General features: G+C 38.0%; 1 long non-coding RNA gene across 2 annotated transcripts; it reads left to right on the plus strand.

Moving 5' to 3' along the window:
* The first annotated feature begins 5,861 nt into the window (after positions 1 to 5,861).
* On the plus strand, positions 5,862 to 20,370 carry LOC147999902 (uncharacterized). 2 transcript variants are annotated; one of them, XR_015642728.1, is made up of 3 exons: positions 5,862 to 5,966; positions 16,801 to 16,858; positions 17,243 to 20,370. It is a non-coding gene; the product is annotated as an uncharacterized LOC147999902 (long non-coding RNA). The 2 variants fall into 2 exon arrangements; XR_015642727.1 differs by lacking the exon at positions 16,801 to 16,858 and having other exon boundaries at positions 5,872 to 5,966.
* The last annotated feature ends 51,719 nt before the right edge of the window (positions 20,371 to 72,089 follow it).

Raw genomic sequence — 72,089 nt, forward strand, 5'->3', positions numbered from 1 at the left:
CTGCAATATTTTGGTACAGTTTCTCATTTGGTCACATGAACAGTGAAATTATTTTTGCTGCTAATTCATAACTGTAATTTTTCTCCTATTAAGAATCATAATACTAATATCTGTGTTTTTAATGGTCCTAGGTAGCCCTTGTGAGAAGGTCATTTGACCCCCACAAAGGGATCATGACTTGCAGGTCAATAAACACTGGACAAAATTTTTTTCTCCTCAGCTAATGGTAGCCATCCTGATATCTAATGTTTATATGACTTTCACTATTTATATTCCATTTAATGCAGAATATCCAATGAAGAGAGAGAATGAGGGATGAATAAAGTCCAAAACACCTGGAAACGTAACAAAGTAACAATGTGTGAAGCTAACAATTTACTTGTCAGTCATTACCTAAGGTGAAAGCTGATTGACTTCTTCTATGAAACTGAAATTATAAACAAATGAACACACAAGCAACATCGAACTACATACTACTACATTCAAGAGACTCAAACTACATACTACTACCCTCAAGAGACTCGAACTATACACTACTACCCTCAAGGGACTCAAACTACATACTACTACCATCAAGAGACTCGAACTACACACTACTACCCTCAAGGGACTCAAACTACATACTACTACCATCAAGAGACTCGAACTACATACTACTACCCTCAAGAGACTCGAACTACTTACTACTACCCTCAAGAGACTCGAACTACATACTACTACCTTCAAGAGACTCTTTTTTTTTTTAACTTGAGTATTTCTTATTTACATTTCGAGTGTTATTCCCTTTCCCGGTTTCAGGGCAAACATCCCCCTAATCCCTCCCCCTCCCCTTCCTTATGGGTGTTCCCCTCCCCATCCTCCCCCCATTGCCGCCCTCCCCCCAACAATCTAGTCCACTTGGGGTTCAGTCTTAGCAGGACCCAGGGCTTCCCCTTCCACTGGTGCTCTTACTAGGCTATTCATTGCTACCTATGAGGTAAGAGTCCAGGGTCAGTCCATGTATAGTCTTTAGGTAGTGGCTTAGTCCCTGGAAGCTCTGGTTGCTTGGCATTGTTGTACATATGGGGTCTCGAGCCCCTTCAAGCTCTTCTAGTTCTTTCTCTGATTCCTTCAACGGGGGTCCTATTCTCAGTTCAGTAGTTTGCTGCTGGCATTCGCCTCTGTGTTTGCTGTATTCTGGCTGTGTCTCTCAGGAGCGATCTACATCCGGCTCCTGTCGGCCTGCACTTCTTTGCTTCATCCATCTTGTCTAATTGGGTGGCTGTATATGTATGGGCCACATGTGGGGCAGGCTCTGAACGGGTGTTGCTTCTGTGTCTGTTTTAATCTTTGCCTCTCTATTCCCTGCCAAAGGTATTCTTATTCCCCTTTTAAAGAAGGAGTGAAGCATTCACATTTTGATTATCTGTCTTGAGTTTCATTTGTTCTAGGCATCTAGGGTAATTCAAGCATTTGGGTTAATAGCCACTTATCAATGAATGCATACCATGTGTGTTTTTCTGTGATTGGGTTACCTCACTCAGGATGATATTTTCCAGTTCCAACCATTTGCCTACGAATTTCATAAAGTCTTTGTTTTTGATAGCTGAGTAATATTCCATTGTGTAGATGTACCACATTTTCTGTATCCATTCCTCTGTTGAAGGGCATCTGGGTTCTTTCCAGCTTCTGGCTATTATAAATAAGGCTGCGATGAACATAGTGGAGCACGTGTCTTTTTTATATGTTAGGGCATCTTTTGGGTATATGCCCAAGAGAGGTATAGCTGGATCCTTAGGCAATTCAATGTCCAAATTTCTGAGGAACCTCCAGACTGATTTCCAGAATGGTTGTACCAGTCTGCAATCCCACCAACAATGGAGGAGTGTTCCTCTTTCTCCGCATCCTCGCCAGCATCTGTTGTCCCCTGAGTTTTTGATCTTAGCCATTCTCACCGGTGTGAGGTGAAATCTCAGGGTTGTTTTGATTTGCATTTCCCTTATGACTAAAGATGTTGAACATTTCTTTAGGTGTTTCTCAGCCATTCGGCATTCCTCAGCTGTGAATTCTTTGTTTAGCTCTGAACCCCATTTTTTAATGGGTTATTTGTCTCCCTGCGGTCTAACTTCTTGAGTTCTTTGTATATTTTGGATATAAGGCCTCTATCTGTTGTAGGATTGGTAAAGATCTTTTCCCAATCTGTTGGTTGCTGTTTTGTCCTAACCACAGTGTCCTTTGCCTTACAGAAGCTTTGCAGTTTTATGAGATCACATTTGTTGATTCTTAATCTTAGAGCATAAGCCATTGGTGTTTTGTTCAGGAAATTTTTTCTAGTGCACATGTGTTCCAGATGCTTCCCTAGTTTTTCTTCTATTAGTTTGAGTGTGTCTGGTTTGATGTGGAGGTCCTTGATCCACTTGGACTTAAGCTTTGTACAGGGTGATAAGCATGGATCGATCTGCATTCTTCTACATGTTGACCTCCAGTTGAACCAGCACCATTTGCTGAAAATGCTGTCTTTTTTCCATTGGATGGTTTTGGCTCCTTTGTCAAAAATCAAGTGCCCATAGGTGTGTGGATTTATTTCTGGGTCTTCAATTCTGTTCCATTGGTCTATCTGTCTGTCTCTGTACCAATACTCTGCAGTTTTTATCACTATTGCTCTGTAATACTGCTTGAAGTCAGGGATAGTGATTCCCCCTGAAGTCCTTTTATTGTTGAAGATAGTTTTGCTCTTGTGCAATGAAGATCAATAAGATTTGTTTAGCCAAAGAGAAAAATTTATTGAGAACTGAGAAATCCTTTCAGTGCTACAATTTGTTGATAAGGAATATGAGAAAGCAACTCATATTTAGAATAATTATTTGGAAAATTGTAGATTTTGTTATTTTTACATATGTATTGATTAAAGAACAATTTTAAGCACTGTTCGAGGAATGATGCATATAAAACATAAGATATGTTAATCCATTACACATATGGGGAGAAAGGATCATGACAAGCTAATGTTTATAAATCACTAATAGTGGTGTTCTTACAGTTACCACTGTAACTTTTCCTACAATCAGACTACAAAAAGGGAAATGAATCACAATCCTTGCTACACCGGTGTGTAAACTTTGTTCCAGTGTTTAAAGAAGACAGGGGAAAAGATAAAATATTTAAGTAGATACCTCATAGCACTATATGGCATTCAGTTAATGTATACTGAATCTTTATAGCACCCATGTGAAATGAATTAGCAGGTATTGATGAGGCTACTTGTGACAACAGGCTTTCCCCAATGACAGCCATGTACTATGAAAAGCAAGCTGCAGTCTCTACTCCCATCAGTACCATATACCCAGTCCTGCCACTAGGCTTCCCTACTTCATATACTTCCTGACAGTCAGAAATAACCAGAGACCGAGGCAGACTTACTCCCAAATGGCTTACTTCCCATCTTATTACTATGAGGAGACAACATAACCGAATCAACTATCAATTTATTTTACTAAATAAATTAGCTATTTATTTTATTAAATAAAGCAATTAATCGGGACTCTGGTTCCAGTGTCAGAGGGTTAGTTCGTTATCATCATGATGAGAAGCAAACAGGCTTACCCGTGGAGCAATAGCTGAGAGCTTTACATCCTGGACCATGTGTGTGAGACAGAGAGAGAGAGAGAGAGAGAGAGAGAGAGAGAGAGAGAGAGAGAGAGAGAGAGAGAGACACTAGGTCCAGTTTAAACCTCAAAGCCCACACCTAGGAACACACCTCCACCAAGGCCACATCTACTCCACTAAGTCCAACCTCCTAATCCTTCCAATTAGTTAATCAGTTAGGAAATAGTCATGGAAACATGTGAGCCTATGGGGACCATTCTCACCCAAACCACCACAAGATACAGCACAGCACATTTTGTTCCTAGTTATCTGAATTCCTGCTTCCTCGTATCTCCAGTCAGAGAGCAGCAGTAGCCTCATCTGCCTCCTACGCTTAGTAGTTTCTCTACTTCCTGCACACTTTTACCCTCTGCCATTAATAGCAATGTTTGCTTGCTGGCCATAGTCACCTTTAAATATTCTCTGCTTGCTCTCATTTGAAAGGTATTCACTTTAATACCTACAGTCAATAATTAAATTTAATAGTTTGGCTTTATAGATGAATGCCAACTTTGGGGCACAGAAGGTATTCAAGCCTGTTTACTGAATGGAATGGCATCTGGGGTTCAGTGCTTCCATAAAAACTTTAATACGATACAATCACTACCACGTTTGTATGTATAATGTTTTGTTAGAATCATAATGTTGTAAATATACCTAAATTTAAATTTTTTCACAGCCTAGTTGGGAAATATGTTTTAAAATATTTTTCTTTCTCTTATTTTAGTGTTTTTTGATCAATCTAGACTATCCATACATTTGTACCAAATATGGTATATAATATACAATGGGTAAAATGGAACAGGGTACATAAAATAGGTAAGAGGTGATGATTGATATGATTGGGTTATATGATATATGATGTTACATGATGATATATGCATGATATATGTGACGTGTGATATGTGATATATGATATATAATTATGATATATGACATGTGGTTATATATGATGATATAAAGATATATTATATATGATACATGACACAGCATATAAATATAGAATGCATAATAAATAATAAATAAAATAGTAAATAATGCTACTATAATAAATAATGTAATAATTATTGCTATTTAAAATATTTAGAAATTAAGTCATTACACACTAAAAGATTTTAAAATATTATACACTACTTTTCTTGCATAACATAGTCTTTCATAGTCTCTGGTTAGAATCTGGTGTAATTCTTATAGGTTTGCCTCACACATTATTTAAAGGGTATAACTCACACATTATTTAAAGGGTATTTAAGATTTGGCATTCTTTCGGGATTTATAAGTAAAATATTTCAACTACAATTTTAAGTAACTATATAATATTATAAAATATACAGGAAACACTTAAGTGCATGTTTTGACCATCATCATGGAAGCTTCTATTTTCAATGGATTACAATTAAGAGAGACCTACAACCTGTCAGGCAGCAGAGGAGGCAGACGGAAGAAGGGATTTGGATGGGAGAAGGGACGGGGAGGGGATAAGGGGAACAGGATCAGCTATGAAGGAAAGGTGGTCCAATGACTGGTCCAACTTGGGATCCATCTGGGGTTGAGGGGCACCAAAGCCTAATACTAGTACTGATCCTATGATATGTTTACAGAGAGGAGCCTAGCATGGCTGTCTTCTGAGAAGTGCTAACAGCCCCTGACTGAGACAGAGGCAGATACTTATACCCAATTATTGGACTGAAGTAGGGTACCTCTATGGTTGAATCTGGGGAAGGATTGAAGAAGCTGAAGGGGAGGGTGACCCAATAGGAAAACCAGCAGTTTCACTAACTGGACCCCAGGGAGCTCCCAGAGACTGAGTCACCAACCGGGAACTTACACAGGCTGGTCTGAAGTCCCCAGCACAAATATCCCAGAGTACTGCTTGGTCTGACCTCAGTGGGAGAAGATTCATCTGCCTAATCCTTGAGGACCCAGGGAAGGTGGAATCCCAATATGAGGGAGCACCTTCTCACAGGCAAGGGGGAAGAGAAATGAGGTGAGGAACAGTGGGAGGGGGACTTGGAGGGGACAATGACTGGGATGTAAATAATAATAATAATAATAATAATAATAATAATAATAATAATAAAAAATAGGAGGGGGAACTAAGCAGTCATCACCCTTAATTAACAGGTCATCTATCACACACACTTCTCCCAATGCTCAGGAACCACTGAGGGTGATTGGGAGGAAAGACTGTACAAGTTAGAGGAGGAGATAGATGACTAAATGAAAATAGTGTGACCCACACTCATTAGGGCTTTGGAAATATAAACTGTCAGCAGTTGACACAGCATCCATGAGGCTTGCACAAGCTCCAACCAAACAAAATTCCAACATGGAGATATGAGGTAAGCATGAAGTTCTAGTTCATAGCTACTAACAATTGATAGCTTCTAGAAGAGAGAAAGTCAGATATTTTAAGGGCACATGATATGATGGATTAATCACACTACATGGAAAGGCAACATATCTGAGAATATATGGGCAGCAACTATGGTACATGATGGATTAAAAAAGAAAGAAAGAATGGGAGAAGACAAAAAGGAAGAATAAGAGGGAGGGAGAGTCAAGGGTGGGGTGAGGTGGTAGAGAACAGAAAGTTGAGTAAATAGGGGAGGGTTTTTCCAGATTCATTTGGGTAAATATGATAGAAGTACATCAAACTGCATTATCAAAAAATAATAAATGAAGAAAAAAGGGGTAAAAATGACATTATAGTATGAATGTCTTGGCAGTCATGCCTCAGCATCCTAGGGAGAAGTGTTAACTATGTTAACACTAGTCTAGGAAGCACAATGGATGGCTGCTTTGAATAGTAAATATCCCAGAAAGGACACACTAAAGAATCGCCCTGTGGGGGTTGGGGATTTAGCTCAGTGGTAGAGGCTTGCCTAGGAAGTGCAAGGCCCTGGGTTCGGTCCCCAGCTCCAAAAAAAGAACCAAAAAAAAAAAAAAGAATCATCCTGTGAGTGTCTCAGTATGGGGATTAATATCAAGGAAAGTATATTGATAACACCAACACTTAGACTATAGTGTTATCCACCTCAATCCTCCATCCTTACTATGAGACTCATAGACCTTTTCAGTACTTAAAGAAAACCAAGCTGTTACAGGTAGAACAGTGTGTGTGTGTGTGTGTGTGTGTGTGTGTGTGTGTGTGTGTGTGTGTGTAATACAGTAAAATATACCGAGACATATATGTAATAAAAAGAAAATCTGAATTATTTTAACCAGCTCTATTTGGTTCCAATTTTTATTGAGCCTTCAAAATAAAATAGAAAGCTAGGGAATCCTTGCATTTATACAATGTCAAGAATGACTACAGAAAAGCAGAGTCCAAGCTTTCTCATCCATGTACCATACAGTTATCAGAGCCTTCCTTCTAGTCAGTGAGTTAATGCTGGCTTCTGTACCTTAAAGCTAATTATCTTTCCATGTCAGGAAATAAAACCCAAAGCAGAAAACCCTCATGCTGAATCCCAGCTAACTTTAACAGGGAATTACATTCAGAGACATTCATTTTGTAGTGTATTGTTTTAAACATTCCTTGTAACTTCAGCCTTCAATTAAAATACACACATATGGTGTCATCCGCGTTAAAATGTCACAGTCTAAATAAACCAAAGGATGAGAAATGACATTCTTGGGTATTTGATAATGAGGAAAGAGGAAGCCGAGAACATGTGCGAAATGAAGGCGATAGGGTGTGTGGTCTAACAGAGTAGATAAAATGACTCTGCATGCAACTGTGCTGACAGAAATGGTAAGGGCTTATTGTAGGATAAAGATAGCTTGGTGAATGGAGGCTGCAAAGAAAGGAAGTTAAAGTTGTCCATTCTTCACGACCTGTGAGCATTGAGCAATATGTTACACAGAGCTTCTTAAATGCAGGACAGGCACACAATGGGAGCTATCTGTTTGCAGTTAATTTCTCTTTATCTATGAACATGACAAATGAATACATTTTAGGTTCTTCAAGGTCTGTCCAAATGGATATGGGACTATGCAGGACAAAACCCTTGCAGGTTGAGTCACTAAAGCTCTCCTTGGCTTGGTCCTTTTGCCCAGATGACCCGGGGAAAATTTGTGTGTGGGTGACATCCTTTCAGAGTATGTAAGTGGCAGAGGTCCCAGCTGTCCAGAGGAACACATATGGCTGTTCTTTTTCGCTGGAGAAATGAGGAACTATTGTTACAGCCACAACTCATCTCAAAACCAGGTCACTGAAAGTTTTGCTTTGCATCCTTGTAACTTTTCCAACTAGTGAGTACTTCACAAGATTATGTTAATTTTAACATATAAAATTTATTCACACTGTTAGAAATAGGTAAATCTCAAAGTAGGAAATATGACATGTATATGTCAAAATATACATCTGTGCCCAAAAAGAGTGCTGTGTTAGTGAAGTTATATTCTTTTTACTAAAATTTCTTATAGAACAACTAAAGACAAAATAAAACAAAACTTCAAGAAATCATCCAAAATATGACAGAAATAATAATAAAAATATTTAAATTGATCTTCATTTCTAGGGTTTTGACAAAATATGAGGGAATTAGCACAAAATAATTGAAATTTTCATATTGACTCATAATGCCTTGTTTAGTAATTAAGGTGAGAATATTTATAATGAAATAAAAACATTTTGAGGATACCTTACAGAATTTTCAAAGTCGAAGAGAGATAACAAAATGAGAAATGATTCAGGACTTTATAAAATGAGAAATATATGAATAGCTTAGGAGATAAATGTATAAAATGCTGTTAAGTTAGGACAAAAACAAAATTCAGTCTTTAATTATATTTGTTTTTGAGACTGGAATGAACTACAACCTTCTCCCCCTCTCCTCTCTCCCTCTCCCTCTGTCTCTCTCTGTATCTCTGCTTTTGACAGCAAACCTTCTTATACTGAGAGCTATATTTCATTATTTTTATTTTAATCTATGCTAAGATCTATATTTTAATTTATACTTTCAATCAACTCTTAAGCCATCAAAAGAACCCAGCATAATAATATTGGATACCTTTAATATCAGCACTTGGAAGGTAGAAACAGGCAGATCTCTGAAAAGGCAGTTCAAGGGCAGCTTTTTCTACAGGGTGAATTCCAGGACTGTCTGTCCTACATGGTGAGATTCTGTCAAAATTCATGAGAAGATTTACATAAGATTACCAAAATTATAAGACCACAATAAGAAACAAACATTGATTATTTAAAATGTATATGATTTAATGCTTTCTATAAATAAAAGTAAAAAAAAAGTTTCAAAAAAAGTTCTTTTTGCTCCCAAAGAATACACTATTAAGGAAGAAACAGTTACATTGACTAAAATGAATGCTTTTAAATGACATATTTATATAAATAGCAAAGTTGATATTCATAATGAATTAGGACATTTTGGTTGCATTTTAAACTAAACTGATATCATTGTACTCATGACTTCTTTTTTATTTTTTATTAACTTGAGTATTTCTTATATACATTTCGAGTGTTATTCCCTTTCCCGGTTTCAGGGCAAACATCCCCCTCCCCCCTCCCATTCCTTATGGGTGTTCCCCTCCCAACCATCCCCCCATTGCCGCCCTCCCCCCAACAATCTAGTCCACTTGGGGTTCAGTCTTAGCAGGACCCAGGGCTTCCCCTTCCACTGGTGCTCTTACTAGGATATTCATTGCTACCTATGAGGTCAGAGTCCAGGGTCAGTCCATGTATAGTCTTTAGGTAGTGGCTTAGTCCCTGGAAGCTCTGGTTGCTTGGCATTGTTGTACATATGGGGTCTCAAGCCCCTTCAAGCTCTTCCAGTTCTTTCTCTGATTCCTTAAACGGGGGTCCTATTCTCAGTTCAGTGGTTTGCTGCTGGCATTCGCCTCTGTATTTGCTGTATTCTGGCTGTGTCTCTCAGGAGCGATCTACATCCGGCTCCTGTCGGTCTGCACTTCTTTGCTTCATCCATCTTGTCTAATTGGGTGGCTGTATAAGTATGGGCCACATGTGGGACAGGCTCTGAATGGGTGTTCCTTCAGTCGCTGTTTTAATCTTTGCCTCTCTCTTCCCTGCCAAGGGTATTCTTCTTCCCCTATTAAAGAAGGAGTGGGGGGGCTGGGGATTTAGCTCAGTAGTAGAGCGCTTACCTAGGAAGCCCAAGGCCCTGGGTTCTGTCCTCAGCTCCGAAAAAAAGAACCAAAAAAAAAAAAAAAGGAGTGAAGCATTCACATTTTGATCATCCGTCTTGAGTTTCATTTGTTCTAGGCATCTAGGGTAATTCAAGCATTTGGGCAAATAGCCACTTATCAATGAGTGCATACCATATATGTCTTTCTGTGATTGGGTTAGCTCACTCAGGATGATATTTTCCAGTTCCAACCATTTGCCTACGAATTTCATAAAGTCGTTGTTTTTGATAGCTGAGTAATATTCCATTGTGTACCACATTTTCTGTATCCATTCATCTGTTGAAGGGCATCTGGGTTCTTTCCAGCTTCTGGCTATTATAAATAAGGCTGCAATGAACATAGTGGAGCACGTGTCTTTTTTATATGTTGGGGCATCTTTTGGGTATATGCCCAAGAGAGGTATAGCTGGATCCTCAGGCAGTTCAATATCCAATTTTCTGAGAAACCTCCAGACTGATTTCCAGAATGGTTGTACCAGTCTGCAATCCCACCAACAATGGAGGAGTGTTCCTCTTTCTCCACATCCTCGCCAGCATCTGTTGTCCCCTGAGTTTTTGATCTTAGCCATTCTCACTGGTGTGAGGTGAAATCTCAGGGTTGTTTTGATTTGCATTTCCCTTATGACTAAAGATGTTGAACATTTCTTTAGGTGTTTCTCAGCCATTCGGCATTCCTCAGCTGTGAATTCTTTGTTTAGCTCTGAACCCCATTTTTTAATAGGGTTATTTGTTTCCCTGCGGTCTAACTTCTTGAGTTCTTTGTATATTTTGGATATAAGGCCTCTATCTGTTGTAGGATTGGTAAAGATCTTTTCCCAATCTGTTGGTTGCCGTTTTGTCCTAACCACAGTGTCCTTTGCCTTACAGAAGCTTTGCAGTTTTATGAGATCCCATTTGTCGATTCTTGATCTTAGAGCATAAGCCTTTGGTGTTTTGTTCAGGAAATTTTTTCTAGTGCCCATGTGTTCCAGATGCTTCCCTAGTTTTTCTTCTATTAGTTTGAGTGTGTCTGGTTTGATGTGGAGGTCCTTGATCCACTTGGACTTAAGCTTTGTACAGGGTGATAAGCATGAATCGATCTGCATTCTTCTACATGTTGCCCTCCAGTTGAACCAGCACCATTTGCTGAAAATGCTATCTTTTTTCCATTGGATGGTTTTGGCTCCTTTGTCAAAAATCAAGTGACCATAGGTGTGTGGGTTCATTTCTGGGTCTTCAAATCTATTCCATTGGTCTATCTGTCTGTCTCTGTACCAATACCATGCAGCTTTTATCACTATTGCTCTGTAATACTGCTTGACTTCAGGGATAGTGATTCCCCCTGAAGTCCTTTTATTGTTGAGGATAGTTTTAGCTATCTTGGGTTTTTTGTTATTCCAGATGAATTTCCAAATTGTTCTGTCTAACTCTTTGAAGAATTGGATAGGTATTTTGATGGGGATTGCATTGAATCTGTAGATCGCTTTTGGTAAAATGGCCATTTTTACTATATTGATCCTGCCAATCCATGAGCATGGGAGATCTTTCCATCTTCTGAGGTCTTCTTCAATTTCTTTCCTCAGTGTCTTGAAGTTCTTATTGTACAGATCTTTAACTTGCTTGGTTAAAGTCACACCGAGGTACTTTATATTATTTGGGTCTATTATGAAGGGTGTCGTTTCCCTAATTTCTTTCTCGGCTTGTTTCTCTTTTGTGTAGAGAAAGGCTACTGATTTATTTGAGTTAATTTTATACCCAGCCACTTTGCTGAAGTTGTTTATCAGCTTTAGTAGTTCTCTGGTGGACCTTTTGGGATCACTTAAATATACTATCATATCATCTGCAAATAGTGATATTTTGACTTCTTTTCCGATCTGTATCCCCTTGACCTCCTTTTGTTGTCTGATTGCTCTGGCTAGAACTTCAAGAACTATATTGAATAAGTAGGGAGAGAGTGGGCAGCCTTGTCTAGTCCCTGATTTTAGTGGGATTGCTTCAAGTTTCTCTCCATTTAGTTTAATGTTAGCAACTGGTTTGCTGTATATGGCTTTTACTATGGTCAGGTATGGGCCTTGAATTCCTATTCTTTCCAGGACTTTTATCATGAAGGGGTGTTGAGTTTTGTCAAATGCTTTCTCAGCATCTAATGAAATAATCATGTGGTTTTGTTCTTTCAGTTTGTTTATATAATGGATCATGTTGATGGTTTTCTGTATATTAAACCATCAAGTAGGGATGAAGCCTACTTGATCATGGTGGATGATTGTTTTGATGTGCTCTTGGATTCGGTTTGCCAGAATTTTATTGAGTATTTTTGCGTCGATATTCATAAGGGAAATTGGTCTGAAGTTCTCTTTCTTTGTTGGGTCTTTGTGTGGTTTAGGTATAAGAGTAATTGTGGCTTCATAGAAGGAATTTGGTAGTGATCCATCTGTTTCAATTTTGTGGAATAGTTTGGATAATATTGGTATGAGGTCTTCTATGAAGGTTTGATAGAATTCTGCACTAAACCCGTCTGGACCTGGGCTCTTTTTGGTTGGGAGACCTTTAATGACTGCTTCTATTTCCTTAGGAGTTATGGGGTTGTTTAACTGGTTTATCTGTTCCTGATTTAATTTCTGTATCTGGTATCTGTCTAGGAAATTTTCCCTTTCCTGTAGATTTTCAAATTTTGTTGAATATTGGCTTTTATAGTAAGATCTGATGATTTTTTGAATTTCCTCTGAATCTGTAGTTATGTCTCCCTTTTCATTTCTCATTTTGTTAATTTGGACACACTCTCTGTGTCCTCTTGTTAGTCTGGCTAAGGGTTTATCTATCTTGTTGATTTTCTCAAAGAACCAACTTTTGGTTCTGTTGATTCTTTCTATGGTCCTTTTTGTTTCTACTTGGTTGATTTCAGCTCTGAGTTTGATTATTTCCTGCCTTCTACTCCTCCTGGGTGTATTTGCTTCTTTTTGTTCTAGAGCTTTTAGGTGTGCTGTCAAGCTGCTGACATATGCTCTTTCCTGTTTCTTTCTGCAGGCACTCAGCGCTATGAGTTTTCCTCTTAGCACAGCTTTCATTGTGTCCCATAAGTTTGGGTATGTTGTGCCTTCATTTTCATTAAATTCTAAAAAGTTTTTAATTTCTTTCTTTATTTCTTCCTTGACCAGTTTATCATTGAGTAGAGCATTGTTCAATTTCCACGTGTATGTGCGCATTCTTCCCTTATTGTTATTGAAGACCAGTTTTAGGCCGTGGTGGTCTGATAGCACGCATGGGATTATTTCTATCTTTTTGTACCTGTTGAGGCCCGTTTTTTGACCATTTTTATGGTCAATTTTGGAGAAAGTACCATGAGGAGCTGAGAAGAAGTTATATCCTTTTGCTTTAGGATAGAATGTTCTATAAATATCCATTAAGTCCATTTGGCTCATGACTCCTCTTAGTCTGTCTACATCTCTGTTTAATTTCTGTTTCCATGATCTGTCCATTGATGACAGTGGTGTGTTGAAATCTCCTACTATTATTGGGTGAGGTGCAATGTGTGTTTTGAGCTTTAGTAAGGTTTCTTTTACGTATGTAGGTGCCCTTGTATTTGGGGCATAGATATTTAGGATTGAGAGTTCATCTTGGTGGAATTTTCCTTTGATGAATATGAAGTGTCCTTCCTTATCTTTTTTGATGACTTTTAGTTGAAAATTGATTTTATTTGATATTAAAATGGCTACTCCATCTTGCTTCTTCCGACCATTTGCTTGGAATGTTGTTTTCCAGCCTTTCACTCTGAGGTAGTGTCTGTCTTTGTCTCTGAGGTGTGTTTCCTGTAGGCAGCAGAATGCAGGGTCGTCGTTGCGTATCCAGTTTGTTAATCTATGTTTTTTTATTGGGGAGTTGAGGCCATTGATGTTGAGAGATATTAAGGAATAGTGATTATTGCTTTCTGTTATATTCATATTTGGATGTGAGGTTATGTTTGTGTGCTTTTCTTCTCTTTGTTTTGCTGCCAAGACGATTAGGTTCTTGCTTCTTCTAGGGTATATCTTGCCTCCTTATGTTGGGCTTCACCATTTATTATCCTTTGTAATGCTGGATTTGTAGAAAGATATTGTGTAAATTTGGTTTTGTCATGGAATATCTTGGTTTCTCCATCTATGTTAATTGAGAGTTTTGCAGGATACAGTAACCTGGGCTGGCATTTGTGTTCTCTTAGGGTCTTATGACATCAGTCCAGGATCTTCTGGCTTCATAGTTTCTGGCGAAAAGTCTAGTGTGATTCTGATAGGTCTGCCTTTATATGTTACTGGACCTTTTTCCCTTACTGCTTTTAATATTCTTTCTTTATTTTGTGTGTTTGGTGTTTGACTATTATGTGACGGGAGGTGTTTCTTTTCTGGTCCAATCTATTTGGAGTTCTGTAGGCTTCTTGTATGCCTATGGGTATCTCTTTTTTTAGGTTAGGGAAGTTTTCTTCTATGATTTTTTGAAGATATTTACTGGTCCTTTGAGCTGGGAGTCTTCACTCTCTTCTATACCTATTATCCTTAGGTTTGATCTTCTCATTGAGTCCTGGATTTCCTGTAAGTTTTGGACCAGTAGCTTTTTCCGCTTTACATTATTTTTGACAGTTGAGTCAATGATTTCTATGGAATCTTCTGCTCCTGAGATTCTCTCTTCCATCTCTTGTATTCTGTTGGTGAAGCTTGTATCTACAGCTCCTTGTCTCTTCTTTTGGTTTTCTATATCCAGGGTTGTTTCAATGTGTTCTTTCTTGATTGCTTCTATTTCCATTTTTAATTCCTTCAACTGTTTGATTGTGTTTTCCTGGAATTCTTTCAGGGATTTTTGTGTCTCCTCTCTATGGGCTTCTACTTGTTTATTTATGTTTTCCTGGAATTCTTTCAGGCATTTTTGCGATTGCTCTCTGTAGGCTTCTACTTGTTCTCTAAGGGAGTTCTTCACGTCTTTCTTGAAGTCCTCCAGCATCATGATCAAATATGATTTTGAAACTAGATCTTGCTTTTCTGGTGTGTTTGGATATTCCATGTTTGTTTTGATGGGAGAATTGGGCTCCAATGGTGCCATGTAGTCTTGGTTTCTGTTGCTTGGGCCCTGCGCTTGCCTCTCACCATCACATTATCTCTAGTGTTACTTTGTTCTGCTATTTCTGACAGTGGCTATACTGCCCTATAAGCCTGTGTGTCAGGAGTGCTGTAGACCTGTTTTCCTGTTTTCTTTCAGCCTGTTATGGGGACAGAGTGTTCTGCTTTCAGGCGTGTAGTTTTTCCTCTCTACAGGTCTTCAGCTGTTCCTGTGGGCCTGTGTCTTGAGTTCACCAGGCAGGTCACTTGCAGCAGAAAAGTTGGTCTTACCTGTGGTCCCGAGGCTCAAGTTCGCTCTTGGGGTGCTGCCCACGAGCTCTCTGCGCTGGCAGCAACCAGGAAGATCTGCGCCGCAGTTTCCGGGAGCTTCAGTGCACCAGGGTTCCAGATGGCATTTGGTGTTTTCCTCTGGTGTCTGAGATGTGTGTGCAGAGTGCAGTCTCTTCTGATTCCCCAGGCGTGTCTGCCTCTCTGAAGGTTTAGCTCTCCCTCCCCCGGGATTTGGGTGCAGAGAACTGTTTATCTGGTCTGTTTCCTTCAGGTTCTGGCGGTGTCTCACGTGCAGGGGTCCTGCCGCTCCTGGGCCCTCCCCCAAGGGAACCCAGAGGCCTTATACTGTTTCCTCTTGGGCCAGGGATGTGGGCAGGGGTGGGCAGTGTTGGTGGTCTCTTCCGCTCTGCAGCCTCAGGAGTTCCCACCTGACCAGGCGGTGAGGTCTCTCTCCCACTGGGTCTGGGAGCAGAGAGCTGCTGCGGGCCGGGATCCGCGGGTGTGGGACTCCCGGTAAACACAGGAGGTGCCCGGTCCTAGAGGAATTCTGCCTCTGTGTGTCCTGAGTTCACCAGGCAGGTCTCTTGCAGCAGAAAAGTTGGTCTTACCTGTGGTCCCGAGGCTCAAGTTTGCTCCTACTCATGACTTCTAAGGATGAACCTTTGGGGTTTTCAGTCAACTGTATCCACTGAAGATTCTCAAGTGAGCAGAAAAATAAATGAATGTATGTTTAACTGTTAACTCTTCAAAACTTATTAAATAGTATCAAGTTAACAATAGAAAAACAGAATGAACATTATTATTAGGCCACATTTAGTATTTGAAAACGGAGCCATTGAGAAGCAATTGAGCATTTTTATAATGCCATGAGCATAGGCTTCATGAGGATTTAGTGCCCTTGTGCAAACTGGTAGAGACAAGGTCTGTCTCTCTTGAATGCAAGAACATAGCAAGTATGAGCCTACATGTGATCTCAACAGAGTTTCTATAAGGTGTGATGTGTACAGGAACCTTAATCTTAGAACTCCAACTTTAGAACCATCTCTGTTACTCTCCAGCCTTATAGTTGATTCTCTAAGTACCTTGCTTTAGGAAAATGTCAGGTTCTCTACTGAGAGTTTGACTGCCAGCTCATAAGCCTATCTTTAAAAGGCTAGGCTACTGGAAATACTAAGAAGTCAGGGGCTACATGTGGCACATTCTGTATTGTAATTCACAGCTTAAGTAGAGGATTTAACCCCTTCTCAGAGCCACCACCAGGCTGTCTATCTAAAATGTTGATAATCTGCTCAGTAAGTCTCTTACACAAAGGCCAGTTTGCATTAATGTTTCCCTTAAAATACCAATATGAGACATTATAGACAACACATACAGACACAGATACACAGATACATACATTCAGGCTCTCTCTCTCTCTCTCTCTCTCTCTCTCTCACACACACACAGTATTGTTTGTTAGCAATTTTTCCTCATAAAATGATCTCTGTGACAGACACACACACATACACACACACACACACACACACACACACGAGGGGGTTATGGGGAAGGGAGGGTGGGAAGGAGGGAGAAAAAGAGACAGAGAGACAGAGAGATAGACAGAGACAGGGAGATGGAGATGGAGAGAAGAGTGAGGAAGAGGGAGAGAGAGAGAAATCCCTTTCTTGATTTTCTAGGTACTTTTAAGCACAACTGTCCTTCAATGCCTCAACCAATGCAGAGAGCCTCACAAAGGTCAGTCTCAGTTGGACTCAGCCACTTCTTAGTGCGTTAACATTTTGCTATTCAATTTCTAGTAATCTGTCCAACTCTTCCTCTGCTGTACTAAAGAGACAGAAGGAATCAAAAGAGAAACTCTGAGCTCCTCCTTGGCCATCCTCCATTCATCCTGAGTTTTCAATGATGCCATCTGTCTCACCTTTCTTACACAGGAGTCTTGCTTCTACCTATAGCCACCTCTTTTGTAAACTAGTTTTCCTGAGTACCTGATGAGTCAGAACTATGCTTCCTCAATCTGTTTCTTCCTCTTTTGAAGCCTTTTGGTATTATTCATAAGAACATAACACAGAACTTCCCTTTGTTAAAATAAAATATCCTCTACTCTTCATTTCTTTACAGTTTCCATCCCATTTGTTCTTATGCAGAAAAATCTACAGAAGAGTTAATTCTATTAGCTGTTTCAAAGAAGGGAATATATTGCGATTCTAAGCTCTGGGGTCTGTCAAGCCCCTTGAGCATCTGACTTACAAATTGTCTGAAAATAAAGTGGGTGATGCTTTCTGCTCCTAAATGTGGTGATTTGTTCTGCACTAGTGGAAAGCAGAAGCAGCCGAGTAGGTACTGAAGTTTATAAAGATGGGTTCAGGGTAAGTTCATGGAGAATGTGAAATGAGAACAAAAATTTACAAGAGTAAAGCAATTATTCAGGAAGATGCATGGCCTGAGAGAGATGTGGGCAACAAGACAGCTTGGCATGTGGAGAGCATCGGAGAAACAATGTCCTGGAACATGAATGAATTAAGAGACAGAAGCAGACCCTGACTCCAATACAATCAAGAGGACTGAGAAGGGCGGCATGAGGACACTGGTATTCGTCCTGTGAGATGGGAAGCCAATATCAGATTTTTGAGCAAAGAAATTTATCTTGGTGTCTTTACAATACTGAGAATATACTACTCGAAAGCAATAAGACTCAACAGGGAAGCAATATCAGGAACTCAGGAAAATTGGATCATGGTGGGTCAGAGCACAAGGATTGAATGTGTTCAGTTGTGGAAAATCGAGTCATCATTTGAAAGTGAATCACTGAAGGAAAATTGGTGGCTGAATAGGAGGACCATCATCTGGATTTCATTGCAGGATCATGATGGTCAATACCATGTGGGGATATGGCTGAGTCATCATGACTAGATGTTTGCATGAATAATTAAATATTTTAGAAACAGTTGAGATTAAATATACCAATTATCCTCCATGATGTGTTGGGCATTCTATAAGTAGCTGGAAACCTCAATTAAAAAAAAAAAAAGAAGGGGTCATTTTGTAAACTAGTGGCTTTTTTTTTTCAGCTTAATATCAACTCTCCCTTATTATTGAGTCCATAGATGTTGCCTACAGAAAGTGGCTTTCCAGCCTGTGCAATTGTGTGGGTTAAAGCATACACACTCTAAAAGAGTATCTGTGCCCCTTGCATACTTCTCAGTAAAACAGGCATTTTTTATGCTGCAGAGCCAATCACCTGTCTTCGGGAATAGCTGAAGTCTTGCCTTGTGCAGTGTGTCTTTGTCAGGGACTGCCTGCTGTATGTCAGATACCTGTTGGGCTGTCTGGAGAGAAGGAAAAAGGAGGACACTGACCAAATCTGGCACTGCCCCTTTACCTCCCCTTTACCTTGGAAGCCCAAGTGAACAGTATTCTAACTTTTGGGTTCTTCACCTAAAAGTGGGCTTGTGCCTAACTGGATGTAGTTGTTCAGTTCATCAAACACCCATGCTTTAAAACTATGTAGTACTGAGCCAGTCTTCAAGTAAGCAATTTTCAATTGGCAGCATCATGGTTCCTGCCTCTCACGCATGAGGCACTATGGGCTGTGACTGGTACTGATAGCTCAATGAATAAATGAGAGTTAATGACAACAGTACAATAGTCACATACACCTGCATGATTCTTGAAGCATATATTACTTTCATATATTATTTTACTATTTTAGTACTATAAATCTGAACAGATTTTCCTGCTAACTCCAGTAGCAAACAGGAGATCATTGGATTATTTTATCCTTCATCTATGTAGGGACATATTTATATGAGGCAATTTTATTTGGCTCTTGTAATCATGGTTAAAATAATTATTTCCCCCAAAGCCAATAAAATACAGATAGGGAAATGACAGAGAGACATGCATAATTTCAGTAAGAATATTTTAAGGAATCATATAAAACTTTCATTTGAAAATAAACTTAATAAAGAGATTTTATGCATCTTAGCACCCAATTGTGCATTTATAATGACTTGAGTGGAATTTCACAAAATTGCATCAGAAATGATGCCAATTTATCTTTAGTGTTTTTCAGAGACTTATTTTTTTTTGCTGGAAGCTATTTCATTATAATCTAGATATTTTTCCAAGAAAGAGACTAATTTTCTTCTTTAATACTCATCTTAATTGAAAAGACTAAGTAGGATTAATAATAATGGTAGCTGTTCCTCACATATACTTGAGAGGCAGCCAACAATGAGGAAGAAGCTTTACAAGCAATTTCCATGCAAATGTCACAACAGTACCTGGAATCTTCCAAGTGAGACCTTAAAGACACATGACTTTTTTTTCAGAGTTAGCAGCTCAGGTAACATAGTTGGTGTATTATAAATCACCATTTGAACATTAGAGAGCAGAATTGGTGATTTCTGTGTGTCTGTGTGTTTGTGATCTCTCTCTCTCTGTCTCTCTCTGTCTGTGTGTGTGTGTGTGTGTGTGTGTGTGTGTGTGTGTGTGTGTGTATTGTATGTCTATATCTACATGCTACGTAGTTTTGGAGATCTGACCAACACTTAGATCAACATCTGGCGTCTCCTATTTTTCTGCAATTGTTTTGTGATACAGGGATTCCCACTAACCTTCAAACTTGCTGAATTGGGTAGACTGGGTGCAAAGATCCCCTGAAATTTTCCTGTCTGTGTCTCCAAATACTGACGTCAGAAACAGACACATATGTCCACATGCGAATTTAATATATTTTCGTTAATGTTTTTATAAAGAGTTTGAGTAAACATAGGGTGTGAGACTGGTAATGATCAGACAATTATAAGGACAACTCACTGTTACATGAGTGGGTGCTTTATTTTATATGATTTTAGTCATGTGTTTTTGTGTATGTTTGCTCTGCATATGGATATATGTGCATGAGTTCAGAGTTCATAAAGCCAGAGTCATCATAGAGTTGGAGCAGTAGACAGTTGAAATAAACTGGATGTGGATGCTGGGAACCAAGCTCATATCAGATAAATGCTGAGCTATTTCTCCAGCATTGGCATTCATGCTTTAAAGTGGTAGAAAAATGAATCAGTATAACTGTTATCATTGTATGGACTGTAAATAATGAGTTTATTATGAATAAATAATCAGTCAGATGACATGTATAATTTGATGAGTCCCTATTGTAAGGATTAGGTGTTGAAAGATTATTTCTATGTACATTCCCTGATTACCAATGTCTATCTTTGGAATAAAAACTGATTTGCCTTAAACACAGCATGGCAGAGTGTTTTTTTTAATAAATAAGTTGGAGTAATTTTAATATATTCATATTTTATATATAATCTAATTATTTTATATATTATGGTTTTGTCTCCATGTATATATATGTATATATGTATATATGTATATATGTATATATGTATATATGTATATATGTATATATGTATATATGTATATATGTATATATGTATATATGTATATATGTATATGTATATATATATATATATATATATCCATCATATGTGTGGCTGCTGCCCACAGAAGCAAGAAGAGGCCATCAGACCCCCTGGATTTGGAATAACAGAGGGTTGTAGGCCACAATGGAAGTGCTGGAAACTAATCTCATTTCTCTACAGGAGCAACGGAATGATTTCTGCAACACTCATGTGTAGTATATTTTATCTTGGGAATATTCTTGAGTTATATGAAAACGTATTTTATAGGAAACTTGAGAAACCATAGATGTTGGTGTTGGACAAGGGGTTCTGGAACCAATTCCCACTGTAGAAACAAAGGACAACTTCATATAATTTGAAGAAACCACAAGGGATACTTTTGAGAATAAGATTTGTGAGAAGAGACTAGAGGTGAAAGAAGAGGTGTCTTGCTACCGTAAACACCAGCAGCAGTTGTGCAGAACTGTGTGTGCACAGTCCAAAGATGTTATTCTGATGAGAGCTGGGACAGAGCCATCATGAAGCCAAGCCCAGGTCCATTTTGTTGAGGCAGATTTATCAGGTCTCTGTACTGTAGGTAGCTCTAGATTTGTCTTACCTTCCCCTGAAAAGCTGGATATACCATTTTAAATTCATGATAACTGATGAATCAATGGGTAAAATCCACAGTGTTCACTGAGTTTGTGTTTTCAGAAAATGCAGGATGTTTTTATAATTTCTGAACTAAATTTCAATACCAATGTGACAGAAATAAGAAAAATAGTAACCGCTCGAATAATAAAATACCTACCTAAATTTGTCAAGGGAAAATGAAATGCAACATTTCTGTGAAAATCAGAAATCTATGGCTTTTTCAGGACATGAACGAAGTCTCTATTATTATTATTCTATGTCCGTTTTCCTTCCACTATACTTCTATCACATCTTTGCCAGCTGAGTTATGTTCTCAATAAAAATCACTAAAGCATTCAAATTCTAAGGCCATCTGTCACTATGTTTTCAGCATTAAAGCTACACTTGAAAAAATAAATATATATATCAAAAACAAAACCTGAAGTCATAAATCTGGGCAAGAGACTGATGAGGAAGGAAATGGGTGAGAAGAATGCGAGGGAGACATCAGAGGCAGAAGAAGAGAGTGATCTGGACATTGTATGAAAGTGTATGAAATTATTAAAAACACAGATTTGGTCTTAGTTTTCTTTCCCGTCTTGTAAAATGGCGGGTGAAAAGGCAGAGAACCCGGATACAAAGGAATAAACCCCTCCAGCTGCAGCCGAGAAGGCTGGCAGTGCTGCTGCTGCCTCCAGTGCCCCGGAGCCAAAAAGGGTAACCATCCAGTTAAAAATCCAGGAACGGGAAGGCCCAGTGCAGCAGAGACCAGCAGAGTGTTCCTCTTTCTTCGCATCTTGACAGCATCTGTCAGTTACCTGAGTTTTTAATCTTAGCTATTCTGATTTGTGTGAGGTAGAATCTCTGGGCTGGTTTGATTTGCATTTCCTTGATGACTAAGGATGTTGAACAATTCTTTAGGTGCTTCGTAGCACCTCATCCATATCCCTCAGTTGAACATTCTGTGTTTAGCTCTGTACCCCATTCTCTGGAGTACAACTTCTTGAGTTCTTTGCATACATTGGTTATTAGCCCTCTACTGGATGTAAGATTGGTAAAGATCTACCAACCTGTCTCTGTACCAATACCATACAATTTTTATCACTATTGCTCTGTAATACAGCTTGAGGTCGGGAATGGTGATTTCCCCAGAACTTCTTTTATTGTTGATGATAGTTTTTTTCTATCTTGGGGTGTTATTCCAAACCAATTTGCAAATTGCTCTTTCTAACTCTATGAAGAATTGAGTTGGAATTTTGATGGGGATTGCATTAAATCTGCGGGTTGCTTTTGCCAAGATGGACATTTTTACAATATTAATCCTGCCAATCCATGAGCATGGGAAATCTTTCCATCTTCTGAGATCTTCTTCGATTTCTTTCTTCAGAGACTTGAAGTTTTTTTCATACTGATCTTTCACTTGCTTGGTTGGTTAGAGTCACACCAAGGTATTTTATATGGTTTGTGACTATTGTGAAGGGTTTCATTTCCCGAATTTCTTTCTTAACCTGTTTATCCTTTGAGTAAAGGAAGGCTACCGATTTGTTTGAGTTATTTTTATACCCAGCTACTTTGCTCAAGTTGTTTATCAGGTTTAAGAGTTCTCTGGTGGAATGTTTGGGGTGACATAAGTATGCTATCGTATCATCTGCAAATAGTGATATTTTGACTTCTTCTTTTCCCTTTGACCTACTTTTGTTGTCGATTTGTTCTGGCTAGGATGTCGAGCACTATATTGAATAGGTAGGGAGAGAATGGACAGGCTTGTCTAGTCCCTGATTTTAGTTAGATTGCTTTAAGCTTCTCTTTTAAGTGTATGTATATACACATATCACATATATTCCTAAATACATAAATACAAGTTGCTCATCTTATATAATCCTCTCTCTCTCTCTCTCTCTCTCTCTCTCTCTCTCTCTCTGTGTGTGTGTGTGTGTGTGTGTGTGTGAATGTCTTCAAGGCTGATCATTTGGTACTGGATAATCAATTTATAGACAATTAATTTGTGTCCTCTTCCAAGAGGAAGACTATTTCTCACTGTTAGAACTCTTTAGTTGCATGTAGTTCTTTGTGTAGGGTTGAAGGTTCCTGAGAATCACTCAGAAATGTTACCTTGTCTATTGTTTTGTCCTTCTTTAGATTATGAGTAGGAATTCATGTTGCTGAGCATTTGTTGGGGTAGTTTTTGACATTCCTTGAAAACACGATCTTAGTGCAGATTTCCTGCTATTCAAGCTATTGCAATCTTTTGGTATTTCCTCCAAAACTACCCTTGACCCTTAGGTTCAGGAGTTGTACATGCATCCTTTGGAACTGAATGCCGCAACTCTGAATTTTGACTGGCTGTGCTTTTCTGTGATACTCTCTGTCTTCGTCATTCCTTTTATAAAGGGTCAGACTCATATTTGCCTGTGGATACAAGAAATGAAAATCTCATAAGAGTTACTGCTGATTTCTCAGTGGAAAGTTTGACATCTCTATGAGCTGGAATCCCAAATTCTCATAGACCAGGACTGCCAATCTATACTAATATATCCAGAAATATATATGACATAGTTGAAAGATAAAGAAAATACTTTTCAAAATATAAACAGCTGAAAAATTATATGCAACAAACCAAAACTAAGAAAAATTCAGGGAGCAGTATTTATGGCTGAAGACATGATGGGAATAACAAAGAAACTGAACAAAAAATAAAATCCATAAATACTAAAACAGAGAGAATAGCTGAGAAAGCAAACCACCAAAATCAAATAGCACAATCACAATTAAAACACACATTTTAACAATAATGTTAATGTCCTCAATTCTACAATCAAAAGGCAAAGGCTTGCTGAATGGATCATGAAACAAAACACACCTATAGCTATATGAAACCCATTGTAGATTTAAAGATAGGCAGGGAAGATACACACTCCAATTGAAGATCAGGAAGCATACAGGCATTGTTATTCTAATATTTGACAGCAATTCCTCAAACCGAAACAATTGGAAATGTTGAAAAAGATTAATCCTGGAAATAGTTAACTAAGAAACATAACTCTCCTAAACATATATGCAGCAAAACCTGGTGCACACAATTATGTTAACGATGTACTACTTGGGACTGGAGTGATCGCTCAGGGGTTAAGAGGCTTGACTGTTCTTCCAGAGGCCCTGAGATCAATTCCAATTAACTACATGGTGGCTAAAACTATCTATAATGGGATCCGATGTCCTCTTCTGGTGTGTCTGATGATAGCAACAGTGTACTCATATACATAAATTATATAATATTCTTTAAAATGTAACACTGGATTTTCAGATACAGTGTGATATTAATCCATTAATAGTAGGTAATTTCAATATCCCACTCTCTCTAATAAACAAATCCTATGGACAAAAATAAAGATCATAATTAAATATTTCTGTGAGTAAATGTTTAACTTTCTGAAATTATTTGAGACTTTTCATAGTAAATTAATCTAATAATACAAGTATGGAAATAAAATAAAACAATAAATTGATGAATTCTCCAGAAATTAAAAATATTAGTTCAATCTTTGTGCAGCCTCATATACCAAACAATAACAATCTTCTTTGTTTCCTAACTCTTTAACTCTTGTTAAGTATTTGAATCTAATAAAATATGTATGTATTTAAGAAGTACTCTACAACTTAATGAGAATAAATGCAAAATATACTCAAACTGATGGGAAAAGATGAAAGCAGAGCTAAGAGAAAAACTCATAGCTCTGAGTGCATCCAAAAAGGAACTGGAGAGAGCATACACTAGGAGCTTGGCAGCACACCTAAAAGCTCCAGAACAAAAAGAAGCAAATATACCCAAGTGGAGTCTGATACAGCTGTCTCCTGAGAGGCTCTGCCAGAGCATGACAAATACAGAGGTGAATGCTAGCAGCCAACCATTGAACTGGGAACAGGGTCCCCACTGGAGGAGTTAGAGAAAGGATTGAAGGAGCTGAAGGGGCTTGGAACCCCATAAGAAAAAGAATACCAACCAATCAGAGCTTCCAGAGACTAAACCATCACCCAAAGAGTACACTGGACAGACCCATGGCTCAAGCTTCATATGTAGCATTGGATGGCCTTGTTGGGCACCAGTGGGAGGAGAAGCCCTTGATCCTGCCAAGGCTGGACTCCCCAGTGTAGGGGAATATAGGGCGGGGAGATAGTAAAGGGTGGGTGTATTATGAAGGGTGTCGTTTCCCTAATTTCATTCTCGGCTTGTTTCTCTTTTGTATAGAGGAAGGCAACTGATTTATTTGAGTTAATTTTATACCCAGCCACTTTGCTGAAGTTGTTTATCAGCTTTAGTAGTTCTCTGGTGGAACTTTTGGGATCACTTAAATATACTATCATATCATCTGCAAATAGTGATATTTTGACTTCTTTTCCGATCTGTATCCCCTTGACCTCCTTTTGTTGTCTGATTGCTCTGGCTAGAACTTCAAGAACTATATTGAATAAGTAGGGAAAGCGTGGGCAGCCTTGTCTAGTCCCTGATTTTAGTGGGATTGCTTCAAGTTTCTCTCCATTTAGTTTAATGTTAGCAACTGGTTTGCTGTATATGGCTTTTACTATGTTCAGGTATGGGCCTTGAATTCCTATTCTTTCCAGGACTTTTATCATGAAGGGGTGTTGAGTTTTGTCAAATGCTTTCTCAGCATCTAATGAAATGATCATGTGGTTTTGTTCTTTCAGTTTGTTTATATAATGGATCACGTTGATGGTTTTCCGTATATTAAACCACGACACCCTTCATAATAGACCCAAATAATATAAAGTGCCTCGGTGTGACTTTAACAAAGCAAGTAAAAGATCTGTACAATAAGAACTTCAAGACACTGAAGAAGGAAATTGAAGAAGACCTCAGAAGATGGAAAGATCTCCCATGCTCATGGATTGGCAGGATTAATATAGTAAAAATGGCCATTTTACCAAAAGCAATCTACAGATTCAATGCAATCTCCATCAAAATACCAATCCAATTCTTCAAAGAGTTAGACAGAACAATTTGCAAATTCATCTGGAATAACAAAAAACCCAGGATAGCTAAAGCTATCCTCAACAATAAAAGGACTTCAGGGGGAATCACCATCCCTGAACTCAAGCAGTACCACAGAGCAATAGTGATAAAAACTGCATGGTATTGGTACAGAGACAGACAGATAGACCAATGGAATAGAATTAAAGACCCAGAAATGAACCCACACACCTATGGTCACTTGATTTTTGACAAAGGAGCCAAAACCATCCAATGGAAAAAAGATAGCATTTTCAGCAAATGGTGCTGGTTCAACTGGAGGTCAACATGTAGAAGAATGCAGATTGATCCATGCTTATCACCCTATACAAAGCTTAAGTCCAAGTGGATCAAGGACCTCCACATCAAACCAGACACATTCAAACTAATAGAAGAAAAACTAGGGAAGCATCTGGAACACATGGGCACTGGAAAAAATTTCCTAAACAAAACACCAATGGCTTACGCTCTAAGATCAAGAATCGACAAATGGGATCTCATAAAACTGCAAAGCTTCTGTAAGGCAAAGGACACTGTGGTTAGGACAAAACGGCAACCAACAGATTGGGAAAAGATCTTTACCAATCCTACAACAGATAGAGGCCTTATATCCAAAATATACAAAGAACTCAAGAAGTTAGACCGCAGGGAAACAAATAACCCTATTAAAAATGGGGTTCAGAGCTAAACAAAGAATTCACAGCTGAGGAATGCCGAATGGCTGAGAAACACCTAAAGAAATGTTCAACATCTTTAGTCATAAGGGAAATGCAAATCAAAACAACCCTGAGATTTCACCTCACACCAGTGAGAATGGCTAAGATCAAAAACTCAGGGGACAGCAGATGCTGGCGAGGATGTGGAGAAAGAGGAACACTCCTCCATTGTTGGTGGGATTGCAGACTGGTACAACCATTCTGGAAATCAGTCTGGAGGATCCTCAGAAAATTGGATATTGAACTGCCTGAGGATCCAGCTATACTTCTCTTGGGCATATACCCAAAAGATGCCCCAACATATAAAAAAGACACGTGCTCATCTATTACACACCGAGTCTCAGGACCCCTATGCAGACATTAGGGCTTTATCAGCCCCCTGAGCTCTATGGGGGTGAGTAGTTGAAATGATTAACAAAAAGGAAATATTTAAAAGTTCAAAGCATCATCTATTGCATGACAAATTATCATTGATAAGTACATTTTCAAACGTGCTAAACTCTTGCAAATCAAGCATTTTTAAATGTACTGACTGGGAAGTGTCTCTCCTATTCTCTGCAGGAGCCATAATGTGTCCTTTCACAATAAAACATAAAGCCCTTAGAAAACAAAACAAAAGAATCCTAATGTGGTTTCCTAAATCAAACGAACTTACTAGATATTTACCAAATACTGCTTCCAAACACTGAAAAACTCACATCCTATATAGCAACACATAGGTCTCTAAAATAAGCCAATTCTGAGACACAAATTTCTATAAATTCAAAAATGTTGAAACAATTATCCCTATAGTCAGTGACCACATTGCAACAGAACATAAAACTGACTGTAAACAGTCCTCTAGCATTTCACAAGCACATTGATATTAAAAATTCATTTCTGAATTATAAATGGAACAGGACAGAAACCTGAAAAGTCTAGAACTAAATGAGAAGGAAAACACAACTTCTGTGACACGTGGAACTAATAGTGTGAAAAGGGTCATTTGCCGAAGGCTGTTGACAGAATCCATGAAATACCAAAAAGACCCCTTGTTCTTCATATACATAGTAAAATACTTTTAAATAGAAAATATGAATTTTCTTCACTGTGACTTCAGATATTGAGGTTGATAAATCCAGACTTCTCTGAGATTAGCAATATGGCCGATCCCTTTATGCCTTCTATGGCCTTAGACTAGGCACTTTTATTTCTTTACCTGAGTTTCCCCATCTAGGAGGAAATAGTTGCTATAATACTTACACTGGTCTGCCTTGAGGAATTCACTTTAGTTTATTTAGTTGGACTTGGCAAACCTCATGTGTGCAGCCACATAGGAAACTCTGTTGCTGGTTGAAATAGATGAGCTTCCTCTGTTATCCGGAATGTAGCTATTTTGAAGGTACAGGTCTGCTGCAAATTCTAGCACCTATATGAGGGAGCTGAGGAATCTGTCTCAATGCATAATGGATGTACATTTCTTTAAATAATTTACCAACTGTTTTATTGTTTCAAAAGAATTGTAAAGTAAGTGAAGCTCTAAACATCCACATATTCCTTGTATTTGTGAGTTTCAGTCTAGAGATCTTACGAATGTTTCTTTTCTGATTCTCTGTTGAGCATACTGTTAGCTTAGTAAACATTATGTTAAGTTTAGTTTTCCTTAGGGAGCACCAGGGCAGATATCTGCATAAATACACAGTATGAGAACACCACCTGTGGGATTATTTGATGACTACTTACAATAACATCCCTGTGGAGTCTGAGCTACATGATCATGGATTTCTAATAAATAAAATGAAATTTTTATCATATTAAAGGGCATGGTCACAGAAAAAAGATATTGTGAAACTGACCTAAGCGAAACAAAGCCATGCAATGAGATGGAACAGAAAATTGATGTGATTTTTATCATGATAAACACTCACATACTAATTGCTTTTTTCACTTCACTTCCCCTCTCTCCCTTCTTGCTGTGTCTTTCCTTGTGAAACTTCATAGATTTTTACTTTCTATCTTGACATTATTCTGGTCTCACGTAGAGGCAGAAAGCAGTTTCCTTTTATTTTTCTAACTGAATAAAACTAATCCTGTGATCTGGGAATGCTGTGAATGGCAGTGTACAATCTGACTCAATGTGAGTTCACAGGTCATAATGCCAACAGAAGTAGAAAAAGCATGTAAGGTTAAATCATATACCAAAGTGTGAATTCTTTAGTTAGGCAAACAAATGCTTCCAACTATATATCAAATGAAACTGAAGTGATCATCCTATGGTTAGGGGCCGGGGAGAAATGCTGTTTTATATCAGTCAGAAACTCAAGACACAAAGTTGGTCTCAGGTTACTGCAGATATGACAGTCAATAGTAGGCAAACATGCCTTAATAGGAAGAACATGAATACAATAATCCAATACAACTTAGGCTGCTGCATTGATAGGGCCATGAATAAGACAAGCTACAAGAAGAGAGTGACTGATTGATGCCCATATAAGATATGTGTCAGATATCTGCTATTACTTTAACAAATTGTAAAGTATTGAATTTAAAATAGAAGAATCTTCCATTGGGTTCTCAGGTGGAAGATTTCAGCCCATCATCTTGACACTGTTACAGTGAGGCATCACTAAGTACTACAGTACATCCTCCTGGGAGCTTGTGGTAGAGGATACAACTTGTATCATTGTATCTGGAAGGCAAAGAGCTGAAGGAAGAGGAGAGAGGAGGTATCACATTGCCATTTATGGTGAATTTCCAACAACCAAATGTTCCGGCATTGAGAAAGGTTTTACTACCTCTACACATTAAAAGCTAGGGGCCAAGTCTTTAATACAAAGCCTTCTCAGGCACATATTAAAAATCCAAATGTGTTCTATTTCTGCCCTCCTGAAGCTTACATATGTATCTCTTATGAATTCAGTGTGTATCTCTATAATGTTCCTTCCACAACTGTGTTAAGAATCTAAACAGAACACAACTGTCTACTATGTACCTACTCTGAAAGGTCTAGCTAGCCACCTACTTCTTTTTTTTTTGGTATTTCTTTATTTATATTTCAAATGTTATCCCCTTTCCTGGTTTCCCATCCATAAACCCCCTATCCCATTCCCCCTCCTCTTTCTTCTATATGGGTGTTCTCCCACCCAACCACCCACCTCTTCCTGCCTCCTCACTCTATTCCCCTATTCTGGTGGGTCCAGCTTTGGGAGGACCAAGGGCTTCTCCTCCCATAGGCGCCCAACAAGGCCATCCTCTGCTACATATGCAGTTGGAGCCATGGGTCAGTCCAAGTATCTTTGGGTGGTGGTTTAGTCCCTGGGAGCTCTGGTTGGGTGGTATTCTTCTTATGGGGTTGCAAGCCCCTTCAGCTCCTTCAATCCTTTCTCTAACACCTCCAATAGGGACCCTGTTATCAGTTCAATGGTTCTGCAATATTGTCTGGGTTTGGTGGCTATATGTATATGGGCTGGATCCCCAGGTGGGGGCAGGCTCTGGATGGCCATTCCTTCAGTCTCTGACCAAACTTTTTCTCCATATTTCCCTCTGTGAATATTTTTGTTTCCCCCTCTAAGAATGATTGAAGCATCTGCACTTTGGTCGTCCTTCTTGAGCTTCCTGTGGTCTGTGGATTGTATCTTGGGTAATCCAAGCTTTGGGGCTAATATCTACTTATCAGTGAGTATATACCCTGTATATGTGTGTGTGTGTGTGTGTGTGTGTGAGAGAGAGAGAGAGAGAGAGAGAGAGAGAGAGAAAGACAGAGAGAGAGAGAGACAGAGAGAGACAGAGAGACAGAGAGACAGAGAGAGACAGAGAGAGACAGAGACAGAGAGAGACAGAGAGAGACAGAGAGAGACAGAGAGATTGGGTTACCTCACTCAGGATGACATGGTCATTTTCCAATCTTTGTTTTCTAAGTCCTTGATTGAGTCAAATCATGCATAGACCCTATACACTAAGACAAACCATTTTTTTCTGCCCCCAAATAGATTCTGGCAAGAGTGGATGATCAACATTCTTAGCTCTGGGAAGATGCTCCATTTTTTTCTCATACTTTGTCCCATTTACTTCCCCATCAAATACACTGCTGCAGATATCCATGCTCAGATAGAGCAAGGATGTGATGGATACAAAGCTAAGGGCAGCCACGTGGTTTGTTAGTGATCAAAAATTTGACCAGTAAGCCAAATGTTTAGATTGAGAGAGACATGGGAAAATAATAATAGTGAAGAAGTCTGAGCTACCTGTTCTTGGAAATTATATAATTATTTTAAATATTTAGAAAATATATTTATAGGCTAACATACAGATACAGATATATCGATTATATACTCATCATGGAACTTATAATAGTGTAACTGAAAATTCCTCTCAGACCTAAAATTGTGAAATTCGCAGGTTGTATTTATGATCAAAATATTTTCAGTGTAATTTTATAGAAGCAAAACATGCTGGTCTATGTATTTATCAAAATAATTAGTAAATATAACTTAGATGGCATATTATAGATAATTTTGATGATTAGTGTGAATTGTCAATTCAATGACATCCAGAATCAGCTGGAAAGCTGGGCCTGTATATGACTCTTTAGGGGGTCTTTTTGGGGGGATTACAATAATTCACCCAGGACAGCCATCTTTAATATGCATGGGATGATTCCCTGTACAAGTTCTTGAGGACTCCATGAAATGGAGAAAGTGAGGTTAGCATTAGCTCATTGTTTGAATGGATGCGATATGACCAGGTCCCTCAACCTCCTGCCTCTGTGGAATGGACTGTGACCTGGAGCTGTGAACCAAATAAATTCTTTCTTCCAGAAGTGGCTTTTAGCTGGATATTCTGTCTCATCAACAGAAGGAAAGCCAAGACAATCAAGGCAAGAGGGCATGATTATTATTGTAAGAATTTTCTGGGCTTCTCCATGAGATAAGAATAAAGTATCACTCATAACAAGAAAAAAAAAGAATTTTCTGAATGAATACCACAGAATTCCATTTAAATGTATTTAAAGATGGTAAAATTCTTTAAGTCCATGTATGAAATATGGCAAATTTGTTGACCTCCCCCCTAAATTAAGTTCTATTTATTCGACATAAAATATCTACACATATTCTATTAATATTCTGCTCACTAGAAATTGATTTTATTTTCATGTTCAGTGTTAATGTTCTGTGATAACGACACCATGCTCACACTATAAATTTGTCATGCATATAAAACAACTCCACATCTTATGATAAAAGTAATTACTTAAAGTTGGTTAATTTGTCTATATGGCATCTTATAGATATCTAAATATTATCTAAGGTATATATACTCAACCACTGATTAAATCACGTAATTATTTTATATCATTCAAGAGTGAATCAAACATATGGTTAAACTTTCACAGTTTAAAAATTAATTCAGAATATTCTAAGCAGCCCCAGAATAACTCCAGGAATATTTCAAATAGCCACCAAAGTGGCTGAAGTTACCTATACAATTTTCAGAATTTATACAGTGCTTTTTTCATGGCAGGCATGTAATATGTTATTATAATTGAATGAATGGTGTATGCTATACATTGAAACCTTCTTCAAGTATTTAGAATTCTTCCCATGTCCCTTATGTCCCTTCTTTCACCCAGTGCACTCATTACTCTCCTAACCCTCTGTGTTATGTGACCATATCATTGTGCCTCTGGCAAGAATTGAACCACATTGTGTCTCTTTCCATATGTGTGCTACTCAACATTCACTCTCCAGGAACAAGCAGACACTCTGTATGCTGTGAGACAAGCACATTGTGGATGACATACAAACTGTTTTGGTTGTTTGATGTAGGTTTATGAATACAGAAAGGTATTTGATGTTCTAAAGTTTACTTCACGATGAGCCAGTACAAAATCTCAGGCTTACAAAACAGAATGTGAATCACATGCCAGGAGTAGCCAAATTTTTAATTTAGAAAATTCATCATGGAAAATACGTTGCCAAGTGCTCATTTAAAAATTATTTATTTTAAAATCAATTTATTTTGGACTATAGAGAATCTAGAATCTCCCCTTCTAAAAAGAACTGTATAACGCAGAGGAATGGATAGTACAAAGCCCCACTAAACCTAAAAGCACAGAGGATTTGTCTCATTCAAAATGTGTTTATTATAATTCTAAAATGAGGTATAATGTTAATCCAGAGTATTCTATAAACCAGTATAATATTATAAATAAACATCAGGCAAGCATGCTACATCATCCCATAACTTTATGGTAAATTTGTATATTTAGCACATGGTAGAAGAGTTGGTTAGGTCACAGAAAATGGACTTCTGATCATTCTTGAAAGACTTTGTCAGAAAGACTCAAACCACAGTGTGTTCAGGTAAAATTGACTCATTGGCACAACTGTGGGAACTGAGTGGTCAGCTCTACACACACACACACGCACACACACACACACACACACACACACACACACACACACACACAAACAAACAACAATAATAAAGAGGTCAAGAATTTAAGAGCAGCAGAGGCATATGAAAGTAGTTAATGGGACTAGGATGAGGAGTCAAAATGATGTAAATCCAGCAATTCTGCATAAAATTCTCAAAAAATTGAATATCAAAAAAGTATGAAAGAGAGTGGGAAGGGAGGGGGGAAAGGAAGGAAGGAAGGAAGGAATTAAGTAAGGAAGAAAGGAAGGAAGGAAGGAAAATATAAGTTATTAATGACAATCCATAGGCCTTATAACATTGCCTGCTGGAAGACCACAGAAGGAGATCCTTCAAGCTATTTCCAAATACAACATTGCTACCCTTGAAATAATCATCCCTGTACTAAGTTGGACAAGTGTCTTTGGTCTGTCAAGTGGTTGTAAAGAGCTTCAAGGTCAAAGATATAACATGATTGATAAATATTGGTTCTCCAGAGACAAAGTAACTTAGAGGTTACCACGTCCTTGTGTAACTTCCCTTCATCATTAGGTCTCCACAAGTCTGATTTCAAATTGACAGCATCTTCTGAATAATGAATCACAGCTGAATCTGCCAGTCCTTCAAGTCATGCTGATGGATAAGCTCTAGCCATCTGATGATGATGAACAGCTCTGCTTATATTGACACTTTGATCCCCATGGTACAGGAGTTTAGGAACTTAGGCTTTCACAGGGAGAGGCAGCATGCTAGGAGTATGTATGGGAATGCTCAACAGTGCTGTGCAGGAGATGACAGACTTGCCTCAGAACCTTACGGGTCTGAAATTTTACTCAGAAAATGGCGGTTTCTCAAGTTATCACATGACTTCTTTATTATCACCATATACAATGAGAAACACTGGCTGTTGAAAAAAATACCCAAGTAGCAGTCCCTTACATCATCCAGGGAGATATAACCAACTGGCATAGAATGAACGATATATAAATAACAGAAATTTAATTCTCCAAGTCTCAGAATTCCTAGATCAACAGGCTGGCATATTTACTCACAGACAGTACTTTATTGGGCTATGTCCTCATGTGAAAGAAAAAGAGTAAGGAGTCTCAGGCTTCTGCTATGAGAGCATAACTCCTACAGATGAGGGTTGGATGCTCATTCCCTCATTAAATCCAAATGTACCATCACCTGAAATTATCACATTATGGTAAGATACAGATTTGGGGAGCACAGATATTCCATCCAGAGCAGAGAGGCAAACAGGCATCAGAGCCTGATGTCTTCACCTCTGAGCTCCATTTACAAATGGCAGCAGCTAAGTAATACAACAAATTGGCAGAGCATATATTTAGTCTTAGACTGCAGATGTCAGCCAAGTGATATTTATTCTTAGTGGTACGTAGTGGAAAATTCACTATTTCTTTAAGGTTGATGTGCCACAGACTGAACAATGCCCAAGACTCCTGACTTAACAATTTTAAGTGCAGAAAATAAAGCACAAATATCTACTGGGCTCCTTTTTTGGTCTGTGGTACGAATATAGCTTGACAGAGTATTCACAGTATGTGCTATTTTGATTATCTGTGACTAAATTTTGTGGTAGCAGTAATATATCCAGCTATGGACAAGTGAGTAGATTTGAAGTCAGTCTAAACAAGAGTAGCTAAACTTCGGCATGATAGCTATCTTGGTGACTGGTAAGTCAACATTAAGCGGACAATATTCTTACATTTAATGGCTGATAAATCTAAATCTTTGAGGAAAACAATGGTGGTTAATGACCCTGTGTCCTGGGGATACTTTCACAGCATGGAAGAACCAAGTTTTTGTTCCATAAGCTCATAAAATGAGGATATCCACTTCTCGGCCATGGTTAATGGGGCTGGCTCATTTTAAATCATGAAGTGATAGACATGCCTAGCAGCACTGTTCATGACATGGTATGATCTCTATAACGGAGGATAGACAAGGAGGCTAAATGTTGCTATTTCTGCAACTTAAGTCGCCATCAAATTTAGAACAAACATCAGTTGTACAGAGTTTGAACTTGTGAATGGGAGGGATCAGGGAGAACAAGATCTTTACTCATTCCTAGCCTCTGGCATTAGAATGTCATGCACACACCATGCAGAAAAGCTAATGGAATCCAATTCAAACTCAGAGAAAAGTGAGTACAAAGATCTTCTGTTCTGATAGCATTGTATCACCAAAAAATTCCCATGAAGGTTAATGCCTTTTAAATTACATCTTAATTAAAACAAAACTTTCTAAAAATAAACATGTCTGTGGATACCTTACATATAACAGACATCTGTGTAGGTTTTTACACACAGCTTCAGCTGTGAGGTGGTGAAGGTTTGTAAATATATTTAGTCTTATATAAAAGTAATATGGTTTCTCTCTCTTTCTTTCATTCTTTCTTCATTCATTCATTTTTTGAGGCAGAGTCTCTCTACATAACCCTGGTTTTCCTGGAACTCACTATGTAGACCAGGCTAGCCTAGAACTCTCAGATATCCAATGACTTTGCCTCCTTGTGCTGATATTAAAGGCATTTTTGATCATTCCCCTTTTGATACAGTTCTTCAAATCAGGAAGATTTGAAAACCCAAGATTATTAAGAAGAGCTGAGCATGGAGATCATGTTCTGTCACCTGACATCCTCAGGAGACAGAGCACTGAACTCCAAGTTCTCAAAGAGCTGTGCTTACCTGGTATGGTAGTGTATGCCGGTAATTGCAGTACCTGGGAGGAGGAGGCCAGACTGGGCTCTGTACTCAGTCACAAGTAAAAACAAAAGAGCTGTGTTAATTCTGTCCTGTCATTTACAAGAGGTCAAAGGACAGTGTTCCCCAGGAATTTTCCCAGAACAATATCAATTGTACAAAGTCATGCAATGATGGGCCCAGATAATGGAAAACACTGTAAGTGATATTTGTAGATGGCACAACATGTGGAACAGATCACAAATAGGACACTAGGTGTACTGATTGGCTTTGTGTGTCAACTTGACACAAGCTGAAGTTATCACAGAGAAAGGAGCCTCAGTTGAGGAAATGCCTCCATGAGACCCATCACTAAGGCATTTTTTCAACTAGTGATCAAGGGGGAAGGACTCATTGTGGGTGGTGCTGTCCCTGGGCTTGTAGGCTTTTGTTCTCTTAGAGAGCAAGCTGAGCAAGACAGGGGAAGCAAGCCAGTAAGTAACATCTCTCCATGGCCTCTTCATCAACTCCTGCTTCCTGCCACCCCTTTTAAGTCCCAGTCCTGACTTCCTTTGGTGATGAACAGCAATGTGAATGTGTAAGCTGAATATACCCTTTCCTCCCCAACTTGCTTATTGGTCATGATGTTTGTGCAGGAATAGAAACCCTGACTAAGACACTAGGGAAGATGTGAGACATGGTACAGGAGTCACCATAGCCAAGGGCTCTCTGTTCCATGACACATTCAGCATTGCTGCACAGAATATTACACCATTTCTAAATTGGAGAAACTGAAATAGAAAAACATAGGTTCAACTGCCTAAGCTCATGACCTCAGTGACAACTTCATGAAATAATCACTAGCTTTTTCTCCCCATCTCGTCTTTAGGTTCACGAGTTGCCAGAGCAAGTTTGACATTTTTCCTTTCAGATCCTGCAGTTGTCAAGTTAAGGATGGTTTCCAATAGAAATTCATTACAAAACAAACAAACAAACATATAAAACAAAACACCAACAATAACCCCAAGCCATGCTCAAAGCACACCCTATTGTGATTTCTAACTATGGCAGAGATCAGAGGCACCTGAGTGCTTAAGGCTTCTCACAGGCCATGTGGCAATCATACAGGCAGGCAGGGGGACTGCTAGTGGTCCCCCAAACACTCTTTTTATATGTTCCTGTACTTGTAAGTCTCCTTATTTTTCCACGAGAATGTTAATTAATAACTAAGATTCATATAAATAAAAAATAAATGTCAAATTAATTAACAGTATAAAAAGAGTAAATGTCAAGAACTTTTTCTGTATCAGTTTATTTTTTTCATTTTAGAAAGAGTTGTTCTGAAAAAGATATTTTAAATGAAATAATTGACTAATGTATGACTTGTTTCCAAATATCCTTGAATGTGTGTGCAATGCCAATGCCTTTGTCCTGCTCATTCCACCTTTCGACTCCCATTTAGTGTTGACGTCCAAGTTCATCATCACATTTGACCCTAATTTCACAAAACTGTGATGCTGATTTCACAGGCTGGGGAATCATCTTAGACTTTACTTAAATACATTTGACAAATTGAACTCTAAACCATTATATGACTGAGAAACTAAACATCATACTATAAATTCATTAGTGAAATGTTATATGTACTTTAACCATGAAAACAAGTTTTAGGCGAGAGTAACCAAGTAATAATTAATACAGTTTCTTCAAACTCCACCACCACCATCATTATCATCATCAAAAAATACCGTGTATTTTATTACTTTTATTTTTCTTCTTAGTCTATATAATGAACATCTGATTCATATTTGATCATCAAATTCTTTAAACAGAAAGTCTTTCAATCATTCTGAATTAAATTAATAATATTCAACTAGTCATTCACAGTAGTCGGGGCTAGAGATGTGGTTCAGCTGTTAAGAGAAATGGTTGCTCTTTTAGAGCACCAAGGTTCAGTCTTAAGAACCAAACTAAGGGCCCACAGCCCTCTATAATTCCATTTTCAGAGGATCCAGTGCTCTCCCATGACCACCAAGAGTACCAGGTATACATGGGGTAAAGTTACATATACAAAAGCAAACATGCATACACATAAACTAAAAATAAATATTAAAAATAATTACCCAGTTGAATTTAACATTAACTTCTGTTTTCCACAATCCATGCAACATCATAGTTGTTAAACAGAGAAAATAAGGCAAAGGGGTATTTGTATAAAAATGTATTTTGAGAGCAAGATCACATCAAATCATAGCAAAGCATCGCACTATCCTAAAGAGTAATTGGTGTGGGAAGATCCTGCAGACTGGGGCAGTGCACATGATGGTTTTAACCAATCTTTGGCAATTGTCATTCTGCTTTCTGTTTTTATGCATTAGGCATTTTAGGTCTGACACATAAGTAAAATCATACAACGTTCATTTGTCTGTGTCTGGTTCTTTTCACTTGGAATTGCATTCTACAGTTTCATCCATATTTTTAGATGGAAATTTGAAGGACTTCCTTTTCGGTTAAATATTAGTTCTCTGAGAATTTTCCAAGATGTGTTTTGATCTTCCCCCCTCCTCTTTTACAACTCTTCCCAGATCAACGTTCCATTTTTCTACTCTTACAAATTTGCATCTTTTTTTTAACCACCTGATAAATTATACTTAATTTCCTATTCCATACAATTATTACAAGGCCAACAACTTAAGATTGTTCTTTGTCATATCACTTGGATATATCATTAGGAACTCTTAGACAATTGCTCAGCACCAACCGGAAACATAATAATAGTAAAGTGAACCTTCTTTTAACTAAAAAAATTATAATAAGATCCATCATGCATATAAATGTTCTCAGTAATTCACATGTTTTTAAGTCTTGCCAATTTGATGCTATACAATTGTAATAAAGAATACAATTACTCTCATTTATTTCAGTTCCTAGAAAATAATTTTCATTTCCTCATATTTTATTACACATTATCTATTTTACATCACATAATAATCAGCAAAATGCTGCCCAGTTAACATAAATTTTATGATATTTTCTTTATCTTGGACATGATATGTAGTTTTCTCTTTCTAATTCTCCTCCTGAATTATTACTTAGTGTACAAAAGATAATTTCTCTGGGCACATTGATCAAAATCCTATTCAAAATGTATTAAGTTATAACTTGTCAGTGTTTAATACCCTTTGAGTAGGATTTTGACTGAGTAAGGAGGGATTAATATAGTTTCATGCTAACTTATGTTTCCCTGTGTTTCATTACTTGTTTGTGCATTCTGATACTCTATCTAAGTAAAACCATGCTTAATGAATTAAGAAAGTGTGCAGAGGATAGTTTGGTCACTGCATAAAATGGATAGGTCGTATGGCTTTGGAAAGCCAATACTGCCTCCGTTGAGTCTTAAAAAGTGAAGAAAGTAAGTGCAAAAACACCCAAGGGAAACATAGTTATCATTCCCACTAAGAGAGATTAACAATCTCAGAAGCAGTGGGGGCACATGGAGGAATGCTCACCTTTGGCATTAATTCTTCCCTTGCTGTAAAATAAATCCCTAGAACTTATTTTTCCAGCCTAACCTTTGTATGTTACCCATTGCGTAGATGCCTTCTACCCTGCTAGCTCTGGCAAATGTCCTGTAAATAGGTTTAGGCATTTTCATGCCTGACACATCAGAAAATCGTATATTTGCCAATCTGTGTCTGACTGCTTTCATTTGGCATTATATCCTATATTTCCAGTGACATTTTTGCAATAACAAACTTTCTTCTTATTCTCTTAACATTAGTTCTCTGAGAATTTCCTACAATCTCCTCTCCTCCAACTCTCCTGACTGATAGCTTCCTTCTTCCAGTCCCCAAGTTTGTGCCCTCATTTTACCACAACAAAGTCCTATCTCTCATTCCCATACACTTGTAGATATGTGCCCTTCTAGTGGAGCCAGGGTAACCTACACAAGCCATATGCTTACAATAATTACAACAATAACAAAATCTGAGTCCCCAGCTCTCAGGAACTATAGATTGTCAACAGCTTCTCATCCAGTGGAAGAACTTCCTGCCCATCATCTGTGACTGCAGCTAAAAGAGATTCAACACCCTGGGGTTGGGGATCTGATGTAACATCTACAGGCAAAAGGCATTTGAGTGTACATACACACACACACACACACACACACACACACTCACACACACACCACACCACACACACACACACACACACACTCACACACACACACACACCACACACACACCACACACACACACACACACACACACACACACACACACACACACACACACCTATATATAAAACTTCCATACAGAAAAAAGTCAGGATAGAAATTAACAAAATAGAGACAAACAATATAAAAACCAAAACAAATAAATATTTATTTAAAATGAGTGCAAACCTATAGCAAAATTAACTGAGAATGTTGATATGATTTAATGAACCAAATCAATAGCATTAGAGATCAATAGGGAGAAATTTACATGGACAATGATGAAATTCTGAGAATCGTGGGACATATTTGAAAAGTACATATTCCACCAAAGTGTAAAATCTACAAGAAATGGAAAAAATGTTAGAGCCAAATAGTCAACCAAAGCTAAACCTGAATAAAATAATTATTTTAAATAGACCTATGTATTTAATAATATATTTTAATCCTACAGCAGGATTGATTCAGTATAGAATTCCATCTGATCTCCATTGAACATAAAAATTCTTTAAATTATTCTATAAAATAGAAAAAAGATACAGTTGTAAATTAGTTTTACAATCCATTATTTTTTTGATATCTAAACAAGAATAAGACCCAACAAAATGGAAAGTATATGCTAATATCTCCAAGGATCCTGGACACAGAATATCTTAGTCAAATAAGGTCAAACCAAATTCTAGAATAAACACACACACAGGAGTGCATACACACACATGCACACACATGCACACACGTGCATATATATATGTATATATGTATATATATATATATATATTCACTATTTCAAATCACATTCCATCAGAGATGGTTCAACATATGTGAGTCAAGAATTGTAACTCACCATAATAAATATGTTAAAGACAGAAACCCCATGAACATATCATTAGATGCCGAGAAGGCCTTTACAATATTGAATATTCCTGCATGCTAAAAGTCTCAGAGAGTCTAGGGACCCATTGGACATACTTCAACATAATAAACCAGCATGATTCCTAAACTAAATATATGTTCTTATATAAACAAGTACATATAGTCCTCACCCCTCATTCAGGAAATTTTGAAACAGATAAAGAGAACTAGAAAATAACCAATCAAATTGCAGATTTATAGAACTAAGTCTCTAACAATCATATCCTCTTACCTAAGGGCTCCAGAAAAACACGTCTGTTCTTAGCAAAACATCCTCCCGTGTGTCTTTAAGCGAAAACATCCTCTCAGAAGACAGTTTCCACAAAAATATCACATGACACAATGTAGTCTCCAAAGAAACCAGAAATTTCCACTTCAATACCCCTTAAATATAAAGCAATACATTTTGACATAAACTCAAGAGCAGGGAACAGGGGCAAAGTTACCCTGTGAACATGTGGCATTATGAAGAGGGGATCTTTAATTAAATTAAGGGATTGATGTTAGGAGTCTGTAAAATGAGCAAAACTCTTGAGGCATCTAATAGCCTCAAAATATACAAAGATAAAACAAAAGTTCAATTTGGAATCAAAGTACGGTTAAGATGCAGGGCATTGGCAGGAGTTGGTTGGAAATTCAGAGCTCTGTGTGGAATCGGGAAGCCCAGACTGCTAACAACTAATGACTTCAGAAGTGGGAATGGATCGGTTCTTCTGGCTAGCATTGCATGAGTAAAGAGAGATGCACACCAGGGAAAGGCAGTTCAGGTACAGTAGTTAATCTCCAGGGCTTCGGCTTCCCCGCCCATCCTAGCAGGAGAGCCCTGTGATGTTGGGTGATAGCCCAACCTCCCTATCACCTGGGGACACAGCACTGGTGTAGGAGGAAAGGAAACTGATTTTTCCTTTTATTGCTAATGATGTAACCTCTGATCTGTATTCCATTTGCATTTTTGTGAAAATTTTCTCATGATTAGGTCCCTTCAGCCCAAATAATGAATTATGCTTTAACGTTTCTTTCAATGTATGTCGTCTTTCCCGTCCTGCTTTTAGAAGACTGTATTCAGGCAGATGGCTGGAAGGGTATCTGTCTGTGTCATTCTTTCTGAGGCCTGTCTTTATCCTCTGATAGCCTTTATAGAATGAACAGTACACATGGTATTTCTGGCAAGCATAGCACTTTATTTCAAATATGATATTAAATTATAGATATTTTCATATCTTAGAACTAAAAACATTTTAAAATATAAGAGATCTTTTTTGTCCACAGCACACTATTTTTCATAAATTGTCTATGACCTCTAAAATACTGTGTAAGATGTTCTATATAATATAAAGCTAGATGAATCAGCAGGTTGCATTTATATATGTGTGCACATGTGTATACATACATGTATGTAATAATAACCTAATAATAACCAAATAAAAGAGACTATCAATTAGAGAGTGAGAGAACATCGATGGAGGATATCTAGGAGGGACTGAGGGAAGGAAAGAGAAGAAGAAAATTCCTGTAATTTAATTTTAATTGAAATGAATTTTAAATATTTTGTCGGTTTATATTATAAAAACTTTAAATCAGTTGATCAAAAGTTTCTAGGCTTACAATTCTAAATCCTTATAATAAGTTTCTCACTTATTATCTAAATTACAGTACAGCATCAAGTTCTCCTTATAGACAGTTCACTAACCTGAGTATTGTTTATTTTCTAATGTATTAAATCTATAGTGTAGGCAAACAGCTCCTGTTAGCTTTTAGTTTTCTGCTAATGGCTATTTTAAATACAAATACATTTCCCCTGTGGTTTGATATCTATGTTTGATATCGTAGATATTTAGATCATTGTTCATCTCCCATTGATTAAGATTTGTTGTATCATTTTTTTACTTAACCCAATATTTCAGATTTTGCTTTTAATCGAAATGGCTAAAAATGTCACTAAATTGGAATATTTATTTCAATAAGTGAAACTGAAACATTTTAATTTATTTTACCTTTTTTTATTATTTTGTATCGTGGGGAAGAGGTGAGCTTGTCTGCTTGTGTTCCAATGTTCCATGTCTGTGGTTTGTTAATTAGAGGGTACTGAAGATTTTGAATGTGTGGCACGTTCTATTTGATGTGCAGAGCCACCTGCATTTAACTAAATAGAACAACAGGAAATTATTCTATGCCCTCCAGTATGTGGCTATTGAGAGCCAAACAGAAAAGTAAAGATTTCCCACACATTCCTTTCTTTCAGATTTTAACTACAAATAAAGTTCCCTTTTGAAAGATACTTTGAACTTTTTCTTCCCTTATCAGGACCTTGAAAAATTCAAATGAATACTTTTAGCTTATGTATCCAAAATACATGAAGGACTCAAGAAACTAGAAATCAACAAACTAAATAACCAAATTAATAAATGAGGTGCAAATCTAAACAGAGAAGTAGTAGTCTGTTTATGGTAGCTATGATAAACATCATGACCAAAAGTGTCTTATGAGGATATGATTATGTTGGCTGACCCATTCCAGTCCCTCATTAATGGAAACCAAGGCAGAAAATGTGGAACAAAAACTGAAACAGAAACCAGCAAAGAGAGCTGATTGCTTGCTCTCCATAGTTTTCTCATCTTGATTATATATAACTCAGGACAATCTGCCTAGGACTGGCATTATAAGCAGTGGCTGGGCATTCCCACATCAATCAGCAATCAAGAAGATGCCCCACAGACATGCCTACGGGCCAATCTGATGGAGGCAATTACTCAATAGGGGATACCTCTTCCTGAGTAACTCCAGATTGTGTCAAGTTGACAAAACCTAACAGAGGAAGCATTGTTTCTTTTCTCATTTTATATGTTGTAGTCTAGATAGAAATTCACATGTAACTTTTATGTCAATGAGATGAAAAATTTTTTCTATGGGAAGCAGGATCTCTGTCACTTTCCAATTTTTGAAATAGCTTATGTTGAGATATCCTGAGGATTCAGCTATACCACTCCTTGGCATATACTCAAAAGATCCTCCAACATATAATAAGGACATGCTCCACTACGTTCATAGCAACCTTATTTATAATAGCCAGAAGCTGGAAATAACCTAGATGTCCTCCAACAGAGGAATTGATGCAGAAATTGTGGTACATCTACACAATGGAGTACTGCTAAGCTATTAAAAATAATGAATTCATGAAATGTTTAGACAAAAGGATGGAACTAGAAAATATCATCCTGAGTGAGGTAACCCAGTCACAAAAGAACACATATGGTGTGCACTCACTTTTAAGTTGATGTTAGCCCAAAAGCTGGGAATAACGAAGATACAATTCATATGAAGCTCAAGAAGAAAGAACACCAAAGTGTGGATGTTTCAGTCCTTCTTAGAAGGGGGAACAAAATACTCACAGGAGAAAATACAAGGACAAAATGTGGAGCTCATGAAGAAAAGACCATCCAGAGATGGCCTCACCTGGGGATCCATCCCATATGCAGCCTCCAAACCCAGTCACTATTGCTGATGCCAAGAAGTGCTTGCTGACAGGAGCCTGATATAGCTGTCCTCTGAGAGGTTCTCCCAGAGCCTGATACAGATGAGGATGCTTGCAGCCAACCATCGGACTGAGCACACAGACCCCAATGGAGGAGTTAGAGGAAGGCCTGAAGGCCTGAAGGGGTTTGCAACCCCATAGGAAGAACAACAACATCAACCATCCAGAACCCCACAAGAGATCCCAGGGACTAAATCATCAACCAAAGGGTACATGTAGGAAGACTTGTTGCTCTAGCTGCATATATAGCAGAGGATGGGCTTGCTGGTAATCAATAGGAGGAGAAGCCCATGGTCCTGTGAAGGCTCACTTCTCCAGTGTAGGGGAATGCCAGCGTGTTGAGGTTGGAGCAGGTGGGTAGGACAGGGAGCATCTTCATACAAACAGTGGGAGGGGGATTGGAGAGGGAGGGACTGGAGAGGGAATAACATTTGAACTGTAAATACATAAAATATCCAATAAAAATGTTTAACACTCATGCTAAATAAGATTTTTCACAATTTTAGTAATAAGAGATTCACAAATTTAGTAGTAAAACATTGTTTGAGTGATTTGAAATAAAAATATTTAGTGGGTTTCTATTTCCTACAATTTTGTCAAAATAGCATAAGTGAGTCTAAGGTTTCCAGAAGCAGGTCATTAAGTTAATACACGTTACAGTTATGCTATCTGTTATTTTCCAAGGTCAAATGAAAGCTCTCAATAGATACTTTTCTTCCTCTTGCCCCTCTTCACTCTGCATCACTCCTTTGTCCTCCTCTGCTCCCCATAAGGATTTTTCTGTGTGTCTTGTCTCAACTGGCTCTACCTCTACACTCTTACTGCCATCTGCATGCCCCTCTCCGTGTATCTCATGTACAACATTTAGACAATAGTTTTTAAATGCCTGCAGATTTGTTTTGGATGGTTAGTGTTAAATGGTCTATACTGGTAGTAATAATGAGGACTGGAGAAAATAAAGATTAAGATGCTGATCGTGTTGGCACACAGTGAGATGCCTCACATCCAGGGCACTGTGCTGACAAAGCCAGCTTTAACAGATGTTAGTGAGTTCCCATTTGTGTTTGTAGCACTTCATTTTCTGTTATTCATATCGTCTCAAAATATGAATAAAATGTTTTCTTCGGTCTAGTGCTAGATCATTAGCATTTTAGTTTGCAGTGGGAGAAACAACCAGGAGAGAAAAATGATCTTGCTGGTGATTTGCCCAGTCAGCGATGGATGTTTTCCATAGACTTGCCTTAAAAACAGTCAGCCCATCTTATATAACCTTTCAAAATGAAGGAATACTACAATGCCCTCAATACAACAGACTTTTTCTTAATTTATTATTGGTATTTTGATATTTCAAGTCTTCAAATAATAGATGTCAACTGTAGTGGTTTTCATAGGTATGGCCTTCCATAGATTCATCTGTTTGAGTGCTTCACTTTGGGGGTAGATCTATTAGGATATGTATCCATATTGGAGGAGGTATAGCATTATTACAGGAAGTATGTCACTTTGGAGACAGGACTTCGAGATTACATATCCTCAAAGTGGGCTAGCTGAACACCGAGCCCTCTTTTGATGCCTGCTGGTCAAGATGTGGAACTCTCAGCTCCTACAGTAGTACCATGTCTGCCTGGACACGACCTTGCTTCCTGCCATGCTGACAATGAACTAAAGCTCTGAAGTTCTGAGTCAGCTCCAATTAAATGTTTTCCATTGTAAGAGTGGCCTTGGTCATGGTATCCCTTCATAGTGATAAAATCTTAACTAAGATAGTAACTATTATGATAGTAACTGTTATGTTTAATGTGAAGTGTCTCTCACAGGCTTTGTGCTTGAACACTTGTCCTCAGTTGGTGAGGATGCTTTTAGAAGGTGATTGAATCTCTGTTACATGTGTGCCATGGGAAGAACTGGTGATGATACTTCTGAACTTGGCCTGCTGTTGCTGACGCGAATTCTGTTCCATGTAAAGTCCAACAAAGGCTCCTGCAGCTTCAGGTTCATACAGCTCTTGGTCTGCAGTAGCGGAACTTCTGACAACTTTATGGATTCATATTTCTACCACCCTTCTGTATCCTTATCCCTTCCAACCAGCCCCAACACTAGGTAGGAAAGAAAAAAGGCAAGAGGAGAAATGGGTTGTCAATATTAATATTGTTTGGCTACATCCTGCTGATTAGGGATATCATATTGATTTCCTTAGGGAAATTTTGATTTTGATAGTTATGATATCTCCGCAACCAGCAACCAGCAACCAGCAACCAGCAATAGCAGCAGCTACAGCAGCAGCAGTGGCTGTACCCCTTTCTGTGCTCTTGCATGTATGCACACTTAAGAATCCTCAGAATTCCAAATGTCATACTCTTGCAGAAACCATCTGAATCAGGCAAAAACACACCCCTGCAGGAGCATGAGGCAATTCACAGTCTGCTGTTGTGTTCTGGGTTCTATAAGAAAGAAGGCTGAGCAAACCATGAGAGGCAAGCCTATAAGCAGCAGTCCTCCATGACCTTTGGCTTTTCTGGTACCTCGAGGCTCCTACCCTATGTGTGTCACTGTCCTGATTTCCTTCAATGATACAGCATGGTGTGGAAGTTTTAAGTCAAATAAACCCTTTCCTCCCCAACTTGTTTTTTTTTTTATCTTTATTAACTTTGGTATTTCATATTTACATTTCGAATGTTATTCCCTTTCCCGGTTTCCGGGCAAACATCCCCTTAGCCCCTCCCCCTCCCCCTTTATATGGGTTTTCCCCTCCCCATCCTTCCCCCATTACCGCCTTCCCCCCAACAATTAAGTTCACTCGGGGTTCAGTCTTGGCAGGACCAAGGGCTTCCCCTTCCACTGGTGCTCTTACTAGGCCATTCATTGCTACCTATGTGATTGGAGCCCAGGGTCAGATCATATATAGTCTTTAGGTAGTGGCTTAGTCACTGGAAGCTCTGGTTGCTTGGCATTGTTGTTCATATGGGGTCTCAAGCCCCTTCAAGCTCTTTCGGTCCTTTCTAAGATTCCTTCAACGGTGGTTCCGTTCTCAGTTCAGCGTTTTGCTGCTGGCATTCGCCTATGTATTTGCTGTATTCTGGCTGTGTCTCTCAGGAGAGATTTATATCCGGTTCCTGTCAGCCTGCACTTCTTTGCTTCATCCATCTTATCTAGTTTGGTGGCTGTATATGTATGGGCCACATGTGGGGCAGGCTCTTAATGGGTGTTCCTTCTGCCTCTGTTCTAAACTTTGCCTCCCTATTCCCTCCCAAGGATATTCTTGTTCCTGGTTTTTATATGAAACAATAGAGCTAACCAAAGAGAGCTAACCAAAACGTTTTATGCTCTTACTTTTCCTAGGTGTTCCAATGAAAAAAAGTCTAATTCCTCCTCATTTATTTGTGTGTTTCAAATATATTGTATTCTGTTGCCTACAAAGAAATTGAGAGGTATGTCATCTACATATTCTCAACTTACTTGGGATGAGATACCATTGGTTTACTGTTTCTTGCACTTCTACATGGATAGCACCTATGTTTTGAGGACCCAGAACACAAAAAAAAGTTATTTAAAAATTGGAGAGTTTTTTATATTCATAAAATTAGTGAGAATTTTCTATTTACCAATGATTTATTCCATCCATTGGACAGAAATATTTTCTTTCACCATGCTTTTGAGAAAAATGTTACACTAGTACAGTGCCAGTGTAATCAGGCATTATTCACATGATGATAATTAGTTTCTAAAAGTATCATTCAAATGATCTGTGGATTCAGTTGTACATTTATTTCACAGATTTTCGTGGTGGACTTACTTAGGTTGAAATTAATTTTCGGCACACTGAGTATATTAAGCTCTATTAAAATTTAATACTTACTATATATTCATGTACAAGTCTACAATTCAATATGATTTACGATCAATTATAACAGGAAGTTAGCCCCAGTATTTTACTTTTGAGAAGCTAACAGAATCATTTGTTTAATCTAACATAAAATATTTTAGTGCTTACTTGAAGCAGCATGTAAATTGTGCAATAATATCCCTCCAAAAGTTCTTGATTAGCATTACGCAGTCAATTTGAAAATTTAAGTGAATGATCTTTTAGTCTAATGAGTGCATTATTGCAATATCTTTAAATTATGCTCTTGATTTTTTTGTTTTGTAATTTTAAGTGTGCATGTGAGTGTGTACACCACATGCATAGGGTTGCACCCAAAGACACACAAGTAGGTCTTGAACCCCCTCTTGCTGGAGTTTAGGTGCTTGTACGCCAACTGATATCATACTAGGAAATGAACTCCAGTAGTCTGAAAGAGTGGTCACCCCTCTTAATCTCAGCCATCTCTCCAATCCCTCCATGGAATTATTGTTAAGAGGGTCTGAGTAAACTACTATTCATTGTAATCAAAAAGGAGGTGCATCTTGAAACTAATAAGAGTTTGAAGGCATTGATAATAAAAAGTAGCCCTAGCTTAACATGGTAGAAAAGAGGGAAATAGGTCATCTGATTAGGATAAGGCATTGTGCTGTTGTGTTTCTATTTCTTCCTTCAGTTAGCATACAAATAGGGGTATTACTTGCAGCATTTTCATATGCAAGTAGAGTGTTATATATTCTTATTTAGACCCATAACTTATTTTGACATCTTGCTGATTACTTTCTTTTTCACAAATAATCTCCCCTATTACTTCCATTTAAACATCCCTCATTCTTCTCTTTTGCTCTTCTCCCTATGTGCTCTTCTACCCTCTCACATTTCCCCATCTACTTCCATCACACACACACACACACTCGTGCACACACATGCAAACACACACATACATATATGTGTGCATCTATATACATTGTAATCTGAACCTGTCTATTTTCGCTGACATTATGAACTCTAGTTCCATCCATTTCCCCACAAAGCTTGTAATTTCTTCTTTTCAGATGATGAAAAATTCCTGTGTGACTCCTTTGAATGTCAATGAGGAACAGAACTTAGTGTAAGGCCTTCCTTCATTCCACTGAGTGTGAATCAGTGGAATTCTTCTGGAATCCTTGCTTAAGGTTACACTGTTATGGAGCAAAGGTTGACATTAGAAAGGTGCTGTTTTTTATCATGCTGATTCAGTTGGAATGTGAGTTTTGTAGCATCCCAGACCATTGGCTACTGAACTGTGACCCACAGCCCCATCTATGTTTATCCATAAAATGGAAAGTAAAATGGAAGGTGAAGCAAGGTTTTATTGAAAAGGTAGATTAGGCGTCAGGGAACTGACAAAGAAACATCATCCTATAGAAAGAATGTTATGCATTCAAAGATGTTGAGTCCACCGTACTTGCTAAGAATGTCATCTAATACTTCAAGAGTTATGGACCCGTGGAAATAAATGCCAAGAGCAAACCAGCCAAACTCAAGATCAAGTGCTCTCTGAGGGATCACACATCATTCACAGTGACCTATATTGAAGGTGTCCTTTCTTTCAGTAGACAGAATACATTACAAAAACACAGTTCTTGTAAAGGAGACCTGTTTCAGTCACTCTGTTACAATGCTGAGATCTGTGCTGTGACGTGTACTAGTCCCAACACATAGAATTTACTGAGTGATTTCCAAAGAAAAATTAAAAATATTTGGAAAAATAAAATGACCCAACCAAAGGACATAAATACAGAATGAATGGTGAAATTCAGGTAAATATTTCATGATAGCATTAACTATAAAAGTAACTCAAATTTATGTCACACTTATGACACATCCCTACTAATGTCTGTGTGGGTCTTATTTACTCTGTAGAGTCATAAACATTTATGACATATTTTCATCAATAGTTCTTAGTAGATAAAGGAGTTGAAACAAGGTTGTTAGCTAGCATAATAAATTGTCATAGCTCACATCAATTATTACCAAGGACAGTTATTCTAATAGGGGGGAAATCCTTAACAACAATTTAGAGTTACTAGATCGATTCCTAGGTCTTGCATATATTTTTTAAAAAAAATACTATGGTCAGTAAATATGTTAAAAGTAGCAACATATTATATATGAAAAAATTCTGTGGAGAAGGTCAAATGAAATTAAAAGTTCAAAATGACTGCAATATCTATAGAATGACATTGATATCTGTAATTTATATCGTATGTGTGCAGTCAAGTACTTGCAGTTCCTATGGTCAACATTTATAAAACCCAAAACTCCAATTGAAATACAAGAGGAAACACAGGAACTTTGAAAAACACCAGCATAATTAAAACTTACATTTCTAACAGACAGGAGGAAAAGGAGTTTCCCCAACCATAAGGAATCTTCCATAACTTACGTCACATCTTATGAAGGCAGACTTTCCATATAAACTTAATTGTTTTTCTGCCACCTTCATATCACGTGGAGGAAAATACATTGGTCTTAGATTTGTCTCATATAGATAAATGTCAGAAGTAATCCTCAAGTTGGCGTTAGCAAGGTCAATCACTCATCTATTAAGTCACTCGCCTAATTGTTTGGTTGCATGGTATGAGGTATTAACACACAGTGGTTGTATTGAAAGTTTTATGTGTGCTATGACAATTTAGTATGCTAATTAACAACCTTGTTTCAGCTCCTTTATCTACTAAGAACTATTGATGAAAATATGTCATGCAAAGGATACATTGTAAAGGGTTGGCCTCATCTCCAGCAGTTTGAATATTTTGATCTTCCCAAGAATAAGGCATGCCCACAGATGAGACATGTGAGCAGATGATATTCTAGAAAAAAAGAAGACCCAGGAGACTTATTCTCCTTTCCATTCTCACTTAATTCCAACAGATGTAAGTCACTTACAAAAAGTATCTGGCAGGATGTCTTCTAAGTTCAGATCGTTAAGAGCTTTATGATGTCTGTGGTCTGGCAAGGCACTAGAATGGAATTCCAATTTCACAGCTCTAAAACAGTTATGCAGAGAGAGCAACCCATGAAAGGCCAGACGCTGCTGCTCAGGTGGACTTCCCAGTCATTCGTACTGAGTGCACGCTGCATTCTCCTTTATCCTTACTGTCCAGAGTAGCAGAGCTATTTAATTCCCTTGACATTGTAATTACAAAAGGAGTGAGTTGATTCCCAACATTGAAAAGCTTAGTCGGCATAGATCATTCAACACTCCCTCACAGCAAAATTCCCAGCACATGAGTATGACACGTGGGAGCTACCAGGTTGTACATTGCATGGATGCCCTTAGACCAAGATTGCCAGACCAGGAGCACCAACAACACCAGAACTGGGTTCTAAGGTAGATTCCTGGACCAAGCTTAAAACTGTTAAATTAGAATTTCTGCTGTGCATAATGTAGTGTGCATTTATTATGCCTCTCGAAGAATAGTGAGTCTCTAGCAGGAGGGGCACAACTGCTCAGAGGTCCATACCTGCACACTGGTGTCATTATAGCTAGGACTTGACCTGGTTCTGGTCTTGCTTTGTGGGTGGCACCTGCTCTATCATATGGATGATGTAGGCAGTGGTCACTGAGAAAATATTTTGATGGAGAGATGGATATACACACATTATTTCCAGTTCATACAAACTCAGTGGCATACTAAAGATGGAACCACCATACTTTCAGAAAATAGACATGACACTAGCCATCTAGCACTGGGTTGTATGTGGCATGAGGAGGACTTAACCTGGAGGGTATTTTTTCAGAGTGCAACTATCCTCAGTCCTAGTGTGCTTTCTATTGCTGTGGTAAAGGCCATGGCCAACAGTAACTTGAAGAGAAATTGGATTATGTAACTTATACTTCCACATCACAGTCCACCCTTGAGGGAAGCCAGAACACAAATTCAGGGCAGGAAACTGGAGACAGAAACAAAAGAATACACCATAGATGAGTTCTGATTCCTAGTTTACTCTTAGATTGCTTGTTCAACCTGCTTTTCTTTTTATACCACTGAGAAACAACTTCCCAAGGGTAACACAGTTATTGGAGGTGGGCTCTCCAATATCAATCATTAATTAAAAAAAAAAAAAAAACAATTGCCTCAGAGACTTGACCATGAGCCAATCTTACTGAAGCATTTTGTCAACTGAGGTTCCCTTTTCCCATATGCCTCTAGATTGTGTTTATTTGATACAAAACTAACTGGGACACTATCCATTCTAAAGAAGCGACACATTCTAAAACTGACTATGGAGAAGTTTACCAGTCTGTCAGATGCACTTCTTGGAAATAAGTTGATGGCCCTGTACTGAGATTCCATGAGTAAAGACTTGAGTGTCTCAATCTAGAGGATAGGATTGACATTCTTACCTTTTCTTCATTAACTCCAGAAGTTTACATCATGTGTTTGCCTTTTCCTGAGAGGGGTTTCCTTGGTGTATTTAAACAGGGCTGCCTTTTCACAGACAAAATAATCTCAAAGGCTCTGAAATTCTATCTCCAAATAAAATTCTATCTCCAAATATCAAAATGTTGTTCCACATACTCCTGATGAATGGGTCAAAATAAAGGAGAATAGATCATTACAAATTTAGCTTATGGAATGTTTCAGGTAGATGTTTAGGGCATTGTGTTTCACATTTACATGATCATTGCAAGGAGAACCAACTCAATTAAATTAATTAACATATGGGATATACAAGTTATACTGTTTAGAATATACAAATTATAAATAAGTGTTTAGGACATACTACTAAATATTTGCAAGGTTTATTACTTGAAATTAAATTATAGTCCGTTGACATACCACATAGCATTTTTAAAAAGAAATGTATTGCTAGCTGAGGATATTCCCTCATCCAGGAGAAGCACCTCCCTGTTGTACTTCTCCCTAGGCATCTGAGCATGGAAGGCATCAGATATATTATGCTTTTTACTGCAGCTAATGATAGTTTGACTGTATTTCTGTCTTCTCTTCTTCATTCTACCACTTACCAATATCTGAGCTCATTGATCTTGGAATCTAGATGTATGAGCTTAACAAAGAAAGGTTTATGTATGTTTTGTTTTTTGTTTTTGTTTTTTTTTCAGGGCTGAGGACCAAACCCAGGGCCTTGCGCTTGCTAGACAAGTGCTCTACCACTGAGCTAAATCCCCAACCCCTTATGTATGTTTGTTACGGTGATCTCTTGGTGCTTTCCTAACTACCTGAATAATATGACTCAATAATATGACTCAATTAATGTATAAATTAATGCCTTTGCTATATTTTTGATCTTCTCTCACATAGTACATTTCAACCACTATTTCCCTTCTCTCCAATCCTCCCAGTCCCACTCCACTGTCTCTCTTTGCAAGATCTATTCCTTTCTGTGTTTCCCTTCAGAAAAGAGCAGGCCTCCTAAGATATCAACCAAACATGGAATAACAAACTACAATAAGACTAAGCACACCTCTTCATATTAAGGCTGAATGAGGCAACCCAGTAGGAAGAAAAGGTCCCAACAGCAAAATAAGGAGTCAGAGAAAACTCCTGCTCCCACTGTTAAGAATCCCCCAAGACAATCAAGCTATACAACAACGTTATTGACCATCAATACATATTGTAAATGTAATTCTTTATTTAAACAGCTTAAGTTATTTGTTTTGAATAACAGTACATCTAACTTAGTCTTCCATGATGAAGACTAAGGATGCCTTCCTATGGCAATCATCATGGTCACTCCTTTTCTTTCCAATTAAGGATTCCAATAATGCAATGAAGCCATACTCTTCTGTTTCTGTAACATCCTTTTATGAATGTCGGAAATTATAAAAAAGAGGGTCAAAGCACACAATGCCATGTGAAATTCAAGGGAAAGCATCTGTTTGCTTTTGGGGAAAATCTCAATACTGGAAGAAATGAGCAAAGGCCAGTCAAATGAACTTTTCGGGAGAAACCATGGAGAGAGGATGAGATCTGCATTTGCTTTATGGTCTCTCTGTTAGCAATGTTATGGAAATGCAAGAACAGGAATGTTGACTGTTCAGCAAGGCAATGTAACAATCCAGGACTCAAGTTTGTTCAGTATGGGAAGCACAGACTGACCTTCAGAGTCACGGGACCCATACAAACTGTGGGCCATCGGAGCAAGGGATATGAGAAGGATTTGTTGAACAGTTATCAAATCCCTTTACGGTCATGACGATCAACAAGGTAGCGTAAAATTCCAAGTTTGTACAAGATAAGCAAAATAAAAACCATACTTTCAGGAAGAAAACATGGTTATTTTTTTCAAGTTTAAGGCAAAGAAGGAGCCAGAAGTTAACTTGTGTGTCCTTCTTTCAAGCTGTGCAGGGCACAGAGCTCCTTCCCGGCATTCTTAGATTTGTTTGTCTTCTTCTTTAAGAATATTGTTAATATCATTTCCACAAAGGGATTAAAGTGTGGCTGAAGCAGGAGAGATAGCTTGATACATTGGGACTTTTGGTTCACAGGTTGAAATTTTGTTTGACTAAAGACCCTATCTAGAAATTTGGTGGAGAGGAAAAGTGAGCATGTTTAGGGAACAGTAGGTGATCTTAAACTAGAGGACTCCTCTCAGTTCCCAAAGCCATCAATTCAATGGGCAAAGTGATGTATTATACTCAGTATTACTGACTAAAGTTATTATTAGGGAACATTACATAACATTTGGTTGGAGAAACTCTTGGACCTTATAGCAGACTGACTTGAAATAAGCTCCTGCAGAAGTATCAACTGGCTTCCAAAATGAGACCGCAGATGTCCAGAGATCAAAGTTCACTGCCACACTGTGAACACTTCATTCATGAGTTGTATTTCCTTGGAGAAACTTCTATATTTTTCCCTATGTCACAGCCTTCCATTAAATCAGACACTGTTTTTAATTTGCAGGTGCAGCAAGCTGGCAACAATATTTATTCTCTGTTTCTTCTGAATTGAGACTCCTCAGTTGTCTGCAGAAGAATAATTTGAATGTATTTTTAAATCCCTTCAGCCTACACAAGTAGCAATCATACCCCATTGATGTGTTGAATAAACTAGAGAATCTCTCGTGAATCCATACTTGAGAGGGTCTTGCAGACATTTCCTCAGAGAAGAGCCTCTCATTCGAGGGGCAATTCAAGACAAATCAACAAAGAACATCTGCCAGTCAGAGTTTATTTCTCTTTGAGTTTCTTTCATTTTAATTTCTACATCAAGCCATTATAAATAAAAGGTTATGTTATATTATTTCCAAAGGTAGCTAGAGGTGCAGTAAGCCCACTATGGAACAATATTTAAGAAGTAATAATTTAGACCATTGTTAGTAAAGGGGAAATAAAACCATCTTGCAGGTAATTTGTATTTTCCCCAGAGTAGGGAGGTAAGAAAGAAAACAAATTTTGTTTTGTAATCACACCTTATTAGGGCTGAATGTTTACTATGGGCTTTGGTGGCTTTTTATTGGTCTCTCTCAAAACCATTCTAAAATTCGCACTCTCTGAAATTTCACATAATAAGGAAATTTACTACAGGGAGGCACAGACATAACTAGAGTTCTGTATTATTAGTGCCAATTACTGCATTCTGGATTTGAATTTATAGAGTTGCCTTTATTTGAATATTAAGTTTCAGAGTTAATATTGAAAATGGTTCTTTAAATCTATGGAGTAAAACTGGATTATGCAACAAATACTGTGATAACCATTTAGTGAAAGTAATGATATTTAACAAGTTTTCAGCCTATCATGACTGCCCTCCAAAAGACCAAACAAGCAGTTGAAAGAGTCAGATGCAGATATGTGCACCCAACCAATGAACAGAAGCTGCTGACCCTTCTGGCTGAATTAAAGAAAAGCTGGAGGAAGCTGAGGAGGAGGGCGACCCTGTAAAAGGACCAGCAATCTCAATTAACCTGGACCCCCGAGATCTTGCAGACAATGGACCACCAACCAGGCAGCATCCACCAGCTGAGATGAGGCCCCCAACACATATACAGCACAGTACTCCTGGGTCTGGGTTCAGTCAGAGAAGATGTACCTAACCCTCAAGCGACTGGAGTCCTTGGGGTGTTTAGAGGTTTGGTGGGGTGGGTGGGGTGGGGACATCCTTGTGGAGATGGGGGGGTGAGGAGGTATGGAATCTGGAACAGTAGGAGGGTGGACCAGGAGGGGAATAAAATGTGGAGTGTAAAATAAATTTTAAAAAAAGAATATAAATTCTAGTGATCTCTGACTTGAATAAGCTTAATCATCAAATGCTGGAAGAAAATCTGTCATTAAAAGGGTTGAACTGTAAAAGGTTTCTTTAAGCATGAAACATATCAAAAATCATCTTAAAAAATTTTAAATTTTATTACCAAAAATATCACAATTTCCTAAATAATGAAAAATTAAAACACCCATAACATCTTTATCTTAGTGTTTCCATTGCTGTGAAGAGATACCATGACCAAGGAAGGCACCATTGTCTTGTAAAGAACAACATTTAACTGAGGCTTGCTTAGAGGTTCAGAGGTTCAGTCCATTATCATCAAGGCAGGAAACATGGTGCTGGAGGAGCTAAGAGTTCTACATTTTGTTCAGAAGGCAAACAGGAGAAGAATGGCTTCCAGGCAGCTAAGATGCGAGATTTAAAGCCCATGCCCACAGTGACACACTTCCTCCAACGAGGCCACACCTTCTAATAGTGCCACTCCCTGGGCCAAGCATATTCAAACCATTAGAGAATTGAATGAGATTGATCACTAGAGATGTGTAATTGTGTTAGTTTTTTACTTTCCTCAAACTCAGTAATGACAAGTAGGACAAACGTGCCATTGAAAGGCATGTGTGTCTGTGTGTCTGTGTGTCTGTGCACATGTGTGCACAAGCGCACAAGCACTCACGTGCAATGGGAAAACAAGCAGAGGAATAAAGAAACTATAAGTTCTCTATACATGAGTATGATTTTAATTAATGTACAATGGTTATTCATGTCATAAGAAAAATAAAATGGACAATTAGGTGCCATGACAAAGATCTACATGTTTAACTGTTAACAGGTAACGAGAGAGGCATTTTTGTATGCATTGTTATTAAGAAAGAAAGTGTATACACACACACACACACACACACACACACACACACACACACACGCATGCACAGCCCTACCCTATAACCTTAACAAGATCACAAAATTCATAGGCATGAAGAAGTGTTCATTTCACAGTTGACACACCACAGGCAGTATGTCTAAGTACAAATTAGCTGAATGTCAACAGCCAATTCCCAGGGTCCTGGCTTTGTCAGAGTGATGTGTTTTATACTGTGTGAGAATGTGTTCTGTATTTCCTTACCTGCAGAAGGTACCTCCTAATGGGTTAAAATAAAAAGCCTATGACCTATAGGAAAAGGAAGGATAGTAATGTGGGACATCAGGCAGAGAGAGGAATTCTGGGAAAGAGTCAGGCTCCAGTGATTTGCCACAGTGAATCAGAGGCAGTCAGACTTATAAAACTGAGGAGAGGTAACCAGCCATATGGGGGAACTTAGATTAATATAAACGGGATATGTGAGTTACAATTTAGTTGGGAACAAGCCTAGTCTAATGCCTAGGAAACTATAAACATTTGTCTTCCTGCCATCATATGGGAACTGGGGCAGACATGGAAAAGGCTCACCGATTTCTTGGCCCTCGGGGGAACATCTCCCTCCTCCCCACCAGGGAACATCAGCCCTTACTGTATATCAATTTTCTCCTAGACTGCAGGAAGAATGGCAAGTTCCAAGGTTAAGAACTCCTTTAAAGTTCTTGCTTAGGATGTTCCTCAGTCTCCTGGGTAAGAGAGTAAATATGGGGATTAGAAATTCCAGGAAGACTGGAGTAGATACGGGTCTGGGTCAGGAATACCTGACAATACTTTCTCTACCTGTGGCTAGAGTTAGTTGACTGCCAAGAGAACAGGTTGCTTCTGGCAATAGAGAGTAACTTACAGGCTTCTGACCACCTGTCATCAGGGACAGTCACATGCAACTGACTATGACTTCTAAAGAGGAAGGAAAGACGAAAAGGTCAAAGAGCAGAGGTCTTGTGAAAAGACCATACTGACACAGTCTGTAGGCAGGTGACTGAAGACATTGCCACAAGGAGGCAAATAGAATATCAGAGCTTATGGAGATTCAGGTATAGTTTCCATGGAAGATTCCCTGGAAGTGGGTTTAGTTCCTTGTTGTTGAGTTTGTTTGGTTGGTTTGTTTGTTTAGAAAAATTTTAGGTAATTTCAATGCACTGGTGAATATAGACTTTAGTGTAAGTGAATTTATGCGTGTATGTGTTTATCCACTCTTCAAAAGCACTCATTATATAAAATTTTATACATGCAAAATTTTCATAAATGCAGACTTTTAAATTCATGATTCAATGAAACTTGAAATAAATTTAAAATGTCCCCAGATAGCTTGACTGCTGTAAAATAGAAGAAACCCATTTCTTAGTAAATCCCATAGAATAAGGAAAACAAATGGATTCACAGGAAATATCCTGGTGTATTTACATATTTATTATGTATATAATATATATGTCCTATATGTATATATTAAAATAATAAAATAATCAATTAGTTTAAAGGAAGAATGGAAGAAGTTGGAGAATTCTTAGGAGGCTCTGGAGGGGAAAGAGAGAAGAAAGAAAGTGACATAAATATATTTTACTTAAGATAGTTTTTCTTTTGGAGATTATAATAAAATTACAATATTTCTCCTTCATAATATGCCCTTCAAATTTCATACACCAAGCTATGTTTCTCACATTCATGGCCTGTTTTTTTCACAATTTGTTATTGCATCCAAATTTTTTTATCACGAGAAAACTACTGAAATGATTAATCACTCAGAAAAGTGTAGAATGTCATAAATAAATGTAAAATAGGAATACGGAAAGACAAAATAAAGCAGCCATCATCCACACATTCAGAATAATATAGCCATGCGCAAATGATCTGCCATGTGCACCATCAATAAAGTGTGTCCTCATGCTGCTTTTCTAAAGATTAATGTAAAAGGATTTAGAAGACTCTAGTGAAATTAGGAATCAGGAAAAGAGAAAAGCAGGGTTGGGATTCAGAGCAATCAATTACATTTGTAGGAAATATTAAAGGTCGATAAGATAGGTCATCACAACCATTCATAATGGTGACTCAACGACGTCAGGGACCTAACTGAAGTGACACCAAGAGTTAGAACATTTAATGGGATTCGCAGAAAACTGATAACAGGAAGTATTGCTCTTCATGATTGTGAAGACAGAAGTCAAGGATGGAAAGACCTAGAAACCACAGCTTCTCTTTCTGTGTCTGCCTTTCCTTGGAGCATAGGGTGGAGGTTAACTGAGCACTCAAGTGCAGTACAGAGCATTTGTTTGGAACAGTCACGCAGTCCTGAGGAGATTTTCTTTTAATCTTTTAATTTTGAGGTTGTATTTTAGTTAAAACATTCCCCTTTCCCTTTCCTAACTCCAAACACTCCCAAATACCCCTCCCTGCCCCCTTCAAATTCATGGCCTCTTTTTTCATCAATTCGTTACTATATGCTTATAGGTACTTACACATACATATATTTTACTCAATATAACCTGTTGATTCCATAAAATTTTACTGAAATAAAATAATCTTTATATTTAGCTGGTTAACTTTTTTGAGCTAATGTAATATTTTTAGAGTCATACCCTATCCACCATTAAAAGACAGGATAGTTTACTGTGGGTAATCCTGGAGAACCCAAGGGTACCACAGGTGCAGCTTACAATTTTCATGATGTGAAAACCTTCGAGTAGCTGTTAGTGTGTTTCAGTGATGACAATGGATTGTTTCTAAGGTAATCATACATTCTTGCCTTGTTGTTGTTTGATTGTTATTTTTCCCTGTTGGTAGCAGAAGAATGAACTGCAGGATGTCATCTCTCTTGTTCTTAAGGATGTTTTGAAACATCCTGGACTTACTGTCATTCATTAGCTGGTTGACCTGGTAAGTAACTGGATTTTTACTTTTGTCTTTGCCAGTGTGAGATTACGGGCACAGGACTACTGACTACTATGTTGCATTGGCAATAGTGCACTGCATGTGTTTTATTATATATTCCTAAATCAGTTCATCTGTGCCTGCTTACTACTAATAGGATGTATAGCAAATGCCAATCCCTATCTGATTAACTTGTCCATGCTATGACTTCACCCTGTGGTGATAGATTACTCATTAATATAGCACAAGAACATGATATTCCCATGCATAAAAAAATTCCTCATTGAAAACATGATTATTTAGATATAGATTTTCTAGATCAAAGTGTTCCTGATCCCGTAATTGAACAGATCCCAGAGAAATAAACCAGTGGAGAAAGTAATAGGCAAGTATCCTTGAGCCCAGCACAATGGCCATGTCTGCATTGGACTATTATCCTTAATTCAGGTTGTCAGCTTTGTGTGTGATGTGAGTTGACAGGTATTTAATACTTTTCCATTTTCTCATATTAATAGTAAACTTTGCACTGAAAATTTTCAGTATTAAACACATGTTGTTTTAGATTATATATCCTACGAATCCACCCTTCTACTACACAGATGTATCAGCAGGTTTATTTTAATGGTTTATTTAATATGTATGAATATCTGTCTGTATGTATTTATACAAAAAAATCTGGTTTTCCTTTTTTGGGGTTGGGGGGTGGGGTGGGATGAGGCCATTACCTGAAATGAATTTGACTTTCTGCTTTTTAAAATTTAAGATGTCTTCAAAAAGTGATGAGAAGTCACATTCTATTTTGGACTTAATTATGTGATCCGCGATGAACGCAACAGCTTGTCATACTAATCGCTTCCTAAATGGCATCAGGCAAAACCGGCGACACAAAATTGTCAAGTGGCAAATTTCACAACAGGGTAAAGTGTTCCATTAAAGAACGGTGAAGGTATAGGATATTTAAGCAGCCTCATTGACTTTTACGGACGTCGTCCCAGGAAGCCAACTTTCGGAAGGCAGTACCTTCTCCTCGCTGCCAGTCAGCGTGGTGTGTGGGTCTCCTCTTACCTCATCCTGATCTCAACCTGATGAAGTACAGTACCATCTGCTCCCTCCGTTTCAGAGTTAATGTCGGGATAGAACATTCTTCACATAAAACGGCTCATTGCACTTTCCATCCCCACCACTGAATCATAAAATATCTCTGTTTGGTTTTGTTGCCTAGAAACTTAAGCCCACAGTATATTTACGTCCATAAGTATATATAACTTTATCAAAGAGTCACATAGAATTTCATGAGAGGTATCTATTTACATAACTGCGATACGGATTCTGTGTATATAAGTCATATGCTCTGTATTTCCTCGCTGTATTTGTTAACTGTAAATTAGTTACATGAAACATGTATTTTCTACCTTAAAATGAAAGCCATTACAGATAAGCTTCATACTTTGAAACTTTTGTCCTTCTACATCTGCACACTAGATCAAAATCGTAACTTATGTTTTTCACGGGAACATAACGGACTCTGTGGAGAAACGAACACTCAAAGTATGTCACATATCGAAGCGTATTCTGACCATAACTTTCATAGCTTTTGAATTCTGGTGGAAGAAATGAAACATGATAATTAAAACAGTAGTTTGATTCTATTTTTTTATGTGATATTACATTCAGAGGTAAATAACTCGAGCCTATTATAGCAACCATATGACATTAAAGATCCCAAAGAAGAACTGGCGAGCTTTCCATCCACCAGCTCCTCCTTATCTATATACCCATGTAGGGAAGGTTGAATCTCTTTACTAAGCGTTTTAATCGTATGGTAGTCTGAGTGAAGCAAACCCCTCCCGAAGCTCCTGTATTTGAACACTTGGACCCCATTTGGAGGCACTGTTGAGAAGGTTATGGAACCTCTGGGAGGTGGGAATTTGGTTTGCTGAAGGAAGTATGTCACTGGGAGCAGGCGTTGAGTCTGCAGGTCATTCCCTTGCCCCAGTGCCCTTCCCTGGGTAGGTAAAATGCTTGCTTACTTGCTTATGGCCAAACTGCCTCAGACTCCTGCTGTTACTCCTTCCTGGGCTGTTGACTTACCCTCGCTCCAGGAGGAACTGTGCAGCTCTCTGAAACTATACACTAAAGAAAGCTAAATAACTCTTTTATCCTTTACTTCGCTATTGATGGTGGTCCTCTATCATGGTAACAGGGAATAAAAGCAGCCAGAAGGGAAGGAAATAGATGCATTTCACACTGCTCGGCAGAGAGCACCGTTCATTCCGCACTATCACCTGAAGATCATCCTCAGTGTTTGAGCATGCGTCCTGGACACACTGACTGCCAAAGGGACAGGGAGTACAGTTTATCAGGTTCTACACTGTGCTCCTCCCGCAGAACTTCCACCTCATAGGCACATCTTTCCTAAACACTTAGATTATTTACTAAATAATAAATTCCTTTAGCAATGTTTAGAAACATGTTTAAATTTCAAACTAATGGTGTGGTGAAGTTACGATCCCTTTAGTATTGTGGGTCAGGACATGTGGAGACCATCCTTCTACCATACGCACACATTTTCATGGGAGAGCTTGAAGCGCTCCACCTCACTTACACTTCTCATGTGCAAAACTGTTCATTTTGGTGAGTTTGTTAAACCAACAGCAGTTTACAACTTTAGAACCAAAAATGTTAGAGAAATTTGCTCAGACATTTTAGTTACTTTTATTTTCATTGTCTTATACTCAAAACCAATTATATTTTAAATGAAAGGATATCTTAAAAGACTTTCATGAACAATCAAGATATGAGCTTATCAAATCCAAGAATCAGAGATGGAAAATGCACTATGCTGCCTGTGTGTTACCATTCCATGGCTGCCCAATCCTACAGCACAAAGAGGTTTTCCTCATTTATTTTTAACTTCAATTATGATTTCTCATTTAAGGGATAGTTGGATGATAAACAATGAGTTATGAGTTACTGTGTTACTTCTGGGTTTTTTGTTTGGTTTGACTTGTAGACTGTGACTTGTTATTTCACACTAAATACAAAACAAGGCAACTTAGTCTTATTTCCCCACCCTCTAATAAAAGAGATTATAAGTGAGTATCCATCTACGTTTGTTGCAGCTTCCAGTAGGGAGGCTCAGATCTAGAAACACTGAACCTACACCAGGGTAATATGGAGGTCAGATTTAACTAGGATCTGAGTGATACACTGTGGCAAACAGAAGCAAGGAAGGAAATGAGGATACTGCACTGCAGTGCTGAGGATACAGCTCTGTTACATCACGTTTGCAACTGTGGGGAAAGCCTGGGTTTCTACGTACACTTTTTATTTAATTTTTTAACTTTATAGGTTCTTTGTGTATGTATTATGGATTCCAGTTTTATGTTTTTATGGGAAGCCCTGGGTTTTAATGTGTCGTACTAGGAATAGGAACTTCAAAGACGCACTGTTTTCAATAGTTCAAAGTACCTTAGAGTACTACAGTTAATTTTACTATGCGAAATCAATAAACACACTGTAATTCACACTGATGTAAAATGTATTCAAATTTAAAAGCCAATACACAGTTGCAGTTTCGAGGCATTTCACAGAGACTGAAAAGGATCAAGCATGCTTGAAACTTCTGTATCTGTAGCATCTGAAATAATGCATATTTCTTCCGACATGGAAGAGCTGGCTCTTTATTGCTGTAATCTTTTTATCTGTTATAAATTTGACATTTTCAGCATCTCCATGTTAATGATGATTTTATAGTCAAAAATTGATTTCTGAATCTGGTGTTATTGATAGATGTTTATTTTTTTAAAACAGTTAATTTACAACAACTATTAATTTACATAGGATTCTAATGTGTAATCAATATAATTCAATGACCTGAGTTTCTTATCCTCTAAGAAAGAAAATGACCAAGAGTACACTTTACTGAAACATCCAGCCTTCTAATTGTCCCAGATAGCTGTACTTAGGATGATTCATTTTTAATGTACAGTAATAATAAGTTAGCATAACAATTAGGATTCCAGAAAGAAATATATGAAACTTACAAAGAGCAAACCTGAGTTAAATATTTACGACATTGTGTACAGGTGGCACAGATAGTAATTATAGAATGAAATAAAAATTCCTGCATACCAGGCTGCCTGTGATAAGGTGTGGCACTAAGCCAATTCAAGACACTATCTGAAGGGAAAGAGGGAAAAGGTGGCATACCATTTTCTTGTTTTTGGTCCCAATCCCCTCTTGGCTTTTGGATCAAGGCATCACAGAGCTAGAATGTTGTTTTTGAACAGTCTATAAAAGTCTTCCTCTGATGGAGAGTATAAGAGAGGAACACATCTGGGCATAGCAACAGGGAAAAATCAACCACTGAACATGTGCTGACTTATAGAAATAGTCATGTGACATTGACTAGACAGTAAAATAAAATGAAACCATGTAGGGCTTTCCAGAAGACAAAGCTAGCATTGAAAATTACATTTTATATTACAATGACTATTCCCTATTAACTTGTATTCACGCACCTTGTCAACATAGTAATAATGGATCATAACAAAGATGACAAGAAGACAAATGAGTGGTGATACATTTTCAAATGCAGTTCTCAATGAAAATTAATTGTACAAGGCATAATTATTACAGAGTACATTTTCTTGCATTTTGATTCATTTGGGCTCAGTCTTGTAGGGAAATTACGTATGCTAAATATCCTCATAATTTCATTCAATAACATTAAACTTGACTATTAAGGAAAATGTCATCTTGGCCTTTTTACTTCTGAATGTTGCTAAAAAAATGCACGGAATGGTTTGATTAAGGCAAGTCATTTAGGTGTAAATTTATTTTCATATTACTAGAGTACAGTGGGATCTTGTATGTCCTTGTTTTTCATGGTAGATTTATTTTCTTAAGGCTTATTTGTTTTAATTATTTGTGAGTAAATATGTCTGTTTGGAGGCACATGCATATGAGTAAAGGTACCAGCAGAAACTGAAAAGATATCAGGTTCCTAGGAACTGGATTGTGAGCTGGCAATTATGAGCTGCCTGACCATGGTCCTTTGCTGAACCTCTGCCTCTTTTTTCCCTTCTGGTTAAGACAGGACTACTTTCACTGCGGTGCTCAGATTTACAAGAGATAAGTAGCTTCAACAATGGGTCTCAGAATCATATCATGGAAAAGCAGAGATCTGAAGCCTTCCCTAATGATTGCACTTGCTCTGTGGTTTCTGCTGGACTGGAGCAAGTCAACTTCCACTCAGGACTTTCTAATTATACTTGAGTGCCATATGCCGGTGTTGACTGAGAGAGTACCTAGGTTCCTATATAGAGCTGGGCGATACCATACTAAAAGCAGTTCTCTGTTGATGCTGCCCAGACTCAACTACACTCACTCCTGTGATGGAACACTTTTTACTATAGTATTTTTTGATTAATTTTTGATTAATTGAAGATCCAGTTATTTGATCTTTCTTTCATTGTTATTTCTTTAATTTCACTTAAAGATTCCCAACTGATATAAGTGAACATCTGTCAACTTGACAAAAGCCTGGAACCAACTGGGAAAAACAAACGCCAACTGAAGAAATGCCTCTCAGATTGACCAGAAGTATGCTTAAGAGATATTTTCTTGATTGTTCACTGAGGCAGGAGAGCCAAGTCCACTGCAGGGATGTCATGGTCAGGTGATCCGGGGCTATCTATATAAGAGAGGTAGCTGAATGAGAGGAAGCCAGTAATTAACTTCCTCCCTGATTTCTTCTTTACCCTTTTATCTGGAGTTCCAGTTTTAGCTTTCATTCCAATGGACTATAACCCATAAGATGAAATCAGCCTTTTCCTCACTAAGTAACTTGTGTTAATGGTGTTTATTGCATCAACACAAAGCAAACTAGGATATGGCATTATTCCACAACCATAAAGATTTTGTTCCCCAGATTAATAGTATAAAAATTTATGAAGTTCAATTTTGTACTTAGGTATTTTTCTTCCATATGGCATAGAAATACTTTGAAAGTGAATTAAACTTCTAATAGACTTCTTATACGAATGTTTCTTGATAACTTTAATGTTTCTATGATTGTGTTTCTTCATTATGTTCACCTGTGGCCAACAATGTTCACATGGCTGTAGAGATCACAGTGTGGTTGGGTAGGGCAGTGTTCCAATTTCAGTGAGGTATGTAGTTCTATTCTCTACCAGACTGAGAGGTAAGATTTTAATTAGGGAAAAGAAATGGAAAGTTTTCCCACCCTTTCCATGTGAAGCCTATAATGTGGATGTCGCCTATGTATCGGGTTCTCTCTCTTTCTTGTTCTCTCTCTCTCTCTCTCTCTCTCTCTCTCTCTCTCTCTCTGTGTGTGTGTGTGTGTGTGTGTGTGTGTGTTGTTGTTGTTGTTGTTGTTGTTGTTGCTTTTAAAGATCACTTAGTAATATTAGGGTGGATGAAGAACCATGAATCATTCTGTAATCTATGAATTCATGAAGATACAGAATTAGATTAGAAGGCAGTTTTTAATGTGCTTCCTGGGAGGGTGTTTTCAGTGTACAGAAACAGAAGATCAGGATGTGAGGTCTCACAAAAATGTCTGCTATCCCTCACTACTTACTGATCCTTCCATGAGTGCTTGCTGGTGAAGTTTCCATGTAAGGACTATATTTCCTAACTCCTCTGGCTACTGGATGATTTGTGTGAGCCTCCCACTGCCCCATAAATATTTCCCAAGCAGTTCCCCTTTCCTGCCTTGATATGTACTGACTGCAAACCAGCTAGGGAGGATGGCAGTGAGTCCAGCAGCCCAGAAAGCTGTATGAATGTTTTACAAAAAAAAGACAACTTCACTTCCTGGCTGTCAGTGGTTCTGGACACGTGTTAAATAATAACGCCTCAATTGTTTAAGTGACTGAGATTTTGAGCCTCTTTAAAAGCAGGTACTGCAATGGGCTTTAATGCAGCAGCAAATGCCAGCTGTGGCATGTAGAGAGCAAACAACTAAAATGCTGTTTCATTTTCCTTTTTCTTAGAGAAAAATATTCAAAATGGAAAAATCACGGCCAACCTCACTGGAAATAAAATCAAAGTTCAAAGTACCCTACATCACACTAAGCACTTGCAATGAAACCGACTATTTTCAACCTCCGGTTAAACTGTAACAAGTCAGTCCTGCAAAGAGCAGGAAAGCAGGATTCAAGAGAAAAAAAAGTCACAGTGGTATTTAAGTCCATCGTCCTTGCTTTAACTTCTAGTAATGCCATGAAAAGTAAGAAGAAAGCCAGTTACACTTAAAGGAATGTAGCTATATGGCCTATAAAATTACTTACAATTCCTTGTACTTTCTCATCTACTTGGCATGTTAAACTCAGAGACAGATGATTGTTCTTATCAGAGAACAGTGCCTAACAGAGAAAGTCTCCAACCAAATGCTTAGGTAGAAGCTGGCGGTGGGGGCAGGGGAGAGGGCGGTGGTGGAGGTGGTGGTGGAGAGCCCATGGTTGTTTTCATATTTTGGTTTTTTGTTGTTTTTTTTTTTTTTGTTTTGTTTTCTTCACAGGTGGTACACCATAGGGATCCTTTGGCAGTGTAGGATTATCTCCTACTACCTAACAGGATAGCTAAACTTGCTGTGCTCTTGTCTCTTTCTGTGATGCCTGCCAGCTTTGTCCATTGGGGACCAGTCTTGCTTTGTGTTGGAGACCTGCATCTTACTTTTCTTGGATCAATCAGGGTCTTAAGATGGCAGCATACTTCCTCTCAGCCAGTTGAGGAAGTCCCTGAGTCAAAGACTGGCTCGCTGTTTTTGTCCCCTTGACCATTACAACCCTTACTTCTTTAAATGAAGCTTTGCTCAAGAGCAGATGCATCCCTTGTTCAAACTATCTCTTGTTTTAAGCTAGACTTCTGGACAGCGTACAGCCAAGTATGCTGTTTATCCAGAAAGAGGCTTTTGTCACCAACCTCTGTCCATTCTATTTGTGTATTCTTATGGTTTTTGGATGGCTTTCCTCCTCATATTGATTGAACACATTGCTACCTCAGCCTGTCTTCAACCAACACGAATCACTTCCCAGTTCCTCTGCAACTACTTGATAATTTCAAGTTCCTTGCTTGACCATATATAAAGTATCTTCAACTCTCAAAGTCTCTATTCCTTAAACTTGAATATAGGCTAGAAGACAGTATATATATTTTCCTCCAGGCAGTAAGTACTTCTGCCATTGCCATGATTGAGTGTGCCCAAGAGTCACCCAAGAGCCCTCATAATTCAGATGATACTAGAGACTAGGTGAAGGAAACTGTGTCAATGGACGTCTATACAACTTATGTTACTAACTTGCAGGTGGACAGTTTCCTAAAGCAAGTCAGGAGTTCGTTTCTTGTTAGATACGAGGTTAGAGAAATACTCCGAGACTAAACATTATTATTTTTAAAAAGTCAAAAGACGAGAGGAAAAATAGAATCTGAATATACAAGCGTAGATATTAACTTGGCTAAGTTATGTAAAATGAATTGTAAGTAATTAATCACACAATTTTGTTATTACTCAATAAAATAGAGTAATTTCACCTCTTCTCCAAGTCTTTGAGGAATTGGTAATTTGTAGATACCAATAAGAATGCTAATTGGGGATTCTGAGGAGAGGTAAAGTACAACTGTGTCAAAACATGTTTATTCTTATTCATTCAGTTATGACAATGCCTTCCTGTTTAGCATCTAAGAATGAATTTAACAAATTCACCAAATAACTTCCTACTCACAAATTTTTGCATTCTAGTCTAGAAATTATAGAACAATAAAGTAAACTTCTCAAAGCTAGAAGTAAGCTGGGCAAGCACGTAAACATCTGCTTATATAAGAAATAAAGCATCAGTGAATACAATCCAAATTGAAGTGCAACAATAAAATAATTCAATGTCCAAGACAACCAAAAAAATGCAAAATAATATTTATCAACAAAATAAATTGTAAAATCATCCATGGGATCCAAGAGACAAACACAGCCAAGACCTGTGTATTTATTCCATTTACTGTCGAGAGTTATTTATCCAAAGCTTGCTTCTTACACTGCCTTTGCAGTATCTACAACTTCCCTATGCTGTTGGATGCAGATCTACAAGCCATGCAGCCGAAATTGGGAATTGCTTAAATAAACGAGAATCTGATAACTCTCAATTCCTTAAGATTATTGGATTAAAACCCACCAAACTCCAGGAGAGTTGGCTTATTGTGCTGTTGCCCCATGTTCGGCTGGTTTTCCGTTTCTCTGCCAGCGTCACAGTTAAGTAGATTGCAAGCAGCACTCGAAACAGTGCACCTCTTCGCAAGCTGCTTCTTCGTGCAGAGCGCACGCGCTGTCTTCAGAAAACAATAAAGCTACTACTGTAATTATATTTTGCAAAAAATGTTGTATCTTGGTGTCACTGTACGATATGGTTAAAAAGCCATAAGAGCAGCAAGGTATGTTCTTAAAACCATTCTCATGCTGTCAACCCTATTTGGATCCAGGTAGGAGGGAGCAGCCTGAGTGTTTACCCACAATCTCTCACCCTTTATTACCGTGAATAACATGAACATACTGCAGGAGAATGCGCTGGGAAAGCTGAACTGTGTGGGCATCGCACGGGGATGATGTATTAGAAAGAAATTAGATCAATTATTTCCAAATTTAAATTTAAAATCAGCTGTCAGATTGATAATGCGGTTGGAGTTATGTAAGTGAATAATTCTAGATGACTCTCAAAATCGCGATGTTAATCATTCAGTGTAAGCCAACTCTAGCACTATATGTCTCAGCTCTAGGCACCATTTCCTACCGTATGCACTGTAGCCACTGTCATTAAGGTAGTTCGTCAGCAATGCATAGTAAATAAAAAGCTAAGAACTTTAACTCTCCTCCTTTCCATTCTGTAAAATTCAGGGGCTGTAGAAAAACACAATATTAAAAGTTTAGAAATTTACCACTGAAATGAAGTCTATAAGGCCCTTACGCTCTGTTGTATAGTTTTGTTCTGTATGTCCTGTGAGTCATAGTCTTTTCTTGGCACTCACACCTCATTATTTTGAAATCAGGTAAATTGTTGCAGTTTGTCTCATCTTTCTTAACACTTACATGTAAGGGCCTTATAGAATTCATTTCATGGAGACGAGTCCATGGGGCTATCAGGGGACCATGAGGAAGTCTCCTTAGCTCCTTGTTCTGAAACATGGTTTGCAGATAGAAACTAGTGTAGATAAGCCTTGTTCTCAAACATTTCACATTTGGACAAATTAGGAATGAGGAGACACATGAGGAGGAAGAGTAGAGCAAAAGAAAGAAGATCACACTCCTCTCCGTGCCCTGCATTGTAAATGAACAGAGGCATAGGGACAGCCATCTAATGATGTGGATTGTGTATTGTTTGAAGACAGTGTGTGGGCAAGATCTTCAAAGTCCAGATGAGCATACAACTCATTCTTTAATACCTTGCTCTTTGCAGAGGAAAGCAGTTAAATATGACTCTCAAAAGCATCTATTTATAAACTGACCTTCCTATTTATTGTACTTTGAAGTACTATTCATACTATTTTTAAAAATTCACTTTTAAGTATTTTCAGTCGTGAAAGATGAATTTCTGACTGAAAATGTCTGATCGTGACCAGGGATACTGGGACACATTGGAACTCTTTCATGATAGTGAGCATGTGTTTCCCTCTGCACCCTAAAATTTACCCTTATAGCTCATAGAGGTAATAAATGGTTCACTGGCATTTTGACGAGTAGCTGGCATCCTTTAAAAAATGGAGAAGTGTCTCATTTGTAAACTTGTGGTGATTCTGCAGCCTAAACGAAGGATGAAGACAAGCTCTGTTTTGAACAATAATGACCAAAGTCTGGTTCATTTAAGCATAGTCATTATACAAACACCCATAAGTAAATAAATTGACATTACAATTTCTTACAACTATCACCAATATTTAATAAAAATATATAGCTTGTGTGAATTTGTATATGACAATATATCAATATTTTATAATTTATTATACTAATTAATAGTAATAGTGTTTATTATTAATTAATAACATACTAATTAATTTTATGAGCATTTTTGTATAATTATCTTTATTCTTTCAGTATTTTACTCATGAACACAATGTATTTTGATCATACTGCCAATTCTCTTTTTCCTACTCTTCCCAGATCTCATGACCACCAACTTCACACTATCTCTTTATTTCATATTAATTTGTTATGTCCAGTTACTGTTGCCTATATTGCACAAATATAAGTTCATCTGCTGAGAATGAGAACCTCACCAGAGATTTAAAATAAAAAAATAGTAATGGTATCAAATGCACAAAACTTGCAGAATACATAACATAAATGTATAGGGGTTTAGTTGACTGTGGCCATATTTAATTCTAGACATGTCTATTATTTTTATCTAAAAGGAAATGCTGTATAGCCAAATCATTTGGTTTTAAAAACATCATGGCTAGATTATTTTTATAGATTTTCCATATTTTGTGTATAATATTTTATATCTATGTTTATATAGAAGAAAAATACAAATTGAAATGGTGTCAGAT

Source organism: Rattus norvegicus, chromosome 18 (assembly GCF_021556685.1).
Source record: "Rattus norvegicus strain SHRSP/BbbUtx chromosome 18, alternate assembly SHRSP_T2T, whole genome shotgun sequence".
NCBI lineage: Eukaryota > Metazoa > Chordata > Mammalia > Rodentia > Muridae > Rattus > Rattus norvegicus.